This window comes from Poecilia mexicana, unplaced genomic scaffold (genome assembly GCF_051168715.1).
Source record: "Poecilia mexicana isolate PSO_F unplaced genomic scaffold, ASM5116871v1 scaffold_13, whole genome shotgun sequence".
Taxonomy (NCBI): domain Eukaryota; kingdom Metazoa; phylum Chordata; class Actinopteri; order Cyprinodontiformes; family Poeciliidae; genus Poecilia; species Poecilia mexicana.
Genome location: NW_028263382.1, coordinates 21,117,399 through 21,169,111, shown reverse-complemented (window position 1 = coordinate 21,169,111; position 51,713 = coordinate 21,117,399). Strand labels below are relative to the sequence as shown.

At 39.0% G+C, this 51,713-nt stretch overlaps 3 protein-coding genes across 3 annotated transcripts; 1 reads left to right on the top strand and 2 right to left on the bottom strand.

Annotated features, from left to right (window-relative positions):
* Positions 1–28,789: 28,789 nt before the first annotated feature.
* Positions 28,790–35,491, bottom strand: grk7b (G protein-coupled receptor kinase 7b). The gene is made up of 4 exons (XM_015009696.2): positions 33,998–35,491; positions 32,281–32,718; positions 29,898–30,169; positions 28,790–29,120 (listed from the first exon to the last, which is right to left on the bottom strand). The coding sequence occupies exons 1-4, from the start codon at positions 34,592–34,594 to the stop codon at positions 28,790–28,792; spliced, it is 1,638 nt and encodes a 545-aa protein (XP_014865182.2). The 5' UTR covers positions 34,595–35,491.
* Positions 35,492–35,639: 148 nt separating this feature from the next.
* rnf7 (ring finger protein 7) lies at positions 35,640–37,167 on the bottom strand. The gene is made up of 3 exons (XM_015009713.2): positions 36,965–37,167; positions 36,809–36,856; positions 35,640–36,116 (listed from the first exon to the last, which is right to left on the bottom strand). The coding sequence occupies exons 1-3, from the start codon at positions 37,128–37,130 to the stop codon at positions 35,998–36,000; spliced, it is 333 nt and encodes a 110-aa protein (XP_014865199.1). The 5' UTR covers positions 37,131–37,167; the 3' UTR covers positions 35,640–35,997.
* Positions 37,168–37,536: 369 nt separating this feature from the next.
* On the top strand, positions 37,537–50,825 carry LOC106931546 (transmembrane protein 255A). The gene is made up of 9 exons (XM_015009732.2): positions 37,537–38,098; positions 39,467–39,606; positions 39,980–40,042; positions 43,307–43,396; positions 43,855–43,935; positions 44,015–44,100; positions 44,253–44,412; positions 46,479–46,574; positions 49,393–50,825. Exons 1-9 carry the CDS (start codon positions 37,687–37,689, stop codon positions 49,525–49,527), a joined length of 1,263 nt encoding a protein of 420 aa, XP_014865218.2. The 5' UTR covers positions 37,537–37,686; the 3' UTR covers positions 49,528–50,825.
* The last annotated feature ends 888 nt before the right edge of the window (positions 50,826–51,713 follow it).

The following is a 51,713-nucleotide window of genomic DNA, read 5'->3' as shown; positions in this document are numbered from 1 at the left end:
CAATCGTTTCTTTATTATTCTTAGCGAACAAGGGGGCCCTTCAGAGCCTATGTAATTTATCCAGAGTCTAATTTTGACACAAAAATAAGTCCAAAAATGAATCGATTGGAGTGAGAAGGTCGCTGCGGTTTGAAACCTTCGAGCCTCAGGCCTTCCTGCGGAGCCCCAATGTGGAAAAGGGGGCCAGGGGGTCGTGAGGAGGCCCTTTCAGTTCCGAGTCTGTTTGACACGAGGGAAAACAGAGATCCATCAGTAGGACCATTTATAAACCCAGCATTCCTCCACTTTGTTCCCCTCTCAGCAATTTGCTGGTTTATAGCTTTGGAATATTTCAGCCTCATAGCGCTCAAACAATTTGAGAATCCCTTGTTTTTTTTTTGTTTTTTTTAATGGCATTTTAGGAACGAAAGCTAAAGAAAATATTCAGCATACGAGGAAGACGGGATGTGGAAGCTGACTGATGTACCACAACTGTTTATAGTTGAGGCTCTTACATCGTCCCGTTGCGTAACCCTGGGTAAACACCGCCGAGGAGGATGAGGAAGAAGGCACTTTCACATGACTACGTGAAAATGTTGATGTCACTGATCTCTTCAAGCTGACACTTTCAAGCTTGTGGCGATTTCACGTGCATCATTTGTGATCGAGCTTTAAGAATGGGAAAATGATTGTGTGTGTGTGTGTTCTTTTTTATTTTTATTTTTTATGAAGTTGTTGATTTTAAACCAAAATATTCTGCAACTTTTAAAGGTTTGCAAGAAGTGTCCCGCCTCCTGGTTGATGCCCCATTCCTTGCTCATCTGCTCCGTTTCCTCAAATCGTCATTGTGTCTTCCTGGAAACAAGATGGAGACGCCATCACCTGCAGCTCCTCTTCCTGGTCAGTGCTCGTCTCCACCTGGACCTTCATTTGAAACAGCACAAAACCTCAAATAACAGCCACTCACCTTTTCTCTTTGAGAGCCTGGACCATTATCTCACTTCTGGCAGTTTCAACTTCTAGTACATTTTTTTTTTTTTCAAACTTTTCCTTAGTGTGAAGGTAATTGCTGCTAATACTAGAGTTTCAGTTTCATTTGTTGCCACTGAGAGCTGCACTTAGTTCATGTTTGTCTCATAAAGAATCGGCATCAAAGTTCTCCAAAAAGTTACTACCATCTTTATTTAGTGGAGGGTTTTTATGATTGATTGTCAAAAAACAGTGGTGCTTAAATTGTTCTGAGATCTGTTAAATGCTGAGTAACCAATGCCACAGCTACATTGTAAAGCAGCAGTGTTGAATTATGATAGCAAGCTTTTGGGAAACCTCTGACTCAGCAGGCTGAATTTCCGCCCTCAGCTCGATGTTGCAGCTGACTTCCTTTCTTCCCCCCAAAAATGTTCTGAGTTCTATTATGATAGTTTGTATGCTTACACAGAAAGTTATCCTTCTAGCTTTAGATGGATTCGCCCAAGACAGAAATCGCACATGCAAATAGACAAGCTACAGATAGACAAGCATACGCAAATGCACGCATAAATCATCTGGTAAAAGACGCCTTTGATTTGGTCCCAAGTGCTACAGCCACAGGGCTGTGTGTTTTCCTAAAAGCATCGAAATCATTTAAAAAAAAAACAAACACACACAAAACAGGAGCGCTAAATTACTGTCACTCAAAGAGTTTCTTTCTTCCTCTCCCTGTCTCCTTTCACCTTTCCTCCCACCAGCCCCACAGTCTCCAACTCTTTCCTGCTTCCACCAGCAGCAATGGGGGCTTTCTCTTGTTTCCTGGTGCTGGCGCTGCTGGATAAACACACAGCCTTCCTCCCATATAAAGGCTCAATTCTTCTCCATCGTGCCTTAAATATGGATACAAAGAGAAACTTGTATGATAATTTTTGGCATATGGTGGTGGGGGTCAGCGGGTGGGTTGCGTGTGTGTGTAGAAGGGGGCGTAGGGCTGGCTAGACAAAGTTTTGCCTTGTTCTGATGCTTGTCTAAACTTTCAAGGTTTTTGTTTTATGCAGGATCAGACCGATGCCATCTGACGGACTGGCTGGAGGTGCGTTGCTCGAGCAAGTCTGAAAGCGTTCGGTCCAACGAACGCTCGGCTCCCTTCAGTCTTGCGCTGATAAGTGGCGTCACGGTACGCTGCCGGGATAAAGCGCCGCTGTCATGGAATGAGGTGCCGAGTGGAAAAGCTGAGCGAGTCGAGATTAAATGAAAACATAATTTGCTAAATTTAATCGAAGGAGGTCACTGGACTATGTGGAGCAACAGATCTGTCTTTCATCTTTGATTCTGAGACGCGGCCACAGAAACGGAGCCAGCTGGAACATGCCGGAGATGACACGAGTACCCTGAATGATTCAGATGGCCTGCTGATAGCCGGTAGATCACCTTACTGCGCCGATGCCAGCAGACAAGCAGCAGCTACAGGCCTCAGAGGAGAGAGGCATTCCCCCTCCGTGGATACTTGAAGACTGACAGCTTGAGGTGGTTCAATAAAGTGGCTCTTATTGTTAAAATAAATTAGCTCTAGGTCCTTTTTAAGCCACATGGGGAATCAATTTCTTATCAGTTTTACTTTGCAAGGTGCTCCAACTTCTACATACTTCCTTGTTATTAATATACAGAGATTGCTCAGTGATGTCATGTAGTAAGAATATCCTGCAATATAAGTTCTATAGATAGTTACTCAAAATGAATAAAAATAGACACTGTTTGTACCTGCTGCATGCTTTTTATTGGTCATCTTCAAATTTGATCTGATTGTAAGTAGGCACAGGTGGGTGGAGTACATGAAAATTGTACCTAAGTAAGAGTAGCACTACTTCAGCATATTTTCACTCAACTAAAAAAAAAATAGCCAAACAAGAAATTACTCAAGTAAAAGTAAAAGAAGTATTTGGTAAAAAAAAAAGAAAAGGCTCAAGTATAGAGTAATTGATTAGAACATCAGTTGGACCAGAATATAAAGTAATGTGGAAATTTGGGTATTTTAAAAACCCAAATAATTCATATAAATAACATAAGTACAAAATAACAAAACCAGACAGAAGAAATGTTTTTCCTAATCACTTTTCTTTCTTCATTATAAAACACATGAGACTTGACCAAAAACTGCAGGTGTGTGTCTGGTGACGTTTTGGTTGCTTGTTCTTCGTTCGTTCAGTGGATAGAGTGTCTAGAAATGTTACTTAGGAGTAGTGACACTTTAAAAAGATACTCAAGTAAAAGTAAAAGGTGCAGAGTGGTAAGAATACTACAAAATAAAGCTTTTCTGCAAAGCTACTCTAGTAAATGTGAGTAAATGTAACTAATTACTACCCAAGTCTACATGGCTGTCATATAATAATATTTAATTGAAAGAAGATGTTTCAGGTTTAAGAGCATGTATATATCGTTTCAATACGTTTATTGAAAAAACATTCCTTTAGACAGGCATTTAAGTTGACATTTACATATTTCTATTCAAGAAAAATTACAAGCAAGCAATAAACAGAGCTACAGACGGACACGTAAGGAGAAGACACCATTGTGCTACTGACTTTCTTAAACTCATCAGATATTCCAAGAATATCCCAAATTTAATCGAGCACCACCTGCTATTCCAAAATCATGGAAAGGAAACGCAATGTGCCACACCAGCACTGTTGTAGTTCAGGACAGGGGGAACGGCCTCAGCGGATTCACACTTCTCACATAAAGGCGAAGTATCTGGAAACATTTTATGCTTCCTAATCTGTGAGTAATCTGTGTAAGATCTTAAATTGTATTAAACGGTGCCGGGTATTAATGGAGGACTCATGAATATTTTCTAGGCTGTTTTCCCAAACAGCACAGATTGCCGTGCCTCCTAAAGCTGGGAGACTATAAAACGTGAATTGGAAAATATTCTAATATGACTCTCTAACATGTTGAGTTTAGCTCTCTTAGAGCCAGGAAGGTGTGTTTTAACATTGTTCTTAATTTGAGTGGTTGTTGGGTAGATTGTGGTGCTGGAATGAGGCAAAGATCCCATCAAGACACAAACAACCAAATGTTGCAAAGCCCAATTTCTCTCCAGAGGCTGAATATCCCATCGCTGGCAGAGAGAGTAAACAAAGGATTTGCTCCTATTGGTAGCAAAAAGGAAAGTTTTTCAAAATGAGTAACAGAGTTATGGTTATAGTCTGCTCTGACAGAATATGGTAAGCAATCTTCATGTTCCAGCTCTAACCCGTTGAATGGAGCTAGGATATCTTCCAGACTGGATTGCAGTAAAACGTAATCCAGTCGCCCAGTAATGTAACTGGAAATCAGGTAACGGCAAACCCCAATAGTTTTATGCTTGCAAAGACGATCCTTTTTAATTCTGTGTGCTTTATATTTCCAAACAAAAGGAAGAGTGATAGTATCCAATTTCTTAAAAGAAAAAAGGATTTAATAAGAAATGAGAAAAGACCATAAAGTGCGTAGTAATTATGAAGCATAGTTTGTCAAACAGAAAGATCCTGCAGTAGCAGAATGAGCCTGGAAATAGATCAGACATCTGTTGGCTGATGTTGGTGATACTAGTAGACACCAACTTATAAAACCTCGTATCAACACCTGACATAACGTCCATGTTTTTTAAAAGCTAGACTCAAAACTGCTTTAGCTTAAAATCCTTCCAGTAAAATGCCACAGAAAGTGTCAGAGTGACTGGAGTTTTCACTGTTTGGATCATTGACCCTCCCCCACCTGTTGCTGCACTCTGCCAATCATGTTCAATATAAAACTGTTCAGAAATATGTCTTGTAAAAAAACAACATAATAATCCGGACAAAAAAAAAGAAACACAGTCCATCATTTCTCTGAAAGCTAAGATTAGCTTGTTGTTCGTTTTTTCTAAGAAAAGAGCAGCAAGGTGAGTTTAACATATTATGTGGCGAAAGTTTTGAACTTAACTGTTTGTATCCGGATCAAAGTAGAATTAAATAATTGATGGATATGATGAAATAATATAATTAATGTGTTATGAGGAACTTTTGATTTGTTTTGTTTAAATTTTTTGAGTTAAAGCAAAAAAAAACAAAACAAAACAAAAAAAACTCACAAGAGTTAGATTTTTTAAAAATCTAAATAAAATGGAATTTCATAAATTTTCTCTACCCAAAAATAGCAGATGATAGAATTGAAGTCAGAAGTTTTTGGGTTTTATAATACTACATGAAGGAGTTATCCAATGAGTCTTTTTTTTAATTTCGTAACTATCAAATCAGGCCAAACAATGACTCCTACTTTTACTCTATTTAATCGTCTCATAACCTTTGCTTTCCTGATGCCGCTCAAGTCGAAACTGAAAAGAAGATGGTAATGTCTGAACAAGGCTTTTGACTTTGGCACCAAGACACTTCAGCGTACAATGACTGAGCAATCTAAAAATGCAACTTGTAAAAGGGCAAAGCTTGAAGAGGTGCTAATTCGTTTCAAATTCTTTGTTTCAAATTGAATGTGAACTTGTAAAAAGTTCATGGAACATTTATTTGTCCTCAAAATCACTAGAAATGCTACGAAACAAAGTGCAAGTCCAAGAACTCCCTTCATTGCATCCTGCAATGATTAGGATGCTGTTTTTCATAGCTTAGTCCAGATTCTTTAAAAAGCTACCAAAACTCATGGAAGGATGGGATGAGCAAATTTACCTTTTGTAATCCACCCTAAGGCCCTAAATTGCAAGCATGTGGTCACATTTATCCTCCAAGATCCCAAATTTGTGGTTGAGTTAGGTTCACCTGCATGTAATCTAAGAAATGCCATGATTTCAGTTCTTGTGAAAGATCCCAGAACCTGTCACAGCACTAAGCCCGGCTCCTCTGCAAGATAACCAGGCTGCCAGTCGGGAAACAATCCACACAAGGTTCTACATTAAACTCATATTAATCAGCTGCGGCAAAAGTAATATGAAGAAGTATTATTCATATTCTTTTACTATCAATAAACTCAAACCTTCCAGGAAAGAGCCAGAGCACTAAAACTCGTAAATCTGGCGGGATAGTCAGTAAATAGAGAGGGAACTAACATAAATAATCAGTATTGTGTTTTTACTGTCTCATGCAACCAAAAGTTCAACCAGGGACAAACTCGTTTGGCAATATATGTTAAAATTGTTTTTATGAACATCAATTGATTTTGCCCTAAAGCTCAGGTCAGCATTTCACTGCTTCGTTTTTAGGTGAAACCTATTTTCCATCGCATTTTTCTTTTAATTCAACATCCGCTTAAATGTATTCCTTACCTCTGTTAAGCACTTTGAGTAGCCCAGTGTTGGACAGTGCATCACTAAAACCCTGCAGTCTTTGGAGGTGGTTAATTTGCAGTGTTGACTTTTTCCCTTTTTCACTTTCTTCTACTTCATGGCTCCAAATTTAAGGTTGTTGGTATAAAATGTTGACCAAATGAACCTCCCCCCCCCCAAACAAATCTATGTTTTAAACCTGATTTAAAGAGAAAAGGTGGGATAAAATGAACACTTTCATTGTACCAACCAACATCACAGAAATGTATGAGCAACAAAGCAAACAGCTATCAGAGAGATGCTCTCAAACGTTTCCAAACTGAGGTATGCGATCTTTAAAACAACTTCAAACCAAACTCCAGTAGATTTTAGCAAGTCCTTTAAAAATAGAAATAAAAGTTAATCGGCCACCATCCTCATACAAGGAGCAGGTGATTGCTGCTCCTGCAGAGTGTGATTATAAAGCCGAAAGCAACATCTGACGTAACGTTACATCAGCACCTGCGTGTCTCTGTTTTATCTGATCTAGTCTGTGAGACATATTGCCAGGTGCTTTGGCTATTGAGACGGCAACTATTGCTTTCAGAGCTGATGCACGTTCATTGGACACCAGGGTATATTTAGGGTGCAGAACATACTTTAATACTTAACCCAAGCCAACATAGACCGAAAGAACAAAAAGTCCAGTAGATGGCTTTACACGTCCCCCGCTGTCCTCTGAGAAAATACCCTGAGACATAACTGGGAAACTTTGGCTTGCGCTTGCAATCTACTTAAGCATGTTCATACAAAAACGATTTGCCGTTTTATGCTTATCAACGCTGGGAATCAAGGGAAAAAATCCGATAGGAGCTTGGTTCCCGGATTCCTCCTGCAGCGATTTTGGTGATAAAACAGGATCAGATGGGGATTTTAAAAAAAAAGGATAGGGAATTGTGACACTCAGAGCAAGCGGAGTGTGGGAATGGTTAAACTTCAGCTGAAGAGGTGAAAAAGACTCAAAGATGAGGATTGGATGAGATAAACCAATGGCAGAAGCTTGTCAGGTCCTGTTTAAGAAATCTCTCTGGTGTTTTATGGGAGTTTTTGTGCGCTGCGGGATTGCCGCGCAACACAGGCTACATTATGAGTGTGACAATGAACATGTGTTCAGATGGAACTGAAAAAGCTAATATATCACAGCTTCTGCAGCAGAGTGTGGCATACCTGCTGTATGATGATTGGCAGCCATGTGCAGAGGTAATAAAGCGGCTCATTCCTCTGTCTGTCAGAGTATAAGAGCGTGCATTCACTGGCCGCCAACGGACACAGCTTACTTTGGTTTGCCGAGAAGGACTTATAAAATCCTGTTTCTTTTGTAATCGTCCCAAAGCCTCGTTTGATATTTTAATCCTGTCTCACCTTACCCCCAGCTCACAAAGTTTTAGTCCTGCAGCACTCTGGAAAAACAACACGCTGGTTTATGTCTGGCCGAAAATCCGTTTCATTTGCACCTTTTCCATGGAGACTGTTGATGTTTTTGTGGAATAAAAGTCAACACTCTGTTAAAACAGCATTTAATTACTCAGTACTCCTCCTCCTCCTCCTCCTCCGACGAGGGATCCGTTTACAGTTGCAGCAGGTATGTGCTGCGACCATGAAAAGATAAGGAAGCTTCAAGCTCTGGGAGAAATTTTCATGCTTTATATATTTTGTCAAGCTGCAACAACACGGACTTTGAAAAGAGCTCTGTGAGACGTCCAGTGCTTGGGTTGTTGCTTTATAGCCACATTTTTACAACCTCACTCTCCACCACTTTCTCCTTTTGCTCCTCGGTCTTCATGATGCTGTTTGTTCTCTAAACTGTAATTTTGCATTTCTGATTGTTGTAGGACAAAAAGTCAGGCGGTAAAACCAAACAATGTTTTTTTTTTTTTTTGTGCCTTGATTTTAGTTTACAAGTAAAATGAGCAGATCTGTATAATTGCTTCAGAAACATGTCTGACTACATAAACAAAGCAAAGCTTTAGCTATCATTTTGGAAGCTGCTATCACAACCAGCACTCCAGCAGAGGCAACCATGCATCCCAATAAGAGCAACTAGATAATCGTCATGTTTTTGTCTTTGGCAGCCGTCAGAGAAAGTGATGAAATGAAATGCAGATTGTTTAAAATTTAGTAATTCTCTCAGAAAACTACATAGCATTTGATGAAATATGTTCTTTACGCTTAGTTCCTCTAAAACAAAAAAGAGAGAGACTTCAATATTGAATTTGAGTCGTTACATTGAATGAACTTTGTGTGACCTCAGTATGCATTTAATTTTTAATCAGGACAGTCTTTGCACAGAAATAGTGGACTCTGTTAATAACTATGTGAGACTGTACATGGCTTTATTATGTTGTATTGTGAAATCCATGTAAACAGTCAAACACTTTTTCGGTTTCTTCCACCGATCGGATTTCAGACTCCCTTACGTGTCAAAATCGTTTTCCTCTGAACGGCCGCTGCTCTCAGGAGTTTGCTGCAAGGCAGAGAAACCTGCCTGAAACCTGAACATCCGTGTTTTAGAACTTTATTATCCCTCGGATCAGTTTTCTAGTGTACACTTTGGCATAAGGGCACTTTATCTCACATTGTTCCTTTTCCTTGTGCGCCTCCTAATCTCTCTGTGCTCCTTTGTTGATGAGGGCGCACAGGGTCAGCCACAGGTACCGGCTTCATTTCTCTACTTTTTAAATAATAACAGTTGTGTGCAAATGGGCTGAAACAGGTTTTCAAAAAGATGAAACACATTTCAGGATATTTTTAAGAATATCAAGCTGCAGGAACTATGCAATCTCATGCAATCTTATGGGAAACATGAAGGGGGAAAAAAGTGGAGACTGTTGAGCAACAATGTGAAGGAAAATTTGTAATATTTTTTGTGGTCAGAAAAAAAAACAGAGATTAAATATGGGTAAAAAAAGAAAAAAAAGATGGGTAAAGATGCATCTTCATTTGAATCTGCGTTAAAATGTAAACTTCATTTATTTAGATTGCAACATTTGCGACTGATCTTGAAACGTCTGCTTGTTTTCCGTCTTTCTGGGCGTAAATATGGTATTTTGGTTCATGTTAGGTTGGAGGTAGGAGGCTAAAACTTAATATATCTTAAGTAAATATTAGTTGTTTTCAGTGGGCTTGCTAACTCTGACCTGTATCTGTGCTTTAGAGCAAAACAGTTTCCCAGTACAAACAGGAGTCTGACCTTGGCAGCTAAAGAGAGCTGTGTGAAATCACCAGTGGTGCACATTGTAGCACAGAGTGCTGTATTTTAAGAGGTACTACAGGAAGTGTAGGCAGACTTCAGCAACGGCACACAGAACCACCTCAGACTCATGAAGCGTCTGTGACAAGAGTACGAGACAATACTGAGTAAACGGCATAAAAACAGCAGCAAACATGATTACTTTAGACCAAGTATAAGCAAACAAACCCAAAATATCATCTTTTTAAGGGGGAGATACGAAGGTTTTGACCAGGAAAAGCATTGAACTCATGAGATTTCTTCACAGTTGTGAATCAAAAGTATCAAGACTGTTTTAATGAATTAACAGATTTTTGTTTTACTCTTTTAAACCCCCAAGTAAAGTCAACATGGCCCACTAATAAGATAAAATAAACACTATTAATGCCACTCCAGGTTAAGATGTGTGCAAATGCCTCCAAACAACTGATTGTGGTTTGATTTTATAAACCCTTCACCATAAACTGTGAGCATAAGATGCTTTCTCACATATTTGTCCTTTGTTCTAAGCTTGTTTTTAAGTCCCAGTACCATTTAGCAAATTCCATGTTTACATTTGTAATGGTAGGGGAAAATTGTCAGAAATGTTTGCCAGTAAATTAAAACTTTTATATAAGAACTGCAACAAATTTCTATTTAAAATACAAAACCGAGGCAACACACAAGAAAGCAGAAAACCAATATGGAACCTTTAAAATAATGAAAAAGCACAATATTTTTTCTGCCACCATCTTGCTTCCTGAACCTCGCATAAGAAAAAACCCCAAAAACACAGTGAGGGGGAAAAGAAAAATCATACCATTTGTTCAGTTGTTTTGTTTTGTTTTATTTTCCATTGAGGAAAACGGGCATCTGTGCATAAGAAAGATCTAACAAAGGCGATTTCACGCATTTATCTCATTTTTAAAACCCTGTCCCCTGCAGCTGCCGTCCTCTCTCCTCTTTCTTAATCTCCCCTCCTTGGTTTTCAGCATTGCTCCTGTAGGTGAGGAGAGTTTTTCAAACAGCTGCTCGTGGTCACATGTTAACACATAACAACTCCGGAGAGACTCTCGCAAACATCAAAAGGCCGAGCTTTTCCGGTCGGTGGGATGCTCCGCGTTGTTGCTGCGTAGAACACCTACGCTTTCATTTAGGTGGAGGAGCGAGAGGTTTGGCTGACGGGGACCCGCATAAGATGTTTCGAACTGGAAAGGTTAAAAACTCAAAACGCACGAAAACACACATAGGGCTGTACATATACAGCGGAGGGCCTGGCGTGTTTGAATGGAGCTCTTTGATGGTGCAGCCATTCGTTCCTAGTTTGCCGTTTGAGTTGGCATTGAGCTCTCCAGTTGGACACACACACACACACACACACACACACACACACACACACACACGCACACACACACACACACACACACACACACACACACACACACGCACACACGCACACACGCACACACATACACAGAGCGCCCTGAAAGCTTCATGAAGCCTGCAGGGAGTCAAACTGCTCTCACCTGTTGTCTCTGGCAGCCTAAGAGGAGACGATTAGCGCCCGGCACTGACAATCTGTTCTTTGTTCCCCTCTTTCTTCCCTTACTGCCATCCTATACTCGCAGTCTGTCGCTTCTGCTGCCGGGCACTTTGCTCACTGTCTGGCCTTCTGTTTCCTCTTGTTCTTCCTCTTGCTGTCTCCCTGTCACCCTTTTGTTTATGTGTCCATCTAGTCTGACTGCTATTTCTGTCTGCCTCCCCCTCGCACCCCTCTCCTCCTCACTCCTCCTGCTGCTTCTCTCCATCTCTAATGCCCTTGTGGCCATGAGGGAAAACAGTTGAGCACTTTATCATAGGTCACGGATGTAATCCCCCGCAAATACGCTTTGTGAGGGAGCTGCGCAGTTGTGCTGCAGGAGGGTATCATCACCACACCGCACACAATCAATCGGCGAGACGAGGTTTAGCTTAGTTTAAAGTCGGCATTCGCGTCGAGACTTGGAGGTCAAGTGTTTTGAACATTAGCGCCGATGTACGCGGCAGTAAAGGCGGGAGGAGATCCCGCTCTGAACGCACCGGCAAGGAAGAGCGTTTTATTGTGGTTTTTACAGGAATCTGAAGGTGGGGAATTCATCGGAAATGCCAGAAAGAGCTCAGCTCGAGTCACGCTGATCTCACAGATTGGGTCTGAGATCAGGTGGAGCAGCTTTTCCATTCAGGTTGTTTTGGTGGAACTTTATGAGACGGATCGACATGTAGAGCCTCATAATGACGTTCAGCCCTTCTGAGTCAATACTTTGTTCAGTCACCTTCACTGCTGTGTAGACTGCATAATAATAAATGAACCATACATGCAGCTCTGGAAAAAATTAAGAGACAATTTAAAATGATCAGTTTCTCTGATTTTACTTTTTATAGGTATTTAAGTAAAATTATTTTTTTTAAATTCTATGAATTATTGACAACATGTCTCTGAATATCCAAGCAAAAATTTAGCTTTTATTAGCGAAAAATGAGAAACAGTCAAAATAGGAAAAAAAAAAAAAAAAAAGCTGCAGTGCTTTCAGGCCTCAAATAGTGCAAAGAAAACAAGTTCATATTCATTTAGAAACAACAATACTACTGTTTTAACACAGGAAGAGTTCAGAAATCAATGTTTGGTGGAACAACCACGAGGTTTTCAGTGGGGTTCAATGCAGTGAGCTCTTCATTTTTCCAGAAGTGCGACTAAAGATAAACGCAGGGTTGAGTTTCTCTACATCTTGCTGAGAAACAGTTTAACATTTCATCTCCATATTCTTAATAAGACTGGGGTCTTCTTTGATTGGCTCAGTCTAATACAGCAATATGCTTTGTCCTAAACCTCTCCGTTGTTTATTTAGTTGTGTGTATAAGTGAATTTTTCCTCCTCTTCTTCTGCTGCCTCGGTAGGTGTGCAGTTTCTCCAGAACTGTATCTGTGACCCGTCTGTTCGTATGGACCGCACATCAAATCCAAATAAAACACTGACGCTTGTTGTTTGTACAGTTAAATGGATCTTTTCATGTTGTAAATTAACGCTTCTTTGCACTTTCAGCGTAAAACTAATTTGATGCAGCTGATGGTTGGTTATGCAGAGTGATCAGCGAATCCATGAAGCTGTCAGTGGAAAAGGACAGGAAATTAAAAGAAAAATACTTGCATGTAATTCGATTAGCAGAGTGGAACCAGTTGAAGAAATCAATCTCCTCACTTCAGATTCCATGTTTTTCATCGACTCTACTTCAATGAAGAAATCAATTTCTGACGCAAGTGAGGCTCTTTATGATTTTCCGCCGATCTTCTGGAGCGTCATATGGTTCCCCATTATCTCCCTCAGCTCTGAACTCGGTACGTTTTGTGTTTTGTAGCAAACGTCCTTGCCCCGGATGTCCCTAATCTTTTGGCCGTTAGACGCTGTTGCTCCAGGCTCCTCGTTCTTCACACTGCTGATGGGGTTTAGTAGGCACAGAAACTGAACACACTAGTTCTCCAGGCTTTCTGAAACGTTAGACTGTTTGGTCATGTTCTGTCCAGCACTTCTTCAGTACAATGCAGTACAATCAAGGTGGATCACTTAAGATCCACCTCTGTGAAATTTAAGGTCAGTAAACAAATCCAGCTGTTCTGTTAAAACTGAAAACGATGCTTGGAAAAACCTTCTGAACAACAGACTTTAAAGAAATACATGAAAGCTTCACGTCATTGAAGGAAAGTTAAAAAGGGAATATTTAAAGTTTTTGGGCAGTCTTTCTAAAAAAGGAAAAACTTACAGGTTAAAGGTTTTAAGATCTTTCGTCAGGGAGCTAAAGAAGTGGTTTAGTATCTGCACAAGTAAAAATTGGTGCTCTTTAAAAATGATAAGAATGTAAGAAAAAAAAAGAAAAAAAGAGGGGACCGCTTGAATAGTAACAAATTCAAGTTATTTTTTCCATAACAACAACTAACCAGGTTTTTCTTTTTTGTTTTCATTCTTAGTGCATTTTAAGAAAGAAATTCCAGTTATTATGATCAAGTTTTAGTTTGTGTGCTGTCTTAATTTAAGTAGTAAGCAAAGATTAAGAGATTGTCAAAAAGAGTTGAGCTCACGTTCAAATTTAGAAAAACAGTTTTAATCTGAAACAAACACGCTCACATATATAACATCCTGTAAGCATAAAACATGAAAACAACCTGCATTTTCTGTAGGCAGTGTGTCTGAAGCCGCCTGCATAGAGAACTGAACCTTTCGTTAAAAATATGTGACTGTTATCATGAGTCTCTTATCTCGCCTGCTAAAATATTTCCTCTTGCGTGACGGCGTGCAAACAAACCGAGCGGAGCCTGTGGACAGTAAACGCAAATGAACAACGACTGGACTGTGACTGGGATCTTGCAGCCTGGGCCTGAGCAGCTTTTAAGCACAATAAAAATGTAAAACCTCGTCTGCTTTAAAGTGGAGGGAAAAAACAACCTGTAGCTGAAACCCGTTAAAGCTGGATTATGCAACTTTTAGATCGCCGCACCGTGACAGCATAATATGAGATAATCTGGTCCTATTGCCATCTGCAGGAATAAGAGTAGCACTCGGTCAGAATCAACCAATCAGAGCCAGCCGGAGGGTCTTACCGCTGGGAATCATGTTTGTGTATACGCTGCTCACAACCTTTCTGTTAGGCTACATCTAGTTCCCTGCGCCGAGGGGATTGTGCATGTCCATCGATGACGGCGGGTAAGCTGTTTTCCTGTAACGGTAACTTGTTTCTCAGCCATTAGCTTTTTGAGCAGCACGTACACGAGCATGACTCACAGTGCCAAACGCTTCCCCCTTTTTGTGATTGGCTGATTTTGAAAGCGATGCATTTCTGCAGATGGTAATAGTAGGGACGGAAGAAGGCAGAGGAAATTTATTTTTTTTCTGAGATTTTCTGTCTCATGTTATGCTGTCATGACACGGTGACTCTTAACAAATACGTAGAAAATATATAGTTTATAAAATGTTTGCATTAAATCAACAGAAGCAGTGACTCATTCAGCTTCTCTCTTGTTTTTACGGACCCAGACTGCGTATTGGTGGCTCGGTTTAACTTAGCATAATGCAGAAGCTGAAGTACAAACATTTACATGTCAGCTCCTGGAGGCTTGTTCCTTCCTGCTGTGATCCCATTTCCGGGAAAGAGTAGCAGGAGTCTGAGCCTCCGAGACTCCGCACCGCGCTGTGGTGAATTGTTCTGTGCAGCCATGATAAGAGGAAAGTACACCCCATTTCAATTCTTGGGCTATAATACAGTTTGTGCGTATTTTGGATTTCTGGGGTGCGCTTACAGTGAACCTCGACAGCTACTGGAAATGATGTGTAAAAGTCTTTTAAAAATCTATTTTTTTATTAAAGCTGCAAAATGTCACACCTAAAAAAAAAAAAATCAAGAAACTTTAATGTGTTTTGATGATACATTTCTATTAGCCTTTCATGCCTATATTATAATTTGCAAATATTAAAAAAGGTAAAATATGGTCACTGAATCGAAAATAAAGTCATAACCAAAAAAAATGTGTGAGATAATTACAAGACAAAAAAATATTTCAAAGTTCTAGGCTAATTCTTTGAGATTGAGCATTTTGGGCATCATTTTGAGATATTTGATGGTTCAGAAGATGAGAGAAAGTTGCTCTGCTGTTTGGGCTGTGGGGAGTCAAATATCCATGCAGGGATAAACAAATCTTCCCGAAGCAGAAACACGTGCAAGGGAACGTGCGCATGGACCGTATATACGGACGTCTGTGTGCATTTTTGCATTAAACTAAAGCCTCCAGATCTCAAAATAAAACACGTCCCTTAAATTAATCCGTCAACCAAAACATTTAATTTCTAAAGATTAAAATAAGCGCAGTGAAGTTACACAACAGAAGTTTTAAGTTTGAAAGTGTTTTTTATTTTTTTTTTAAACACTTGTTATTTCCCCCCGGAGGTAAACTGGAAACTTGAGCTGGGTTACATTTCAAAGAGTTTACAAATACCCTGAAGCAGGAATTAAACTAAAGTGGCGCTACCTGCATAAAAGCCAACAGCGGAGTTTCTCTCCTCATGCATCATGGAAACAGGGACATAAATTATACATCTTAGTTTTTCTGCTCATGCACCAAATAATAAGCATATAGGAGTTGAAATGTTTAGTGTTACAAAGCGTTCCATCATACTCCAGAAGCAAACATGGTTAACAGTTTTTAAAATTGAGCTTTTTTCCCCTGTATGTGTAATACATTAACAACTTCATACTTTAAACAATTTGTTTAAAGTATGAAGAGTTTCATGTTATTTTTAGGCCCATGTTTTATTACTTTTAATTTTGTCCAGATTCTCACATGGGAGAATGTTACAGTTGGAAGTAAGGATGTTTGTGACCCTGAACAGAGGCACCGTCTGGTTAGTGGGTCAGCAGGAGAGGTGAGGGGTGAGCGTGAGCCATCTGGGCCACGCCGTCTGAAACCTGACGCTGGATGTAGTCATCATGCCTGGCAGATTTATGGTTACGGAAGATGACACCAGGAGGATTCTGCAATAAACGGTAGCTGATTACTTAGTAGAAATTGTACTTTTTAAGAGTGAAACTCATAATTTATCATGCCAAATCACGGCTTTTCCTTGGGTAAAAGTTTGAAGTATTGAAATGCATGTAAATCAATCCCTGTGGAAATGACAGCATCACTGTAGATATTTTAGTCAAAAAGAGTTACAACATATTAATTCCATGGATTTTTTTTTTACGTTCTGTCATGTTACAGCAGAAAATGTCATAAGGTCTAACTAGGACATTTTATGTTACATAACAAAGCAATTTTCCAAATTAAAAAGACTACAGCATAACTGCACACCTACCAAGGCAAGGTTGTCCTTTGAGAAGACTTGAGACTGGAGCGGGAGGTCTGCACCTTCCAATAAGTATGCATTAAATAGAACAATCAAGGTTAGGGAAATCATGTTTCTGAGTTAAGAAATGTTTAAAGTTGACAGGAAATTTGAAAATATCACTTGGGAATTATGTGTTATGAAAAGATTGGACGATTAATACCTGAACAAAAACTATAAAGTCTTAAAAAATGCAAACATCTTACAAAGACTTTAGCTAAGCTTAGCCTGGTGGGGTCACGAGTAAAGCCTGGTGGCCCGCCAGGCTTATAATGCACTGGGGGAAACCCTGAACAATGCAAGATTAGAACAATGATGGTTAGAGAAGCTCTGCAGGTAAAGAGCTAGTAAAGACACACTCCAAAAGAGTGAAAGCAATAAGTGGAGGAAAATTAGGTTCTTTCCAAATCTACTGAAGCCAGCTGAAATTTCTGACAGACTTCCTGATTTTCATTTGGAACAAAAATCCTAAAACTGTGAATAATTTACCTTTTACGTCACAATCATGCAGTGCTGTGGATTGAGCAATCACTTAAAGTTACATTGAATTAAAGTAAAGTAGTTGTTGTGATGTGGGTTATTTTGTGGGAGTGTTTTCAGTGTTTTTTGTGTTTTTGTCAGAGGTTACTTTTGTCTCATGTAGTTCTTTTGTGTACTGGGTCTAGTGACCCTCGTGTGTTCCCGTAGCTTTTGATTGTTGATTCCCCACACCTGTTTTTTCGGTGATTTAAGTTCTAGCACACCTTGGCGGGTTGCTGAAGTCTCGTCGTTCATATGGATCTGTGTAACCTGTATCTGCCCGTTCTGTGACCAGCCCTTAGTTGGAGTTTGGAAGAAATAAAGCTAATTTCAACGACGCCGTGTTTTCCCTTGGTTCCTGTTCAGCAACAGAAAGGTGGAACATGACAGTAGTAGGATTAAACATAACCAAACTGTATTGAACGCATCACCTAGGCCCATTGTTCCAGTTGTTTCCCAAGCTAATTACAAATCTCTTTATTTTGATTGGAGATAGGATTTTGCCTGTTTTTTTTTTTCTTTTCTTTTCTTTGTCCAGCACCAAAAAGCAATTATTTTTGAGGACAGACTTCAACCCATTACAGAGAGGTGACACAGAGCATGCCAGTGTCTTGACTGAAACCACACCAGTCTTTCCCAGTCAAAGCCCACACACTCATGCTCAGGGAGAACATGGAAACTCCATAACAGAAAGCCCAGCTGGGACTGGACCCAAACATCTGTCTTTTTTTGTTGTTGAGGAAATTAAAATCATAAGCAGTTCTCCATGTTTTTTATGCAGCTGTACAGGCTATTTCAATAAAAATATAATATCACTAAAAGTCCATTTATTTCAGGAACTTTCTCACTAAGTGAAACACATCATATGCATAAATTACACACTGTTGTTTGAAAGCATTTATTTCTATTAATTATAATTATTTTCCACTTATAAGTAATGAAACCATAATATTTATAGTTGGAATATGACATCTGATTATTAAAGAACATATTTAACATAAATGTAGACGTAATGAAAAGTATGTTTAATACTTGCTTAAAGTTTAATATTTTCAAAAGGTAATTTTAATCTGACAAACTCATCAGAATAAACATTTTTTTAATTTATTGATTAACAGTTGAATGGACAACGATAATAAAAATAAAAATGATCAATTCTCTATGACTTTTGGGGGGCTTAATTGCTCTGTGAGATTTTCTATTAACAAAACTACATTACTTTTGTAAACCCACAATTTTGATTCGAATAAAATCGAATCCGTAATTTTAACACTTGGCTGATTTGTAGCATTGGGTGAGTTTTTGGGGAAATGCATTGTTTAATACCTTTCAGGCTTAGTGGGATTCACAGAGTTGTTGACAATTAACTACTTCAACAGCTGGCATGCAAGCAGAGGGAACAATTAGTAGCTCAGAGCCCCAACAAACACACGACTGTGAACCAAAGCATAAACCTTACGATTTGTTCCTGAGCCAAGACCACCCACACCGCTGCACCGATCTGCGTCTGTGTGCTTTGCAGCCGATTAAAATGTGAGGTCTCAAAAATCAAGATGGCACTGGCTGAAACATTAAACCCAAGTTGTGAAAATTGTGAAGCAATTTGCCGTGTTTTCTGTGGGGAACGTTTTAAAAAATCATTTTGTTTTGATTACAATTTTTTTTTATTTTTTATCTCTGATTATTTGACTCTCACAATCCCATATTGCGACAGAGGCTGGGAATATGTAACGATGCTCTACTTCAAAATTATGCAGACCAGATTCAAAATTAAAATAATTTGGAATTGCATCAATGTTTAGCTTAAGGAATTATTAATACTTACAATTAATAATTTATTAATGATGAAATTATTAATAGCGTTATTTTTTTTAAGTTAAATCGGGACGCTATCCAGATTACTTGGAATCATTAGCCAAACAAGCCAGTCTCTCATTAAGCCATAATTGTTGTTAATGTGTTACCATTTAGATTCATTCCTTCTGTTTGAGATTCTTGGTTACTTGTTTTGTTTTTTGAGCATTTTTGGTTTGGGCCTTTTTGGTGGTATGTAGATCCTTTGTATTGTGCTGAGCTCCCTCTTTGTTCGTTCTGTATTTTCTTAATTCCTTCAGTTTCCCCGCTCTGCTCTCTCCCTCAGCTTCTCTGCATCCCTCTGATTAGAATAACATGGTTTCAATGTTACTTTCCAGTATTTAAGCTCCCTGGTTTTGTTGTTTCTTTCTGGTTTCTTCTGTTGCGTTCTCCCTGGCTCCATGGCCTGCTCTCCTTATGCCAAAAATTAAAGTAAAGTACATTTCTTTTGTTTCACTAAACCCTCGTTTCATCAAGCAAATCCAAGGTTCTTGTCTGCATTTTTGTCCAGCTACAACATCACAGTGACGTGCGGCGAGGTTCATGGCTGGCAACGCTCTGACTCGCTCGGTCAGATGTACAAATCCAACATCCAGGATAGAAAATTATTTTTCAGCTGGTTAAAGCTTCTGGTTATGCCTTGTTCAATTCCATGTAATTAAAAAACATGACAGCAGGATGAATAAAATAATATTTAACATTAAAGCAATTTTTTTTTTAAATAGAATGATTTTTTTGGCAGGCCTCACTCTTTCCTGATTAAAATTAAAAATTGTGAAAAATCTTACCTTTATTTTTTACAATCGATTGACCTCCTTCTCCATGAATATTTAGTCTGCAGTGGGAAATTTCCTTGTTTGTCTCTTATTTTTCTTTCATTTGTTAAAATCTGGCAGCTTTAATGGGGATTATTTACCACAAAGGAGGAGAGTAGCCGTAGCCTTGAACGGTTCTTTTCCGATTGTGCTATTTGGATTTTATATATGTGTGTGTGTGTGTGTGTGTGTGTGTGTGTGTATATATATATATATATATATATATATATATATATATATATATATATATATATATATATATATATATATATAGTTTTGTCTTTTCAATACAAAGAAGATCACATGTTGCCTATTGTGCCTTTAGGGCTCAACACTGCCCTCTATCAGTGAGGAGTGGTACTTTCTGCCTCGTCCTGCACACATCCACTGCGTACTTACGGTCAATCAGTAACACTATTTGAGTAGTCCTTCTCTTTGATATGTCCAAAAAAAGCTAGAGATCACAGAATACAAGGAGGTGAGCAATTTTTGAATATGCTCAGTATTTCTGCTAAACTGTCTGTCTGGTTCTTTGTATCTTTACAAAATAAAACAACAAAGACAGCAGACAATACAAGCACCAGCTTCTTAACAAAACTAAGTGTAGACATTTGAATGAAATGCTGAAGTATAAACTCAACGTATCCTTTAAATTTTGAGATTTCAACACAATATCTATATAAAAAAGACCCTACATCGCAAAGTCATAGAGTTTTTAGCAGTTTTTTTTCTTTATTACACTTCATATAGAAACATTTTGTATTTCAACAGAATCCACAGACTGACAGTGTTTTTTTTTTAAAATTGTATATTTTAATTCAGCAGCATCTGCTCAGGCCAGATGCTGAAGGAGGGTGTGACAAACAAAAGCCCTTAAACCTGAGCATGCCGACAGGCTGCAAGAGGCAAATTACAGATTCTGGGAACACACAAAGCGTAGATGGACCTGGACTGAGTCCAGGCTGGCTCCTGCACCAACTGTCAGTCATATTACATTGCCAACAAAGTATGCAATAAGAACCAGCTAATTAAATCAAACTCATTTTGCTTGTAGAAAGTGATACTATGGTTACAGCTTATATTCCTGTTTTTCTGCCGCCGTCATCCAGGTCTGTGGGATTGCTTTTGCTTTTGTACCTGCCGCTAAGTACTTCTCCCTGACACACACACACACAAGCTCCAAAAGCTATTCTTATTAGGACATTGCACTGAATTTTATTTGGTATGTGGACCTTAACCCTAACTTCACACTTACACCTTCATGCTTGACAAAAAGAAACTCTCTTCTGCCTTATTAGGACAGGGCTGTGGTCTCCTTTAGACTAAAGGTTTCAATAGAGTAACTATATAAATATATGAGGCTGGGGGAACATTTTTTTGTCATTTTGCCTCATTCAAATTTTAACCTTTTGATAATTTTGTAGCCAACTTTTTCTGGGAATAAAAAGGCGTTGCCTGCATGTTCTTTACTGTCAATAAGTGCCTGTAAACCTTACGATTTTCTCCTCATGGGTTGATAGTCTTTTGTGAAAAACTATCATTTATATCTCCTCCTTACAGTGCACTAAAAGCCTAATAGATGGATATTGCATGCAATATAAAACTTTAAGAAGAAAGATACAATGAATTTAATCTTAGCCATGATATATTAGCATTTTAAAATGCCAGTTGTGATCAAACTACTTTATAGGTTAGATAATTTAACTGACAACCAGCAGGAAGTAAATTAACTAAAAATGGTTTGGGAAGCAGAAAAAACTGCAGGACATCAGCTCATATACCTGGTTAAACTAACAATGTGCTTTGATTGAGAGATCGTAGAAAAACTTGGCATCAAACCCGCACCTTTCTAATACCTGCTCTCCAAAACGACCGCTCATTCCACTGATGCACAGAGTTACAAAGAGACATCAACACAAGCAGACTGAGCCGTTCAAACTGATGCTGGTACCAACGTGATCGTGGTTTGTGACCCCTGAGACGGCATATGTCGTCACAGCTGTTCTCTTCCTTCCCTGAACTGCAGGTTTTATAGTATTTTCCCTTTTATTCTATTCTGAAATGTGACCATGTTATTCAGAAATTTGGATTTTCTCCTCATGGGTAAGCCTTTCCCACCCAAACAGCAGGTGAGATGTGGATGATTGCAGAAAGCGTTAAACGGTGATAGTTAAGATGTTAGGTGTTCTTGCTAAAAATACAGCCACAGAAGTTTATAGAGATCAAAACACTCTTATAAACTGTATGCGGTGAGCTATTATTTGGGCTGCACTCTTTGTGGTGCTTAGTGCGGTTGCCTCGCAGCAGAACGGTCCTGAGTTTGATTCTGGAAACTTTAGGTTCATGCAGGCTCATATAATGAGTTCAGCAGATGTGCAGTTCCAGCAGGTGTTTGCTAATTGCTGTTGGCTAGTCTGAAGGAGCTGAGTGGTTGAGGTGGAGGGCTGCTCTGTATGGTGGCCCTGAAGCTCAAACCACATCAACAAATCACTAAACCCAACTACAAACTGAAAAACACAACACAAACTAGAACTACAAATTAATAAAACACAACAGTAACACTGACATAAAAAAAGCTATGTTTTCAATGCGGCATTAAATGATGCTCACCATGATTGGTCAAGAAATAAATGTGCAACTGAAAGTGTGTGTTTGGACACAGTCAGTCCTTGATGTTGTCCAACCCATGGCAGTGGAACGGCTTTCAGGCCTGAGAGCTGTGGAAAGTCTTCATTGGGTCTAAATGAGAAGAACAACACACACACACACACACACACATGTTTGTCTGACTATCTTTGTGGGGACTTTCCATTGACTTCCATTCATTTTTACAGCCTAAACCTTACCTTTACCCTTTTCCTAACCCTAACCATCACATACCTAACCCTAACCCTAACCAAAACTCAATTCATACCTTAGCCCTAAATCTGACCCCTGACCCAAAAACAGGGTTTCCCCTCCTGGGGACCAGGCTCCGGTCCCCACGAGGAGTGATTGGTCCCCACAACGTAGTATATGTCAGGAAAATCGTCCCCACAAGGTATTACACACACACACACACACACACATATCCTCTGTTTCTGTTGGACCACCAGACCGGAGCTGACTTATTTGTGGAAATGTTAGGAATTCCAGCAATGAAGCTCAGAAAACTGAATCCGAACCAAAGACATCCTGAGTCTTGGTGATGTCGCGCTCTGAGTTCGGTACGGTGAGGTTTCTTATGTCGTGTTAAATTCTTGCTCTTCATTTTTTTTCATAGTCCTGTGACATGACGTGGTTTAAAAAGGTGCTATAGAGACAACAGAGCAAAACAAACAAACTTTGAGTGTTTGACAGCAACCCTAAATCTGCTTTCCCCTTCACTTTCTCTCCTCATGGCTGAATTTCAGTCTCCCCTGCAGCTTCTCAAAGATAACTATTAGCCTTCTTCCCTCTGAATGCTCATGCACGCTCTCACAAGCACATCCACAGAGGCGCACAGACACCTATAAATGTAATTTTGTATCTTTAGATACATGCAGATAAATTTGCATAAACTTAAAAAATGCGTGCACACACACACACACACACACACACGCACACACACACACACACACACACACACACACACACACACACACACACACACACATTAAAACTCAGCAGCCAAAAAAAAAAAAAAAAATGAAAGGAACAACATCAGTGGTGTGATTCCATCCTGAGGATGCCAAAGCAGAACTGAAGTATTGCACAGGCCTTTGATGTGAATCCAGAGCATGGGCATGTAACAAACGTAGGTACCAAATTACACCCTGTCCCACTTTGATCTTCATAACCACATGCCTGCTCCTACAGAGGTAATAAGCCTGTGTGAGTGTGTGTTTGCATCGGGAGTGTGTGTTTGGGAAAAAAAAGAAGGCTTGTCTGAATATTTTCATGTTTATAAGCGGTGGCACAAAAGGATGCATGCACACATGTGTGTCGCAGGCTGCAGATGCGTGCTGCAGAGCCGCCGCTGATGCTGCTGGATGACGGCGCATGGCTCCGGGGGAACTGAACACTCGCGGTGGCTTGTACGCGCCTGGAAAAACATGTTCCTTGAGTCCTTCTGCTGAGTTTGTCTTGTCGTCACATCGTCCGCGGCGGACTCCCCACTCTGCCTTTCGCAGCCGATGACGATCGGGTTGCGTCTTGGGTTTCCATCTGAACCGCCCTCTAATCTCATGACTGCGAAGCGTGAATGGAACCACTTCTCGGCTCTGTAAGGTCATCCCCTCTCAGGAATTAGCACAACACCTGTTTATGTGTTGTTCATTACCTAAGTGTGCCTGAGGTTTTCAAAGCGGTCTGTTGACTAACATGTTAATAATGATGAGATGCATACTGCTGCACTTTTTAGTGTACAGGCGCTGTATCAATGAAAAGCTCCTTTATTTCAGTAATTCCGTTTTAAAAGTGATATACAGATTGGTTCCACGTTAATGGATATATTTCTTGTATTTGTTTGTTTGTCCGACTTTCAATGATTAAGGTATGCAGCAAACAAAAATGCAAAATTCAAGAAATTAAGTAGAAATGCGGTGTGACTAAAACCCAGCAAACTCGTGTGTTAATGGAAAAACTCTGAAACAAACCCTGCTCTCGTCTGCTCTATCGCAGCTCTTTCTGCATGAATTACTCCATTGACGCAGCGTGGAATCGACGCAATCGGCTTCTACTGAGATGTGCAGGAACTCCAGGTTGCTTTTACAGTGGCCTTCAGCTCAGAATAAATCCAACAACAAGCGATAGACGCGTGATCAATAACAGATATCTTATAAAATATTGAATAATACTCATTGAACTCCAATCCACAATCCAGAACCGCACAACATTGTAGACAGAGGAAAGTTAGCTGCTCAACCTAAGCAAGGTCAACTAACTCACTGCTCTTCGGTTACCTAGCAACTCACTCATTCTTCGGTTACCTAGCAACGACCTGTCGAGAACTGCCGCAGCAGCAGTTTAAGGCTTTACCACTGTGCCTCATAACTGCTTAAGAATGAACAAAAAAAACAAAAACAAAAAAAAATCGACGTGAAGGTAAAGCAGTATTTCACATATTTAAAACAAAAAAGTAATCAAAAACTATCAGTATTGTCGTGCTTTTGGTTTCCGGTGTGACGGAGGTGTGTGGGTAGCGAAGATTCACGACAAAAAAAAGAAGGGTCTCTTGCATGAACTTTACTTCTTCCAGTAACAATGAGTTACAATGGGAACTGAGCTGTTTCAACGCAAGAACTGTGTGGTTTCCGGCCTCTAGCTCTGGCACAGACAGCATTTAGCAATGTCCGGGTAGTGAGCAGTGAGAGCCATTACCAACAACAACATAAACACCCAATCTCGCGATAGTAGCCCTGCCTCCAGAGCTGTGTTGCATTCGCTGATCTAACTTAGGCTCGGAGAACTAAAATACAAAACCAAGCTCAAAGTCTAATAAAGTTTAATCTTCCTTACAGTATCAACTGATATGAAACGCTAATATAGTGATACGTTTTTGGGCCGTATCATCCAGCTTCACATTCAGCTTGTCTACAGATGGCTCCAGTGTCTCTGCTCTTCCTTAGAGAGACTAATTCATCTAACACTCATGTTTTTGGCCTGTGGAAAGAAGCCTGAGTACCCAGAGAAAACCCGTGCAGGCAGAGAGAGAACATACAAACTCCATGCAAAAAGACCGCAGGCTTGGATTTGAACCCAAGACCTTCTTGCAAGGCAACAGTGCTACCAGCTGCATCACTTTGTAGCCTAGTACTATTCAATATCAATATTATAATACCCTCCAAAAAAACTTAAAAGCAACTGTATATCATCATACCATGCATATGCAGTAAAGACATGTTTGCTTAATTTCAAGGTGAATCTGTGGGTACATGAGAAATCTGGTCATAAGAAACAAGTTGTTAAAAATAACTCAGACCCTTTATTGACATAACTTTAAAGATTCATTTGTCAGCAACTTAGTATTATTCGAAGTGATGATGAGAAGTTTATTCGTTTTCATACATTTTTGAGAGAAAGTTCACACCATATTTTAATTTTAGTGGAAGAAATAAAAATAAAACATTTATGAAATGCACAAGTCAGTCTCCTCAAATCACAGAAGACTCCCAACAAACCAAAATACATGACAATAAAAAAAAAAAAATATGTGTTACATCTAAAATGATATTTGGCACCCAGAGAGAGAAAGTGAAGACATGTACATGAGATTTTAGACATAAAGAACAACATTTGTGCCACCTGCAGCATCCAGGATGGTTTGTTGCATCGACTGCAGAATATTGGCTGTAGCTGCATCATTCCTGGTTTTCCTTTGGCCGAAGCCCTCTGCCAGATGTCAGATCTCCTCTGCCTCCTCTCATCCTCACCTACTTCAGAAAATGTTGATGGCAGAAATCTTGTCAGATTTCCAGTCTCTAATCCCAACTGTTCTCATTTATATACTGTGATTCCTAACAACTGGGTATGCTTCAGAGGGTAAAGTCAGTAAAAAAACCAACAACAAACATTTTAAAGATTACATTTTCATGCTTACATTGTTGATGTGCATTCTTTCAAGGTTAAAACTGCGTTGGCATACAACAATAAACTTTTTTTTTCTTTGAGTACGGATTTCCTTTCACTTTAATCATTAGATTGTATAATATTAAAGTGGTTTCCAAGTTTAGAGTTCATGTAAAACTCTATGAGTGATGTAGATGATTTAGTGTGATTGCTTTTTTTGGCAAGAAATTTAGCGACATGGATTGCTAAACTGGACACTTCAGACACTTGTAACCTTTGGGGTTCAGAATTGCTTTTTTCATAGCCTGATTGGGTAAAGCCTCTTCTATACTTAATGTTCTGTAATACCTTGGAACAATTAAACTTATGCCATTAGTTGTGAGATTTTTGTGCAGTTTGTTGATACGTTTTACATACTATCCATTTTGCACAGATCCAGCAGCTTAGTTGAATTTAAAGAGATCCAGTTTTAGCCAATAGCTTTAAGAAGGGGTTGACAAGCTGAACCATTTGCTATATGGTAAATACACAAACAAGTAAAAAATTGTTGAAGGGCATACAAAGCAATTCCTGGCAACGAAAAAGTGTCATCCCTCCTCTAAAAGGATGTTTAAACATTTCAGATAAGGCACAAAACTTACCCAGGTAACAATGATGGCTTTGTGTAACATAACTTAAAATTAAATATCTCTGTGATTAATACTGTTTTCAAGTTTAGTGAAGTAGAAAGTTATGGAATCACATATCATAATAAGAAGTAGCTTGCTACACATCTTTAGTTTTTATTGCACTATGGTCTTCGTTAGTCAGGTCCCAACATTCTGGTACAGCAGCAGACAGATCAGCTGTCCAGGACTGACTTCAAATCTTATTTCCACCTGACTGAATGAGAAGCATGTCTACTGTTTCAATGCCACCTTGTGCATTTACTGCAACCGGTTTCATTGGGATGACACCAAGCAAACATTCTAGATGTCCTTGAATCTACATAAATGTTTCTGTCTCAAGCTTCCCATTTCATTTCCTGTTGCTCTGAATTTTAAATTTAGCTCACTGGATTTAAAAGGGATTCCACTTTTTTTTTCTTTTAACAAATAGTTTCCATATTTTTCAAAGTAATCTAAAACAGAGATGCGTCATTGATTTCCACAGCGAAATGTAAGTTGTTTAGGTGTATTTAGAAAAGACAGAATATTGGGCTGTTGAATCAAATTGTTGGTGTAATTCTTTTTCTGTAAAATAAAAACATCTGCCTAAAGACTAGTGATAGCAGATTGTCTGTATATAGATATAATCAGCTGTGTAATTGGGATGTACGGGACTACGATCACATCGAAACCTTTCAGGACCCTGCTCTTAATGATTAGCCACAAAACCTTTGATACAGACTTAATTTGTTAGCTCGCTGAGACAGAAATAGTCAATATTTTAGTGAACATTTCAAATATACAGGTGAATGTATTACATTTTTAAAATAATTTCTCAAGGCTGATATTTAAAATAGCTAACTATCAAAATATTGATACTGATTTCACATTTTTACACGAGGGCCACACAGTGACAGTGCTGTCACACAGAACATTTACCTCTATTACAATCTACAAACTGATGGATAATGTGTTTAATATTTATACGTTGCGGTCAGCGGTTTAATGGTAAGAAAGAGTAAGCATTGTTATCTAGCAGTTTATTTTAACAGATGAAACTTTTTCTAAACATGTGGGTAACATTTTTGAATTTTTAGCTCGCATAAGGAGTTTAAATTTGCTTGCTAAAATTGTGGCTTACTTAACTTAGGGCAAAGCAATTTTTCACTACTGACTGATTAAAAAGTGTACCAAACCCAGGACAAGCTATTAAAACTGTTTGCTAAATGTGTTATATTAATCACATAATGAATAAAGTAGCTTTCTTGGATATTGGGAAACTATGTCTCCACTTAGTAACCATGAAGGCTAAATAAAACATTCTCCTCTAATAGGAGATTGGCACTGACTTTTAATTGCCTTTTTTTTTTTCTAGTCGGAAAAACAAAGTGTGTGGACAAAGTTTCTTTTTGTCTGGATTCATTATTAAAAATGACTACATCCTCATAAATACCACACCAACACAGCCAAGGTAATTTTGTTGCTGAGAGGCGATGATGAGTCTTCATGCACTTTGTTGGTGTTTGGCGACACTTAGTGGTGAATATCTGTCATTGAGAGGATTTACGTCAATCACACTGCGTATGACTTTGCCTTGTCACAACCAAAAGGCCCCAAAAGGTTTTTGGCACATTGTTGATTATAAGAATTACAAGATTTACGAGCAACCATTACGCAGCTTGTTTACAAACATATGCGAACAATTGCCTGCTGAAATGGATGCATGATGTAATGGAAACTGTGAATCCACTGGGACGGACTGTCTAATCAGGAATAGAAGGGCAAAGTTTGAAGCGGCCGAGCCCTTTTGTTTGACTTCATTTTTGTGAATAATGTTTTGTTGTGTTTGGCCCTGGCAGCATTACTACCAGACTTTTTGTTATATAAAGCTTTCTAAGCACTACAATAGAAAAGAAATGCATTGATTTGAAGAAAAAAGGCAAGTGCCTAAAATGTCTCCGAGCAGCTTAATTTAACACGTAGCACTAACAGCGAGTGAATTAAATTTTTCAAGTAAAGACATCCAGAATCTCACAAAATGATGCACATCCTGGACGTCCACACATTCTCGTGGCCATGTCCGTTCACCCCAGGATTATTCACTTCGTCAAATACTCCACTGTCGATTATTTCCCTCTGCCAGCAGACGGAGACCGCGCCAGTGCTGAACTCCTTGAAGAACTTCTCGTCCTTAGAGTCGAACTTGACATCCTTGATCTCAGAGTTGTCCCTAAAATCTTCAGAGTCCTTGGAGTAGACCACAGTAGGTTTTGGCACCCAGGGGGGCTCCACCAGCCCTGCCTCCAGACGGTGGAAATTGATATTCTTGAAAAACGTGTGAGTCCTCGGGTCGTCGTCTCTACTATAAAACACAAACAAATACATCTGTTTTTATTGAATTGGCTCATGTGACTCGAGGTGTCAGACTAAAAAAAGCACTAATTGGACTCATTGTGTACATGAAAGCCATTAATTTGGGGAGTTTAAAGATCAGTTTTAATATATATATTTTTACTACAAACACGAGTCTAAAACACATTTTGGTAAAGAATTTTATGATCTTAGTTCTAAGTCAAACTAGGTCAGTTTTTATTGCTTAAATTAAATTAAATTAATTTTTTTTTACTTTCAGTATAAAACAGGAAACTAAATATTAATTTGAGAACATTTCATAATAAAAAGCTGAATTATTGTCATTCCCATGATAAGGGATCTCTAACTTGCACTGTCACTTTAAAAATATGTAGAGAGGACTTTAAATTAAAAATATAAACAGCTATTCTAATTGAATTCCAGTTAAATAATTAGTTTTGTTGTAATTTTAATGTTCAGTCTTTGCCAGAATCTCATCATCTTTTTGATCAGTAAACCCAGAATAACAGGTCATCAGTCACAACAACAACTTAGGATGTGATATCAGGATGTAAAAATGTCATAATTATAAAATAACACAAGCAATGTGAAGTTATGTTTTCTTAGCTGTGCTTATTAAAATGTAATGCCCTGTTTGGATCAAAAATGTGTATCCAGCTCTTCTGATCCTGTTCGTTCTTGTCCCCATGCACATTTCTCCTACTGCCACATGGTTTCTTTCTTGACACAATACACCAGGTATTTTGTAGTGAGGGACTTTTCTTACCGGCACCCAAGGCGAAACAGAACCTTCTTCTTGAGAAAGTGGTTGATGATATCTTTGGCCGGACCGTCAAAGCTTTTGTCTTCAAACTTGCAATCATCCTCCAGAGTTCGACGAGTCACCTCGCTGTTCTGCACCTTTTCCCTGAAGTCTTTAAAAGGCAAACGACCAGCCACCATCTCATAAATGCTGCAGCCCAGAGCCCACCAGTCCACAGAAGTGCGGTAGTACTCCTGCTTCAGGATCTCTGGAGCCATGTAGCCGGTCGTACCAGCCTGCAACGGACAGAAGGGAATCGTCAAAAACCAATGGGAAAAAAAACACTAATGAAAGACATTAGTGTCACAAGATAAAGTTGGTGAATGTTAAAGTTAAACATCCATCCATCCTTCCTTCCATCCATCCATCCATCCATCCATCCATCCATCCATCCATCCATCCATCCATCCATCCATCCATCCATCCATCCATCCATCCATCCATCCATCCATCCATCCATCCATCCATCCATCCATCCATCCATCCATCCATCCATCCATCCATCCATCCATCCATCTTCCACTTATCCGGGGTCGGGTCGTGGAGGCAGCAGCCTAAGTAGGGAGGCCCAGATTTCCGTCTCCCCAGCCACTTCTTCCAGCTCCTCTGGGGGGAATCCCAAGATGTTCCCAGACCAGCTGAGAAAGATCGTCCCTCCAGCGTGTCCTGGGTCTTCCCGGGGTCTCCTCACGGTGGGACTTGCCCAGAACACCTCACCAGGGAGGCGTCCAGGAGGCATCCTAACCAGATGCCCGAGCCACCTCAACTGGTTCCTCTCGACATGGAGGAGCAGCGGCTCTACTCTGAGTCCCTCTCTGATGACCGAGCTTCTCACTCTATCTCTAAGGGAGAGCCCAGCCACCCTGCGGAGGAAACTGATTTTGGACGCTTGTATCCGTGATCTCGTTCTTTCGGTCATGACCCAATGCTCATGACCATAGATGAGTAACGTAGATCGATCGGTAAATCGAGAGCTTCACTTTTTAACTCAGCTCTCTCTTCACCACGACGGACCAGTACAGCACCTGCTTCACTGCAGACGCTGCGCCAATCCTTCTGTCGATCTCCCGCTCCATTTTTCCCTGATTTGTGAACAAGTTATAATTATCCTAATTAGTAGAAATAAGTGCATAAAATATATCACTCTGTGTGAAACATAAATATTAATGTACCTTTTTGAATTGGGCTCTGATGAGGCTCATTTATTAGAATTAAAGGATCTTTTAAAAATAACAAACTTTAGGCGGATATTAAACATCCTTTTGATTAAGCCCACATTGTTATACTAAAAGTGTATATTGGTCTGATGTAATATTCTTCTCTTAAATAATGTCTTTTCATTAACTGCAAGAGGGAAATTGTCATAACTAATAAGTAATTAATCTATATAAGAAGTTTCATTTTGTAAATTGAGTTAGGAAAAATAAATTAACTTTCCAAAAATGTTCATTTGTTAAATTAGGCTGCGTAAGCTTTTTTAAGGACTAATAATTGGGGCAACACTGATGTTGGCAAAGACAATTGTACTAATCAGTAACTGCAATGGGTGCTGAAACAAAACAAATCTTTAACATGTCTCAAGGACAATTTTCCATTAAGAAAAGGAATTAGTTTCACACATTTTAATCATTTGTTATTATATTTTTCAAACTACCACTTCAAATAATTTAATATAGAAGACTGCATGTGCAATACTTCAAATTTGATCATATCTATGCACTTTATACTCAGACACCTCAAAAAGCTATAACACAATGTAACGCAAAAACAAAAGCAAAGCAAAACATGACAACAACATTCCTGGCACCACCGTAAACCTCAGAGGAAGGGAGTCTTACAGCTGCTGCGAGGAAGGATATGCGACACCACTCCTTTGTGCATTTAGGATGCAGTAGTCTGTCACTGACGGAGCTCTTGGGGTTTTCCTTCAGTTTGGACCAGGTCTAAATCACCTGACTCATCATAATGAACAAAAAAAAAAAAAAATGCAGGACCCACAATGTTTCTGGCATTTGTAGGACGCAGATTAGTCAGCTAATGCTCACAGGCTGCACCTGGTCCGCTGTACATTTCTGAGTCAGAGCAGGCTGTAGCTGAGCATCAGGTCAGGCACCTTTTAACGAGATACCTTTTGGCTGCATAGGATCATGCTCGACTGTAAGGAGCACCATCGTCCCTGTTCCCGATAAGCTACTTGAAATGGCAGCTGAACCGTGTGGTGAAAGTAAAGAAGAGAAGGTAAAGATGTACCATGTCTGAAACGAGCTGCTAAGGGTTTTCCCATGCTGTGCTCCGAGTAGAGGAGGATTCAGCAGCCGCACAAACCACATGAATGTCCGGTACTCACCCTCTGGCAAGTCATTTTTCCTTTTGGCAGCTCCACGGCCAGTCCCAGGTCTGACAGTCGGCACTGGCCCTTCGCATCCAGCAGAACGTTCTCAGGCTTCAGATCTCGATACACGATGTCCATAGAGTGCAGGTGGAGGATACCGGTAACAATCTGGGCTGCATAGTAAATGACACGCTCCATGCGGATGCCTCTCCTGCCCAACTCGTAGATGTGGAACCTGAGGTCTCCTCCGGACATAAGGGTCATGACCAGACACAGGTGGGTTTTGCTTTGATAAGCGTAGGCCAGGTTCACAATGAAGGTGCTGTTGACCTTCTCCAGGATCTGCTTCTCCGTAAGGGCCAGCCTCTCCCCTCCTTTCTTCTTCAGACGCTTCTTGTCCAGCTTCTTGCAGGCGTACATCTGGCCTGTGTGCTTGACCTGGACTGCACACACCTGTCAGAAAAGGGCAGCATGATTAATTTTAATACCAAGACTGGTTTTTAGCGTCTGACGGATTGTTTTAGCATCTTAAAATGCACTGCCTGGTCACATTGCTGCCAAAAAAAAGTCACTCAGTCTAATTATTATGACTTCCTGTAGCTTTCCTATTGCTTAGAGTTCAATCTTTATGCAGCTTTGCAAACTGAAGCCTTTTTCTCAAGTTAGCCTCACCAATTAGTGGTTATTGAGTTCTCCTCAAATTGTGGAATTGCTCTTACTTTCACTATTAAACATAACCCTGAGTTCTGTTGTTTTTCTTTAATTAGATGTCACCAATCGTTTAACTGACAAGTGATTCATCACCCATCAGTCATTTGGGGTTTTTCCTACCACATTTCTTCCTCAGAGATGATTGTTCCCCACTATCCTTCCAGTTTCTAATTGTGGATTGGACAGTTCTTAACCCACTTCCTTACAGTTTTAGTAATTTCTGCAATCTGCTTAGATGTTTTCTCTGCTTGATGGAACAGACTAACCCTTCTTCCATGACCACAGGAAGTGTCTTTTTATATGATTGTCAAATGAGAAGGTGCCTATTCCTTCAGTTTTGGGTCAAACAGCTTATCAGCTGAAAGATCATCAGCAGTGCAGTAATTACCCATTTACTTTCTGCTGACTTTTTCCTGTGCTGATATTTTTTCTTGCCAGCAGTGGCGGAACAGAAAATTGAGAAAGATATGGGACATTAGGACAAAGCACTCAAAGTAAAACCTTGTGCTATGTGAATTAAAATTCGTCTTAATCTCTTGCTAACCTTTTGCTCGTGTAACAAACAGATGATCTCATGATGAGCGCTCACACTGATCGGGTCAGAAGTTCACATATATTAAGCAAGAATATCATCTTCAATCTGGACTTTTAATAATTTATTTAAACCTGTGATTTTAAAGAATGAAATGATTATGAAACAAAAAGCGTCAGTTGTTTAAAAACAATAGAGTGCCCATGTTTGAATTATTTGTGCACCTACTTTAATCAACATATGGTCAAAATGATACATGTCCCTAAATCTAAAAGTTTGGACACATCTGACTCACTTCATGCAGTCAAGTTCTCCAGAGTCCTGCAAATGATCTCATTACTTGACTCAGGTGTGTTGAAGTAGGGACACATGTAAAAGTTGCAAAGCACCATCCCTGCGCTGTAGTTTTAATGAGCTAGAGAAAAGCCTATTAATTTGTCTGTGTTCTACTTTGAACATGTTGATTTTGATGGGAAGCTTTGTACCGACCTCGCCAAAGCCACCTCTGCCCAAACTCCTGAACTCGTAAAAGTATCTGTCAGTAATCTTCTGCCTCTCGCACTCCTTCCACTGCAGGAATCGGTAAAAGAAGGGGCTTTTCATGTACTCCAGGAAAGGTTTTCCTTTCAGAAATTTTCTAGTCGCTTCTCTCATCTGCTCCACGGCTGCCTCGTCGTTTTTGTTGAAAAGAGACAGGCACGCCTTGACGTCCTCCGCTGTGAGGAAGGAGAGGAAAGTCTGAGACTGAGGCTGACAAAACTTTGAAAGTATCCTCTGTTTGGCCTTTTCCTTGGTTCCGTCCTCGGCGACGCTCCAGTTGCTCAGCTCCTCCAGAAACTCAGCAACAGCCACACACTGAGAGTCAGAGGTCAGGAGAAACTGCTGAAACAACTTCCTTCCTATAGGCTGCTGCTCGCAAAGTGACTCATAGGTCTTCTCCAGTGCTGCCCGAGGAGCAGAGGACTTCTTTGGCGTGGGCAGTGTCAGAGACACTCGCCGCATTCTTAGCTCGTTGCTATCGGGCTCCAGAGCTCCCAGGTAGGCTGTGTTGGCCACCAAGCTGACCAGACCTGCCAGGTCACCCATGGGCGGATAAATCCTGAGGCGTACTGGGAAACAGCTGTTGAACTAAGAACACTTAAATTCGCCCATCTGGAAAATCGAGGCACAAGAGAGCCCATCGAGCTCCCGCATCTTGAACGTTCTCGCTGCCTCGTCCCACACGGCCTCGCACGTTTTTGCAAAGACGGCACATGGGGAAAGCAACTTATGCGGTTTGAAGTTAAGAGGATTTAGACTGGTCTATTATTAGGAGATGCAAAGTGGCTGTGTGCAACCGCTGAACTGCCACTCTGACATGAAGCGGTGCCAGCTCCAACCTTGAAGTCACTGGAGACCACTGAATTTATGAGTTTACACAGACTTCTTTAGAGTAACCCTTCTTATTGTAATAGGAGTCAGGTTTTTACTACATTTAAAAAAAAATAAAAAATACAAAAAAAAAATAAACACAAGACATTATGTTGTGAAAAATACTTATTTCTTACAGCCATTTTTATTTATACTCATGTTGGTACAAAGCACTGAGGTTGCTTCTTTTTTCACATCAGCCTCAGGTTGAACAAGGTTGATGCAGCCTTCCAGCCAATAGCATCTCTCTTCCACTTACTCTCCTGTTTATTGGTTTTTGAAAACAAAAATTCAAACTTTTACTTAGTTCATTGCTTGGTTCATTGGGTTTCAAATATAACCACAGGGAACACCTTGACACTGGAACAATGCCAGCCTTACATGTAATCCAATGCTCACAATATAATGGGTAACAAGGTTACCTGTCATGTAGAGCAGTTTCGCAGCCTAAGCACTTACATCCGTAAAGCCAACCTGTAACCAATCAGTACCACATGTACACTCCATAAAAGCTGTTTTTTTTGTCTATAAAAGGCTCAGAGGAGCATGCTAGACAGAATGGGAATTTCAAACATCTAATTGGAATCAGAATGTAATTAAGCTGCAAGGTTTCAGTGTGCAGGTTTTAATTATTTGTGATATACTTTAAAACTCAAAGTCCTATTCTGACAAATAACTGAAAATTTCAAGACTGAATGAAGTATCTGTCACACTTTGACACTTTTATTTGAATTGTATGAATTTTATTCTTAAAGAGTGTCTGAATCACAGTTATTCACAATCCTTGATCCTTAAAGAAGAAACTCCCATTTCCACGATGTGCCAAACACCACAGCAGACATTAATGTAAAGCTAACATGACGCTCCAACACACTTTATTCTTCTCTCCTTGAAGTGTGATCCCTTCAGCCACGAATCTGTGCAGCTCTAGCTGTGTCCATTGTCCTCCTTTGACACCAGGTATAACGGAAACATGCAATTGAAAGGGAGAGGACAACGCAGGACATACTGCCGGGATCAGTGAGAAGTCCGTCACCATGTTCTGGTGCATCTGTGCACAGTACATCTGGATGTGGTGCTTATTTGCCGATTCTCTGGACCACCCAGTCCTGCTGGCAGAGGGGACAGCGGTTGTTCTGCTTCACCCAAAGTGACATGCAGCAGTTATGGAAGGAGTGGTTGCACTCTCCCCATACGACTGAAAGACAGAAAACAAACAACCTGCTGAGTTTAATGACTACACCAGACAAAACTATTTAGGAAATAGTTTTTACAGAAAATATATCAGGGAGATGGGTGAAAAAAAAAAAGTAGCAATTGTTTTACAAGTTTGGGGTGGGCTACATGGACATAAAGTTTCATCACAGTACGTTGTGGTACTATTGTGATAACGATAAAAGTGAGGATATCAATTATTTACTATTGTTTTTTTTAGATAACGGAATGCACAGCAATCATAGCCCCACAAACACAAATAATTCTCTAATTACAGAATCCCATGACTATTGTTAGAAATAGAACTAGGGAATTGTAGGTTGATTGTAGTAGCAGTAGCAAGGGAATTTCAATGAGTGTTTGTCTGAGATCATGCTGTTTCTACAGGGTTTTCAAACAGGGATAGAACTATAGTCGTAACTGCACACATCTGACGACATATTTCAATTAAAATAACTCCGTTTATCTTTCTTGGGCTCTGAAACAGCATATGCTGCTGTTGCTCATTAAAAAAAACGAGTTCTTCTGAATTTCTTTAAACAGGTTTCTGTAATTAGCAGGCTGAATGTTGTTTTTCCTGACAGCTCCCACTAATTAGCCAACGCTAGCTTGTTTGATTAACTTAACAGCTACTGCTATTAGTAAATTGTGCTTTTTTTGTGTCAAGTATCTTACCAACACAGTCTTCTTGTTTATTCTCCGCCTGGCATCGAAGGCAGGCGTCTGTAAAACGTAAAGCGAACAGCGTTACTGCTTCATTTGTACTGTTACAAACCTGTTAGCTTCATTAGCCGTGGGTGAGAGCTGAGCTAACAACTCATCCAGACTCACCCATTACTTGTACCCGACAAATGGCACAAGTATCGCACTCAACGTCCCAACTCCACATGGCTACTGCATTCCACTTCTTCAGGGAAAACATCTTGTCCCCACCCGACTTAGAGCCCGAAGAGGTGCTGTGCGACAGGACTAAACCCGGCTCGTCACCGTCATCCATCTCTGCCGCAAAACGGTGCTAGCTGGCGTTAGCTTAGCTGCACAAAATGGAAGGACGACAGCTGTGCTAATGCTAACCATGTTAGCCAGCGTCTTGTTCCTATAGCGACGGAAGAGGACGCTGTTTGTCAGGCATTAAGTGGAAACCCTTTTCATATAAAAATGTATCAAACTATAAGTATCTACATTGTTGTATTAACAAAAAGTTAACTTATTTCAGCAATTTGAATAACATATGTGTAACTTCTATTGGCAGTTATTTCAAATAGTTAAAAAAAAAAGTAAAGTAATTTAATGTTGATTAATAAATATACACATTGGAAGGTATGTTTCATTTAAAATAACCACAAAAGGAAGAAGCTGGCTGTTCCTCATGCAAAGGGTGGAAAGTTTAGTGGAAGAAAAAATGTGAAAGATTTACTTAATTCATTGAGATGCATCTCAAATTAAATGACCCTTTGAGTACGGGCATTTACTTTTAAGATCTTTTAAATAACAAATGTTAGACAGATATCCAAATTCACAGCAAGGAGTTGTAAAAGACTGTAATAAAATAAATGTTATGTGATTTTTTTATTTTTTTTTTTCCAACACTTACACTAGTTTCAGGATGCTCGTTTGGATACATCCTCGTAATAATTTTCTTTGAAGATTGCCACCTGGAGTATGATGACAGCCGGGAAAGAGAGAAAAAAGGTCTCAAGTTTCTTTTTACCCCTGAATGCTTCAGAGGCTGGAGCTCCCTGTACGCAGCTCACTGCTGGAGCAGCAGCAGCTTTCATGTTTCCCCCGTCTCTCTGGACACTGAAGACTTTGAAAGGTTCTCACCAAAGCTTCAGCCAGCTGATCTGGACGATTACACTCCTAGGGAAAACACTGTGGACTGGTTTAGAGGCACTTATACTATCATGACCGCCAGGACCCAAAGACCTGCAGGCAAGGAGGAAGACATAATGAACAAACCGACAGGTAATTTAACAGGAGTGGAGAAGATAAGTTGTTTTGTAATTCAAGCTTTAACTTTGCAATCTCAAAAGTCGTTTAACACTCTGGATCCTTAATTGTCAGTAACAGATGATGAAACTCTAGTAGATGTTACCCAAACTATCCAGTCTGAAAGGTATTTGACAAAAGGTCAAGCAACCTATTACCATCCTCGTAGCCGTTGTGTTTTGCTATTATGTGGTTTATTTGTTTAACACCTAATTACATGTCATATAAATGACTTTGTAAACAAATTTATTTGAAGTTGAATCCAATGCTATCCAAATTCAGTTCAGGTCATATTGTGTGTAACTAAACTGAATGTGAATTTTCTACTTATATTTACAGTTTTTATTGTGACAGAGTTAATGTATGTTTATTAGCTTGTTGGATGAACTTTAAAGTTATTTCTGTCAAAAGTTTAACATGAGAGCTGATATGATTGCTCGTTTTAATTTAATTACATTTTCGTTCTGCAATTTGTTTTATCCCAGAAAGTGCTTAAGGTACTCCCTGACTCGCTTTATGCAGGTATTTCTCTGTAAAGCTTCATACATCTATTTGTACACTTTTCAGTTATTGTTATTCCTCCTCAAAAAAGCCAAATGTTTCTGATAACTTTAGTTATCTTTGGATGCTTATTTCCACTGTGAATTAATGTGAGCTCATGTTTTTTTCTGGGTTTTCATGCATGACACCTGGCTAGTTCAGATTTCTCATTAATGTATTTACACAAATGGTTAAGCTCTTTCATCACAGATCTTCCCGCCAACAAAAATGTGGTCGATTAGTAGTAGTTTTAAATGTTCACAGGTGTATCTGATTTTGGGCTTTGATTATGTTTGGAAGAATATATATTTAGGAAAATCCTTTTTTTTTTTTTTTTTTTCAAAGTAATTGAAAGTTAATTGCCCAAATGTGGGGAATTGATTGTCTGCTTTCCTGTACTTGGACAATCTAGAAACAATTCCTTCCAAAAGCTGTAAGAGTGAATTAACATAATCATCTTAAAATCTGAGTTTAAACTATTTCTGATGTAATCAAACGCTTCCCTGTTGTAAATCTGCTGAGATGTGTCCAGATGTGCCCAGATGTGAACATGGAAGGAGAGAAGGCTGCCAAGTGTTTGCACAGATGGTGGAAAAAAAAAATTCACATAGATCACTTACAAGTAACTTTGGGCAGTTATGTAGATAATGACTGAACAAGTGTATCATTTTCAAATTAGTTTGTATATCTGAGAAGAACAGGAGTTTTAAAAGCTCCTCAGAGTACAGCTTGTTTTACATAGTGTCGTGTGTTATTCATCCTGGTAGTATGATCAAAGTTCGTCGTTTCTTCTGTGGTTCACAGAGGTGGTGCTGAGGGTCCGGAGAGCTCTGTGGCTGGTACTGAGCATGCTCAGTCTGTCTCTACTGCTGGTGGTGCTGGGAGCCTACACAACAACGCGCACAGAGAGCCTGGACGTGACGGGCTACATGTCAGGAGCTTTTGTAAGTAGTGTCAAAAAGTTGCAATCCGTCGCAACAAGCTTAACGTTTTGTCTTCTGGCCTCCGAAGGTGTTTAGCTCAGACACAGCTTTAATATAAAATGGTTATGAAATGTAATTAACATTCTACTGCTGTTGTTTGCATTCAGTGTATTCTGATATTCCTCAAACAGCAGCATCTACTGCATCTTTGTACTATAACTGCATTGAGTTTTGTTTACCTTCATCACGATGTCGCACATTTTTCATGTAATGTCAGAACTGCGCCACACTTTAAAGCTTTTGTTGAGTTTTTTTTTTTTTCTTGGAAAGGAGCCAACATTGAAAAAGAAAGCATCAGAGCTTTTGATTAACATGAATCTTCTGTCCCTTGCAGCTGACTCTCGGTTGTTTCCTGGGACTTTTAGGACTCCTCCTAGAAGAGAACGGCAAGCAATTGGTACTGTAAAATTCAATGCAATGCCTAAGATGTTCACTTTTCACTGCCATGATTTCACTTTCCACTGCCATGATTTCTCATTGTGTTTTACTGAACAAACTCAGCATATTACTGTTATTGTTTCATCTCTTTTCAGACATTTTGTATTAGGTTTCACACTGATACCGTAAGGTTTCTTCATCATTTTGGTGGCTGGTAGTTCTTCATTTGGAAATTAGTGCTCGAGGCAGTCCTTAAAGAAAACCTGCTAGTCTTAAAAAGACTCAAGACTTAAGTCTTAAAAAGACTCAAGACTTAAGAGGTTCTTCCAGAAAGAACAACCTTGACGAAACAAATCCCACGCAGAATCTCAACAGATGAATAGATGTTAGGTCCAATGAACGAGCTGCCGTTCGCTGATATGACGGTATCAGGGCGTTGGTTTTAGGAAAACATATTCCTGGCTCCTGAAAATTTGGTGTTTTCAGTTTCAAAGGTTACACAATCAAGAGGTTTTATGTTTCTACAGAACAGTTTCATTTTGCTCATTGTGGATAACAAATGAACTGTAATGATGCTCCAACAACCCAGAGGTGAAACCTGAGCTTCTCCAAGCTTGTTTTTGTTTCTTTTTTTTTCTACATTAGATACAAGAGAGTATCTACAGCTGCACACAAATTATTATTTCTGCCTGGGAGTCTAAATAATGCTTTGTTATTAAAGCTTAACCCCTTAGTTATGATTAGGAAAGTATGAACTATGCTGTTTAAGGTAAGCTCACAATTTACTTTATTTGTTCCTTTGAACAACTGGTGGTTATTTAATATCAATAACCCAAGACGCATCACAACATTGCAAAGTTTGGTTGTGAGAAATATGTTGATTAAACACATTTTGAACAAACTCATCACAACACATTTGATGTTTATTTTCCTTTTACAGCCTACGTTGGTGAAAAGAGTTATTGTGTTTCTTGCAGCTATGAGATTTATTTGTTGCCTTGTGAGTGGGACTATCTATCAGGATTTAGAAAAATTTACTTCTCACTCATATTCATTGCCTTGTAAATTAGCATTGGGGAGTGTTGGTGTTGGGACGCCATGGTACAAAAATTTGTTTAACAGTCTGCAGCTCTTTATACTGCAAGACGCTGAGTTAATGAGCAACATGTTTCCATATTTATTTGAGATTTTTAATGTTTTATTAGACCAGGTCTGCTTTCAGGACTTAATATAAATTAGTTGCACAACTTTAAATTCTGGTATGTCTTCTGTAAACAAGAAAAGAGTTGACATATGGGATCGTGATATGTCTTTTAGCATGCTGCTACTTAATCTAGCACAATCCCACCTGTGTCTCTGAACAATTCTCTCGACAGACCTCATTAGAACTGGTTCCTGTCTTTTATGGACTCGTTTTTAAAGTATGACGATTGGAGCCTTCAGAAAATGTTATCATAAACTGTAGGCAGTTTTCAGTTCAATTGTAAAATTCTTCATTAATCTCAAAGGGAAATCAAGTGTCACGAGTTTCTTCAAAGAGCTTTTGTAGAGGTTGATGACTGTGAGCAGAAAGGACCTCCAGTAGCAGTCTGTGTCACAGTGAATCTGAAGGAACCTCTGAGATAAGTACATGACATTATAGGTGGTTAATTTTCATTTCTAGTTGTGTTTGTGGGTTGATGTTAAAGCTCAATAATAAGTGCAGGGATAAAAAGCACAAAATAAAAAAACAACCTCTCTATTAGGTTGAAGGTGAGGGCAGAATTATAAGTGGACAAAGACCTGAAGTGTAGACAAATATAAACCATTATTTTAGTCAGCATAAATAATTTCAAGCTTTCTAACATTTCCACGATCCTCGAGTGCAGAGGGGACTGCAGAACTGGAATGGCTGAAACATTTGGCAAACGCAGAGATGAGGCAGGATTTAAAAGCTGTTTTGATTCATGTAATGAGCTTAGCCAATGAAAATATGATTGATGGCTTTAAAAGTGCAGCATTACAGACTTGCTATGCACAAATTGAAAACATCAATTTCTGGCACGTCTTCTAATCTGTGTTCATAAACTCATTTGTAAAGTTTGATGGATCTGGGTTTTTTTTTAATCAAGCTTTTTCACTTCTACACACTTTTAGGAAACCATGCCTACAGATTTGCATAAACATGGCTTTCTTTTTTTTATTTCATGTCATTTACTTTCTGCATACTTTCTTGCACTTATAGACAGCTGTTGTGTGGAGAGTTTAGATTTGTTATTTGAAAATATGGCAGTAAACAAGACTAGATTAAGAGCAAGATGATGTTTCATGGTAAAAATACCATGACTTTATTCACAGAATGTTCACCTGCTCTCAATAAAAGAACCAAGAAAACCAAGAAAAAGGCACTCAGTTTGAAGAAATGTACTGCCCTGCAACACATGCTGTTCATAATTTAAAATAAGAAGGATTAAAGAATTCAAATAATCTCACAAATGTTATAAATGTATTGAATTTTCCACATTCAGGCTGGTATACAGTGAATAATGTTTGAAAAGTGCACAAAAAGATAAACCAAACTGTGAAAGAAAAGGAACATTTTTACAAATAAAATTATGTAAAGTAAATGTTTTCAGCCCGCTCTATTCTAAAACTCCTAGATAAAATCTAGCCGCATCAACGGTCTTCAGTTCTCACCGAATTAGGGAATAAAGTGCAGATATGTGTAATTTAATTTCAGGATTTATGCAGCTGCTCTGATTCACAGAGGGTGAATCTGTTGACACGACAACTATTGGTCATGCTATTGAACTCCAATCTGGTGTTTATGGAGGAGTTGGAAGAAGAAAGCTATTGTTAAAAAAAAAAAAGCCTCAACAAGTCATATTTGCTGTTTGTCAGAAGGCTGCAGAAGACACAGCAAAAAGGTTGAATAGTTGATAAAATATAAATACTTTTTCAATGCGCTATATGTTTCCTTGCAGCTCTGAGGAAGACCCAGAGAGAAATTAAAAAGTAATTCAAAAAGAAAAATACTGAAAGTATTCAAAAACTGTTCAAGCTAAAAAGTTTTGTTTGTTTAAAACAAAAGGTTTGGAAGAGGACCTGCCAACAATCTGACAATGAGAGACACGGAAACCTGAAAGCATTGGGGAAAAACTCCAAAACAAAAACAAGATACACATGTATCAAAATTACTAAAATCACTAAATCTAAATCACAGCCAAAGCAGACATCGAAAGCTGAATTTTGACTTAATAATGAGCATCTTCTATCTATTCTTTTCCCATTTTTCCCTCCTCAGCTGACGGCTGCCATCGTGTTCCTCAGCTTCGGCGTCATCGCCTCCTTTCTGTGCCTGATGATTGATGGAGTCGGCGTCCTCTTAAACATGGTGTGGGTTACACTCCCTCTTCTGTGAACACATTAACTTCAGATGGTTGTGTTTAATGCAGCCGAAACAGACAAACCACGGCGCTGTTTTAGCTACGGTCACAGCACGACCCTGTTGTGAAAGCTGAAGATGACGAGAAAAGTTTGGTTTGTGTTTTATCAAAAACTTCAGACATCAGATGTTTTACTTTTCATCTAATCTGATAAATACTGTATGGTGACATCGTCACTGGATGTCAGCTCATCCAGTGACGAGGAGAAAGGAAGTGGAAATGCTTTAAACAAGCAGTAGTTTGGAGACCTAACAATCTGGCATCCTACCTAGAGATTTAGGAGCACTCTATTGCACTGCCCAGTGTGCACTTTTATTTATTTATTCTTTTTTTTTTGCGTAGAAATAATATTAAATAGTGTTTTGAGTGTTTATTAGTCAATGACTTGTTGACATGTTTCTGTCAGGACGTGCGTCCCCTGAAAGCAGGGAGGTGTCAGTATTACAGCAGCGGCAGCAGCTACGTCTATGAGAACTTCTACACTACGGTGAGCGATGATGACGAAGAGAAATATTCTCATCTGGCTAAGTCGCGAGAATCTTAAACCGAATTAAGGTTATTTTCAGGTGCCGTGTTGGAATCTGAGGGAGTCCTGCACCATGACCGTACGAAGCGGGACCTGTTACTGCTGCGACCTTTACAACTGCGCCAAGTGAGAGAATCGTAGTTCTTCTGAGTCTTTTCAGCTTCCACGTCACGTCAGACACTTCTTTTGTTTTATGGATGTTGTTCACTGATGCAGAACAGAGATTTTGGGGTTTTATAACGTGACTGATGAAGCAGAACCCCTTCTTTGTTTTCCAGTGGAGACTACATGAACAGTTACTTTGAGTTTGTTGGAGTGCAAAGCTGTGAGGAAGTTTTCACCCTGTACATTTTAATCTGGACCCTCACCGGCGTGAACCTGGTGGCCTTTTTCACTGGGATACTGACAGCTGCCGTGCTGGGAAACATCAAGTACTTGGTAAGATAATCCACAGCACCGTCATGCATCCTCATGTTTGTGATTGTGATTGAAGGGTCCGATCCGGGCCTGAGGAGTTAAGGAAGCAAAGTGGGATATAATGCATTAGTGTGATTTTTAAACGCCACACTAAATATATATGAAGAAATATTCATTGCTGATGATGAATAAAACTTAATTTCTTAAAAATGTATATATTTTGGTGCTAGATTTTCCTCATTAACTCAACGTTTCCACTGGTGTTTTTACTGTTTATCTAAGATGATGAGCTCCACCTCTTTGAGGCTGCATGGCCCTTTACCTTTACCCTAATCTTTAGTTCGCCACACAGACTCTGAGCAGATAGGTGGACGATTCCCATATCTAGATATTATATGCAGTAATTGCTGCAAGTCAACAGCTTGAGGTGATGAGCTGGTTTTCCTTAAATACAAACTATTTTACAAGCTTGGATTATTTACTAAATGTCACAGGATCTTATTTTTGTCCTTGGTCAAATTGAAATGTATTTGCTCTGTAAATTAATAATGAAAAAAATTAAAATTTCCCTTTGTCCAGTCACAGTTTCAAATGTTACAAAATCAGTTTTGAAGACAATATAAAGGTTTTTTAAACTAAATTTCCCAGAGTTTCTGAGCTCGGTCGCCGCTGAGGGATCCAGCCTGTCTTGAATCTGCACGAAAAACTCCCTGAATATTTTAGCCTGCTTTTGCTTTTAGTTAAAGCAACAAAGAAACCCTAAAAGCCGTGGAATGAATATCTGCAGCAGGACCACACAGCCTGTGTCGTCCTTCACTGCTTGTTGTTCCTCCACTAAATGATTCTCGCTGCAGTTCATTTGGTCATCGGCAGCAATTAATGAGGTGACTTCTCTGAGTTTTCACCTCCTCACTCGTCTTTGTGCCGCTCCGTGTTTTCGCTGTCGGATTGTAAACACGTGGTCCTTTTGTTTCCCATGGAGGCCTGTGTGATCCTCACGTCTCATGGTTCATCCTTTTCATTCATTTCAATGTGTGGGAGAAGGCAGAAGGCGACTCTTCTCTCCCACACGTCGAGTCTCTATAGATATATGATATATTTTCAGCAGATATTTATCATGTGCTGATGTTCATCCTGTAGTTGCTTCATCCTACAGGATGATGCTTTTTTTTTTTTGTGAAAGTGCAGTGATGTCCATGTCTGTGTTGTTAATTTTTCAGCTGAAGTTGTTATCTTAAATCAGGGATACTCACAGCTTCCAGCAAAGACCACCCAAACTCAGGATCTGTTGTGTTTTTGTTCCTGCACTTTTTTCTTTCGGGTCCAGATTCATTAGATGCAGATGAACAGAACATTTCTGCGGAGGATTTGTGATCTTGCATTATGCATGTCTGTATTTGCGTTTATTCTTTGACATTTTTTGGAAGACTTTTTTCTTCCACAAATCAAGTCTTTGTGTCTTTTAAATTCAAAATCCTTCAATTTCTTCAACGTTTATATTCTAATTATGTTGACTAAGTGGCTTTAAATAAGCTCCTTTACGGTTATTAAAAATAGCAGGTATCTGAGTAATCTATTCAGAATGCACTTAGTTTAGTTTAGTTATTTTAAACATATTCACATTCTCAGTTCAAATACTGTGATATATATTTTTGATAGATATTTGTCTGTAAAGGAGGTAGGTAGAAGTATTAACTCATTTAAACCCTTTCTTTTATATGTCTTACTTTACACATTATTCTTTACTTAAAGAAAAGGAAAAAAATAAAGAAAGTCATAAAAAAACAGGACAACATCTATGACAACAGACTAGTAAGATACCAATTTATTTCAACCAAACATTTATCCCTAAAAAGAAATACTTTATGAAGATGAAGTATTTTATTCTCCAGAGAACAGAATTGATTTCACTCCATCTGTACCACATACCTGTAAAAAGAAAGACAGAAACAAAGAAAACATAAAGAAAGGAAGAATAAAGAAAGAAAGGAAGAAAGTAAAATAAAGATTAATCTGTATTTTTCATGCTTTTTTTATTCATTTAAATAATTATATTTTTGCTTGCGTGATTTTCTTTCCTTTTGCAGAGGAGCACCAACCCGGCTGCTGTTTACAGCACAGCATCTTCCCCTACAGCTCCCCTGCTGACGGACGACGACACACACACTCAGCCGCTTCTTCCTGTCGGTATTCAGTCAGCACCAGATACACACAGTTCTTCTCACTTGTCAGATTAGTCTCAATCTTTTCCTGATTTATGTTTGTTTCCTCATAAGAACATTCACGGTAAAAACTTTGAACCTCCACCAAACATCCTGAAAAACGTGATTAGTAAAGTAGACTAAAAATATAATAATGATAATACCTTCTTTGTTAACTAACAGCAGAATAAGGATCCAAAACAAATGTTTAAATCAACAAAGTGATGGTTGTCCAGACAAAGAGAGAACCAGGACTCTGGGAGACAGAGGTGTGTCCACTTTGGCCACAACTCATTTTCATTTTGGGCCAAATCTAGATCGTGAATGCTCTTAAAGGGCCGGTTGTGACAAAATGTGTTGATAAAACCTGTTCACGAACTGCTAAAATATCAATGAATTATTCAAATTAAATAATATTATTGAACATCTTTTCAGTCCCTCCTGGATTTTGTGATTCTTTTTGCTATAAAAATCATCGTGGAAATATTTGCGATATTTGTGCTTATTTATGTCGGTAAATGTGACTTTTTATCACTCACGGTGTAGCTCATGGGCTACAATCTGATGTCACTTAAAGCTGAGGCAGCCGTTTAGTACAAGTAAGAAAGTTTTGACAATTTTTGAGAAAAATTTGCAATAAACTCCCAACTGATTGATATAATTTGACAGTAAACAGATAAAAACTGCATTGATTTGATTGAAAACATAATATTTGAGCACACTTAGTGTCTAGTTTCGAATCTAGAGGGCCACATAAAAAGCTGTGGTATGCTGGATTTGGCCCACGGGCCATGAGTTTGACACCTGTGATCTAGGGAAAATAATAACAGATTCCTTTCTCTGTGTGATCCAACCTTGTAAAATATTATAGAGGAACACTGAGTGCTGTCCTGTTGGCAAAAAATGAACAATACAAAGCATAAACAAGAGTGGCAATAACTGTGCTGCTGGCAATTTTCCCTAAAGATTTAAATATTTCTAAGATTTTCACTGTAAAAGCATAATTTATCACGTGGGATATCATTATTTAATACTACCAGCGCAGCAGATATGATGATAAACTAAAACACTAGAAAAAGTAAGGAGATTTTTTTATTTTTATTTTTTTAATAAACTGCAGTGTTAATGTTTTGCTACTGGAGTCTCTCCAAAGCAACGCTCAGAGTCGGTGGATCACTTCAGCTTGCATGAGAGAGTTTTTTATGCTGATAGCAAAGTATCTGGTCACAGTATGTGCTTCAAGACATTTAGCATGCTCCACGCTGTTACGTAACGCTTCAGGTATTTTAATGGTATACAGGCAGATGAGACGCTTTAAGAAGGAGAAACAGCTGGTTCTGTTGTTAACGTGGCCTGAGAGGCAACTCACAGAGCTTTCTCTAGAAATCAAATGGAAAAGCCTCGTCTCTGTTTCCAGTTTCACACTCCAGAAAGAAGCACGATTTCCACAGTAAATCAACGACAAGATCTGCGGTCCAAAATGCAAATCTTGTTTTTATTGTAGTGTCATTTGAAACAGAGCTCAGTGAAGTACTCAGTTGCTTAACGGCATGAGTTGCAGCTCGACAGAGACTGGATCATGTGTCTGAGATGCATGTTATTTCATCTCTTTCTTCACGCTGTCAGTTCTCCCTCGTCTATAGATTAAAAACCAAAACATCCTGAAAGAGGCCACGGCACTGAGAGATTTCAGGTGTAGTTTAAAGTCACTGGAGAAAAATGTTGCTTATCTTTTAGTAGTACTAAGCAAATACCTGTATACCTTAAGCCGGAAGCTACACGTGATGGACTGTCATTAAAAAAATTAAAAAAATTCAACAATTGACTTAAGCTCAGGGATAGGGGACAGATAGAAAATAAAATGACAAAAGAAAAGAAATAAACTGAGCTGAAAGGCAAGAAAAAGGTTCAAGAAAATTAAAAAGTAATGCAAAATATTTGCAAAAAGCTATAAATGACCAACAAATATGCACTGCAATATATAGAGACATAAAATAACCACAAGGAGACACACATGACTGCAGAGGAGGAATCCATGAAAATGTAATTTAAAACCAACAAACCCTTCAAAGTAATAAAGGAAAACCCTAAATTGCTACAAAATGCACAATTTGGTCCCACATTAAAAGATCTCTGTTGTCCTGTTTGAGTTTTAAAAAAACCCAAAAAACAATTTAATTGTGATTTTGGAAGTTTGACAATATATTTTGTGCTGTAGTCAGAAGTCACTCATCAACAGCTTGATTGTTGAATTACTTTGGGGTTTCTAACGTTGCTTTCAAAAACATTATTTTTTACATTGTGGAAAGGCTGTACAGCAAACTAATCTGATGATTTAAAAGAACAAAAGAAAAATTAGATGCAAAAGTTTACATGCCTCTACAAATATTTGTTAAAATGGACAAACCCGGTTATTTCTGACTAAGAGAAATATTGTAAACAGATCCTTTAACTAAAATGATAAAATGACATACATGACCTCTTTATTTATGTCACTGGTGTTGCAGTGTTACACAGAGATGGGGATTTAGGTGGAAACGTGTGAAGCCAATGTAAAGTAGACTTTTGTTTAAGTTGTTTTCAGGCCAAAATTGCAAATTAATAAAAAAAAATAAAATAAAAAAAAAGTCAAACTGAAACCTATAAATCATCTATTTCTATTTATACGATGACAAGATTGCATTAGTTTGATCCTTGCCTTTTATAAGCTCACAATAATGACTCGTGGACTCGTAGAGATTTTTCAGGAAATTAAAAACAAGAACATGTTTTTAATTTCCTCTTTGTCCTGTCCATCCAGAGGATGTCAGAGTTTTTCCCTCCCGGAGAGCAGACCGCTGCTGCTCAGAGTTTTGCTCCAGCAGAGTCCAACCCGCCTCCCTTCAACCCGCTGACCACCCTGCTGTCTCAGAGAGTCCACGGCCTCTCTGCATGAACCGCAGCATCACGCCGAACACAATGTCAAGAGGACGGAGAAAATCTGCACATTTTATTCAAGAACTGAGCTTTATGAAACCCAGTACAGAGCTGTAACAATGTACAGGTTCATTATCACCTCACTTTTGGACGTGATAACGGATGATAATGAGTGTGATTCTGTAACATCTTGACTTTTTGGTCAAGATGTTACTTTTATGCCAGATGCAACGTAAAGGAAATGCTGCAGAAGTACAGAAATTACTTTTAATATAGTGAGATTTTTCTTGGCATTTTAACATTGTGTTGTTGACACACTCTGCCTTGAAGAAGTACTTATGTCACCACTTGGCCTTTATCACGTTTTGTCATGCTATATAACCTCAAACAGCAGAAAAATAGGGCTTCTGAAAAGTGTGGTGTACATTTGTATTCGGACTTCCTGAGTTAATACTGTGTAAAGCAACTTTTTGCCACAATTAAAGTTGTAAAGGGTTTGGGTGTGTCTCTGCCAGCTTTACACAATAATTTTCAAAACTGTTGAGTTAAAGAAAAGATTTTTTAAATTCAGTAAATTCAATAAGCACTTTTTATTGCCACTCTTCTATATAAGCTACAGCTCCTCCAGAGCAACCATGGATCTGTCGGCTACTTCTCTGATTTACTCTCTTCTTGCGTGCAAGCTTTAGACCAGTGGTGCCCAAAGTCGGTCCTAGTGGGCCGGCCTCCTGCACGTTTTAGTTCTCTCCCTAGTGGTAGTAACAATCTTTTCAGCATGTCAATGTTTCTAACGAGCTATGGCCATAATGGCCTTCTAACGAGCCATTATGTGATGCAGATGTGATCAACCAGGGAGAGAACTAAAACATGCAGGATGCTGGCCCTCGAGGACCGACTTTGGACACCCCTGCTTTAGACAGATATCCATGCGTTCTTAAGTTTGCAGTTTTGTCATATTGATTCAATATTCAGATATTGTCTTGGGTTGTGCTCAGCGATGTTCAAAGCTTGGGAAATCGCTCTGTAACCTAACCCTGCTTTAAACGTTTCTGATGTTTTCCTTGGAGACAAAATGTGGAAAGTATCAGAGTCTGTGAGTACGAGCCTTAGTCCAAATGCAGCATCAACCGAAGTCAAGGAATAATCAGTGTCTCCTCCAGTTTCTAGAAGACATTGAAAGGCGATCATGTTTTAACCGCTACGTTTTATGAATGAATATAACATAGGTCGGTCTCCAGGTGTTTAACACATGTATGAGCTGTAACTATGGTCTCTGTAAAGCAGAAAAGTTAAAGATTTGTGTGAAACCAGACAGAAGTTTCCCTACAATGTTTGGTTTGTGTATCATTTCTTATCTTCTTGCATCAAAACATTAAAGCTTCATTAAAGGGATAAAAACAAACCAAGTAAGAAAAACTACATAAATGTTGGGCTAAGTCACATTTGATCCCGTAGACCAGCATTTTGAGTGGGTTCTTCCTTTCGGTGTGAAATCAGGTAGCAACAGTTCTACCAGCTGCCTCCTCTGTGGTTCGGCCCAATTTCAAATCACTTTGCAACAGTCACATGATTTGTATTTGAACAGAAATAATTCATACCAACACAATCTAATCATACAGACACATTAGATTCAATGAGCTGCAGAGCTTTCTGGCCCTAAATATAACACAAGAGAGTCTAATTCAGCTTTTACTGCCAATTGGTCAAAATGTTATCTACTTAAAATAACCCAGGAACTTCCACTGAAACAGTGACTTTGCAGCAATTTCTCATTTTAAGCAAGCATGCGGTGATGGAGCAAAGAAACAACTTCCTTCAGAAAGGAAGGAAGACATCTGGGGCATCATAGTTTATAGGTTGTGATGGCCCAGTCAAAGTTCATATCAAAATCCATTTGAAAAGGCAAAGCTGAAGTTCTGAGGTGCTTTCTGTGGATTCTGAATGCACATTAGGTGTTTTGTGAAAAGTAAAAAAAAAAAAATTGCAACTATAGAGCATGATAGAGCTACAGATATTGACTTTGTAATGCTGAATACAAAATAAACTCAACCTTTTTATTTGAAAATCAAGAAAGAAAATTAAAAATAATATATTCTTTCTCTCCTATCTCACAATTATTCATTACTTTGTGTCAATCTAGCACATGAAATCACAGTAAAATACTTGCAGCCTTTGCTATATTACAAATAATTTACTTTTATCATG

Bases quoted from the DNA above. Each gene is read 5' to 3' on its own strand.
- grk7b (XM_015009696.2), bottom strand. From the start codon at position 34,594: ATGGGTGACCTGGCAGGTCTGGTCAGCTTGGTGGCCAACACAGCCTAC. The intron at 30,170-32,280 runs GTGAGTACCGGA...TGTCCGTTGCAG, and splicing joins GAAAAATGACTTGCCAGAGG to GCTGGTACGACCGGCTACAT. The intron at 29,121-29,897 runs GTAAGAAAAGTC...TGTGTTTTATAG, and splicing joins CTGTTTCGCCTTGGGTGCCG to TAGAGACGACGACCCGAGGA.
- rnf7 (XM_015009713.2), bottom strand. From the start codon at position 37,130: ATGGATGACGGTGACGAGCCGGGTTTAGTCCTGTCGCACAGCACCTCT. The intron at 36,857-36,964 runs GTGAGTCTGGAT...TACGTTTTACAG, and splicing joins TTGTCGGGTACAAGTAATGG to ACGCCTGCCTTCGATGCCAG. The intron at 36,117-36,808 runs GTAAGATACTTG...TCTGTCTTTCAG, and splicing joins TAAACAAGAAGACTGTGTTG to TCGTATGGGGAGAGTGCAAC.
- LOC106931546 (XM_015009732.2), top strand. From the start codon at position 37,687: ATGTTATGTGATTTTTTTATTTTTTTTTTTCCAACACTTACACTAGTT. The intron at 44,101-44,252 runs GTGAGAGAATCG...TTTGTTTTCCAG, and splicing joins GACCTTTACAACTGCGCCAA to TGGAGACTACATGAACAGTT. The intron at 44,413-46,478 runs GTAAGATAATCC...TTCCTTTTGCAG, and splicing joins TGGGAAACATCAAGTACTTG to AGGAGCACCAACCCGGCTGC.